Source organism: Somniosus microcephalus, chromosome 7, assembly GCF_052327205.1.
Source record: "Somniosus microcephalus isolate GS21.2 chromosome 7, FLI_Smic_1.0, whole genome shotgun sequence".
Classification (NCBI taxonomy): Eukaryota; Metazoa; Chordata; class Chondrichthyes; order Squaliformes; family Somniosidae; genus Somniosus; species Somniosus microcephalus.
The window spans coordinates 43,638,984-43,711,072 of record NC_140993.1 but is presented as its reverse complement, the minus strand read 5'-3'; the positions used below and the strand labels follow the sequence as shown (position 1 = coordinate 43,711,072).

Below are 72,089 nucleotides of genomic sequence, written 5' to 3'. Positions count from 1 at the left end.
TGGGATGCGCTGGCTGGTGCTGTGGCGCGGTGGCACTCGGCCGGGCCCGCACTGCAGGATCCGCAGCAATCAGCCGACGGCCGGCTTGCTGGGATGGTCCAGCGCGGCGCCTGCCCTGGCGATGCCTGCCTGAGACAGCGCGTGTGGCAGCAGTGAGTGGCCCTGTGGTCCTGGTGTGCGCGCGCATCACATCCGCCAGGGTCTTGACGGCATCAGTTAGCATGCGGCCAGTCGTGGCAGTTGCTGCCCCGAACTCGCGCACACTGGTCGCCAGCGACTCGATGGCCTCAGGCATGCGCCCCACCACGCTCATGAGCTCCGTGTGGCGCCGGTCCGAGTCGTCGGCCATCTGATCGAGCTTCCGCACCTCCTCCGAAGTGAAGGTGTCCGGACTGGAGTCGCGACTCTCCCGCTGGGGAGGAGGGGGCCGAAAAAGGGGACCCTTGCCGCGTTGGTGACGGTGAGTGTGCCGAGCAGCAGCACTCCCCTCTGATCCTTCCCCCCTTTGGGGGGAAGGCCGCGGGCCACGCGCACGGCTGCTGGGTAGCTGGACGCCACTGGTCCCAGAAGCTGCATTGCCCTGCGACAGTTCCTCCAGGCACTCGTCCAGTGAGGAGGTGTCGAGCATTTCCTCCTCTCCTGCGGGACGTGACTGTTCCCCCGAAGGTCCGGCTTGCTCCTCCTCCTCCTCCTGGTTGGAGGTGCTGTCACTGGCAGCCTCAGGGTCCTGGTCGTCACCAGCTGAAAGCAGGAATGCACAAGAGTAACTTCAGAGTGAAGAGACGGCGTCAGCGAGGGAGTTAGGACTGGTGGGATTCAGCGCATTGGTGGGACAGTGGCAAAGGAGGTAGCTCGGATGGGCCAGTGCGACGCGAGAGGGCCAAAAGGCGAGGTCCTTACCATTGCCGGGCAGTGGAGGGTCGGATACACCGCACGCTGTGGGGACAATCACACGGGCTCCCATGAGCACACACACGCGCTCCTCCAGCCGAGTGAGCTTCTGCAGCTTGGCGCGGCCACCCCTTGGCACGGGCCTGTCGATTAAACGCTACTTTAGCCTGCAAGAGAAAGGACGGGCAGTAAGTGCGCAGTGAAGCCCTGATGTAGTGTGCACTGCCTCCCATGGTGGAATAGCTTGGACAGAGTGAAGCCCTGATGTACTGTCCACTGCCTCCCATGGTGGAATAGCTGGGCCAAAGTGTAGAGTGCCGAATGGCCATTTGATGCTCATGACTGTCCCAATGCTGCTGGCTGAGGGCTGGCCAAAAGGACTTTCAGGTCCCTTTGCCCATCATGTCAGGTGTACATGCAAGAATGAGGAGGAGACTGGAAAGGCTACTCACCCTCACAATCCTGGTCAGATCGTTGTATTTCTGACGGCATTGTGTGTGGGTCCTGGGGGCCTCGCCGGTGAATGTCACCCTCTGGGCGATCTGCTTCCAGGCTTTGGTGTAGTCGTGGTGGGTTGGATTCCTCCCACTCTCTGGAAACAAGATCTTGCGCCTCACCTCCAGAGCTGTGACCATTATGTCCAGATCACCCTCTGAGAAGCGCAGGGCACGCTGACGGGCCTTCTCTGGCGTTGCCATGACTCCCTGGTGCTGAGCAGTAGTGTTGAGGCCTCTTTGCAAGGCTGCAGTGTGCAGGGCGTGGCAGCAGACCAATTCGTCCCTTCCCCCTTTAAGAGCTGGTCGGCACCACGGGGTCTGCTGTCAGTGCAAAAATGACCGCACCCGTGCTGCGCCCCGCCTGGGCGCTATCCCTCTGGACCGCCGGCTTAGCGCCTAAAGAGAGTAGTGGAACGCCTCTTTTAGCGCTCCACCAACCTCTTAGGGCGAAGCCACTGAATTCCCGGCAACGGGGCGCTACTTTGGGGCGGGCGCTAACTTCGGGCGGGTGCTAAGGTTAGCGCCCCAAAACTGCCTATACTGAAAATCTAGCCCAAGGCCTCTTCTGCCAATAGACCCTTGTAGGACAATGTTCAATTTTGCGAATTCTACAGTTTAAACTCATGTCCTCTGGTCCTCCCTAATCTGTCAAACAATCTGTCATCTCCAATGCTGATAAGTCAGTGTCCCTGAAAATATTACTTCGCATAACACCCCTGCTCTTATATAACCTCTGGCTCACCATTTGTAACACCACAGGAGATTTGCTGTGTATTGTATTTTCTGTGTGCTGAGTGTAATTGATCTAGGAAGATTATACAGTGCAAGATATTCCAAATGAGCATATGCTGAAGTCCAAACACCTAGACGACTGCATTATAAAGTGATTCTGTATGGTTCCAACTAATGCTCTAAATAGCAAACTTGCAATTTTTGGCATGATTAGAGAGTCTTTAACATATTTGTAACCAAATATTTCAGTGTTTTTTAAAGGTACAATGCTCAGAAAGATACAGCTGGGCAATTGAGTTGATATCGGTATATTTAAATTCAAGTAAAGGAGGGACATGCAATGTGGGTTATTTTGGCCAAAGGTTGAAAACAGGCGCTAAATGGGTGCAGTACTAATAAGACTAGCCTGTGTAAAAGTCCAGATTTAGCACACAATTTTGGTCCTAATTGCTGATTACTATCATTTGAACTTCCCCGGAGATGCTAAAACAGACAGCTGCAGGTTTAGCACTCAAGTGCTGAATCGACACAATTTTTGTGGAGCAGAATATGTGGGCGCCATGCACCCACTTCCACTGAAGGTGTGGAGTGGGCTGGCTGGCATAAAACAGCAGGTTACAGGATGGCTCAGAGACCAAGGGAGAGGGCTCACAGGCTCGCACTGGATGTGGCACTGGAGATCCTGGTGGAGGAGGTCCAGAGGAGGAGGGATGTCCTGCACCCGCTGGGGGGGGGGAGGACTCCACCTCACCCTCCTCGACCTCTTTTCCCTCTCTTCTGCAGCAGCTGGTGCTGCTCTGCCTGGCCTCATGTCCTCCTCCCATTCCTCGTCCAGATGCCTCACCAGTAGCAAGATCCCATGACTAAGCACTCCCTTTCTCCTGGTGACTCCTATAAGGTATCCATTAAGGTGGAGTAGCAGAGCACTTACACTTTTAGGTAAACTCCTCAGGTAATTTCTTGCTCGGGGGTTGATGAAGTCTTGACAAAGTGTCCCAGAAAGTCCCTTGATGTGTTTCCGAGCTCCTCTTCACAGCTCTATCAACAATGACCATGAAATGGTGAGTATCCCTTTAAGTGGTGAGTATCCCTTTAAGCAGCGCTTGACATCAACATCAATGCCACGTTGACTCCCAAGAAGCAGGTCGCTGTTAGGAGAGGTTGTTATTTGAAGCACTATCCACCAAAATGCTGTGCAGTCTCTTTAATGAGTGCTAGCAGGCATTTTAAGTGGCAATCAGCTGTTTAACAAGCCTCTGGGCGGCCGTTCCTAGCGCTGGCTTCAACTCCTTTACCTCCGCATGCACTAAATCCCGAACTTGCGATCTGTCAAGTCCTGACTTGACAGATGATCCGCTCCAACATTGAAATCCTCATTGCTGGCGCAGAGTGGGGCCAATTGCCCACCAACTGCCCAACAATTACGCATGAAAGTTTTACGGCTGGGACAACACCTCCTGACATATCCAAGCAATTTTAAAAGCTACATGGGGCCGGAAATGGAAGCATTTACACATGACCAACAGGATTTTGTCCAAGAAAAGTAAAGAACTGTCTTCCGATAGATTTTTGAAGAAAGGGGCATTTTATAATGTTTTTTGCTGGGAGGTAAAACATGAAAATGTGGACGACTTGCAAAATGTATTCTGCACACACCCAGACCCCCAAATCACAAATTAAATTATTTTCAAAGTACTGAAGTGCAAGGACTAACAATCTCTAATAGTATTATTGTGTTCAGAGGAAGCGCAGTTGCTACATTGAGGGTTTTATTTATTTTTTTGCATCAATGTGGAGCTCATAAGCTTAAAAAAAAAACGTACAGAAAGTAGAGGAAAGGAGAAAAAACAAACCCTCATTATTAGAGCCTTCCGGGTTTTAATGTGCATAAACATCTATGTTATAAATAATGAGAGACCTTCTGTTTGCTGATTGGAGCATCGGCCCATGTGATCCCAAGTACGCTTCCGCACACGGTGCGCCCCTGGGATCCATGGTCCACTACGTTGCGCTCAACTCCACAGCGTCTGACAGAAACTTTTCGTTTGGGACCTCGCAACAGGTAAGTGCACATTTGGTTCGGATGCCGGTGACGCAATCCTTAATTATGCCGCCAACCGCAAAATCCGGGCCATTATAATAGTCAGGGAGCTTTCTCTGATATGTGCCAGTGAAAATCCATATAACTACGGATCATAAACTTTACACTAAATGCATTAGAAAATTGTTTTGTTTATTAACAGGCACAACTGGAGCACACTGGTCCCAAACTGTAAGCCCACCCTCAGCCTTCCCACAGGGGAAAAAAATGCATTTTTTTTTTTTCTGTAGCAACCTCAGAATTTGAGTTCCAACTTGGCCCAATTGGTAGGCAATGTAAATGAAAATCGGGGAGAGATATATAATGGGCAGCTGATCCGATATCGCCTGTTTTACACTCAACCAAAGCCAAGTTGACTCCCCTAGAGTCTGAAAATTGAGTGTTCAAACCCCACTCCAGGACTTGAGCTTATAATGTAACGTGACACTTCAGTGCAAGATTGAGGCAAGACAGAATTGGAAGAAGTGTCATCCTTTGAATAAGATGTCATATCTAGGCTTGTTCTGGTGGTTCAGTTGGATCTTCAAAATCGCAGTGCATTATTTGAAGAAGAAGAAGAATAACAACAACTTGTATTTATATAGCGCCTTTAACGTAGTAAAACGTACCAAGGCGCTTCACAGGAGTGTCATAAAAAAAATTGACACCGAGCCACATAAGGAGATATTAGGGCAGATGACCAAAAGCTTGGTCAAAGAGGTAGGTTTTAAGGCATGTCTTAAAGGAGGAAAGAGAGGTAGAGAGATGGAGAGGTTTAGGGAAAGAATCCCGAGAGAATTCCGAGCTTAAGGCCTTGGCAGCTGAAGGCACGACCGCCAAGTGGAGTGATTAAAATCAGGGATGCTCAAGAGGCCAGAATTAGAGACCATGGAGGGATTTGAAAACAAGGATGCAAATTTTAAAATCGAGGTGTTGCTTAACCGGGAGCCAATGTAGGTCAGCGAGCACAGGGGTGATGGATGAATGGGACTTGATGCGAGTTAGGACATGGGCAGCTGAGTTTAGGAGCACTTCAAGTTTACGTAGGGTAGAACATGGGAGGCCAGCCAGGAGTGCATTGGAATAGTCAAGTCTAGAAGTAACAAAGGTATGGATGAGGGGTTCAGCAGTGGATGAACTGAGGCAAGGATGGAGACAGGCGATGTTACGGAGGTGGAAATCGGCAGTCTTAGATATGGCATGGATATGTGGTCGGAATGTCATTTCAGGGTCAAATCTGACACCAAGGTTGCGAACAGTCTGGTTCAGCCTCAGACAGATGTTAGGGAGAGGGATGAAGTCGATGGCTAGGGAATGGTGTTTGTAGCGGGGACTGAAGACAAAGGGGGAAAAATTCAGTATCGCCCCGTTTGGGGCGCAATTATCGGCCGGGCGCAAAGTTTAGCGCCTGGCGCTAATTATCACCTCCAACTGCAAACTTGGCTTTTATTGCCCCTGGAGGTGATTGGAGTGCTAAATCAAGTGCTGCACACCTGTCTTAAGGTGCAAAGACCGAGGAGCGAGGCGCTAACTCAGGGCGCAGGCGCAGCGCAGGTGATGTCAGTTAGCGATGGAACACAGACACACTGGCGCCGGTCAGTTCTTAACGGGGAGGGTCGATCTTGCTCTCCAGCCACACCCTGCTCATTGGAGCTTTGAATCTCGGCCTGGAGAGACCTGTGCCAAAATCTTCCAGCCAAGGACTATGGAGAGGGTGAGAGCAGCAAAAGCAGCAAACCTGAGGATTGGGAGCAGTTTAGGATTCAGCAAAGGAGGACATAGAAACATAGAAACATAGAAGATAGGAGCAGGAGTAGGCCATTCGGCCCTTCAAGCCTGCTCCGCCATTCAATGAGATCATGGCTGATCATCCAAATTCAGTACCCTGTCCCTGCCTTCTCCCCATATCCCTTGATCCCTTTAGCCTTAAGAAATATATCCAACTCTTTCTTGAATATATTTAATGAACTGGCCTCCACCGCCCTCTGTGGCAGAGAATTCCACAGGTTCACCACTCTCTGGGTGAAGAAATTCCTCCTCATTTCAGTCCTAAATGTCCTACCCCTTATCCTTAGACTATGACCCCTGGTTCTGGACTCCCCGACCATCGGGAACATCCTTCCAGCATCTAGTCTGGCCAGGCCTGACAGAATTTTATAGGTTTCGATGAGATCCCCTCTCAATCTTCTAAACTCCAGTGAGTATAAGCCTAATTGACACAATCTCTCCTCATACGTCATTCCTGCCATCCCAGGTATCAGCCTGGTGAATCTTCGCTGCACTCCTTCCATGGCAAGAACGTCCTTCCTCAGATAAGGCGACCAAAACTGCACACAATACTCAAGGTGCGGTCTCACCAAGGCCCTGTACAACTGTAGCAGGACATCCTTGTTCCTGTACTCGAAACTTCTTGCTACGAAGGCCAACATGCCATTTGCCTTCTTAACCGCCTGCTGCACCTGCATGCTTACCTTCAACGACTGGTGCACAAGAACACCCAGGTCTCTTTGCACTTCCCCTTCTCCCAATCTATTGCCATTCAAATAATAATCTGCCTTCCTGCTTTTGCCACCAAAGTGGATAACCTCACATTTATCCACATTATGGTGCATTTGCCATGTTTCTGCCCAATCACCGAACCTGTCCAAATCATATCGGAGTTTCATGACATTCTCCTCAAATCATACCCTCCCACCCAGCTTTGTGTCATCTGCAAATTTGGAGATATTACATCCAATTCCCTCGTCCAGATCATTAATATATATTGTGAACAGCTGGGGTCCTAGGACCGATCCTTGCGGTACCCCACTAGTTACTGCCTGCCACTCGGAAAACGGCCCGTTTATTCCAACTCTTTGCTTTCTATCCGCCAACCAGTTCTCTATCCTAGTCAATACCTTGCCCCCAATCCCATGTGCCTTAATTTTGCACACTAATCTCTTATGCGGGACCTTAACGAAAGCCTTCTGAAAGTCCAAATACACCACATCCACTGGTTCTCCCTTATCTATTTTACCAGTTACATCCTCAAAAAATTCCAGTAGATTGGTCAAGCATGATTTACCTTTCGTAAATCCATGTTGACTTTGTCCAATCCTGCCACTGCTTTCCAAGTGCTCTGCTATTACATCTTTTATAATGGACTCTAGCATTTTCCCCACTACCGATGTCAGGCTTACCGGTCTATAATTCCCTGCTTATTCTCTGCCACCTTTTTTGAATAGTGGGGTAACATTAGCTATCCTCCAATCCATGGGTACTGTTCCAGATTCTATTGAGTCCTGGAAGATGACCAGCAATGCATCTACTATTTCTAGGGCCACTTCCTTAAGTACCCTGGGATGTAGATTATCAGGCCCTGGGGATTTATCGGCCTTCAGTCCCATCAATTTTCCTAACACTATTTCCCTACAAATACTGATTTCTTTCACTTCCACCCTTTCATCAGACCCTATGTTCCGCGGTATTTCTGGGAGGTTATTTGTGTCCTCCTTTGTGAAGACAGAACCAAAATATGTATTTAATTGGTCTGCCATTTCTTTGTTCCCCCTTATAAATTCCCCCAATTCAGACTGCAGGGGACCTACGCTTGACTTCACCAATCTTTTTCTCTTCACATATCTATAAAAGCTTTTACAGTCAGTTTTTATGTTCCCTGAAAGCTTACTCTCATATTCTATTTTCCCTTTCTTAATTAATCCCTTTGTCCTCCTTTGTTGAATCCTAAACTGCTCCCAATCCTCAGGATTATTGCTTTTTCTGGCCAATTTGTATGTCCTCTCCTTGGATCTTATGCTATCCCTAATTTCTCTTGTTAGCCACAGTTGAGTCACCTTTTTTCTTTTATTTTTATGCCAAACTGGGATGAACAACTTCTGTGGTTCATCCATTCGGTCTTTGAATGTTTGCCATTGCCTATCCACCGTCAACCCTTTGAGTGCCATTCCCCAATCAATCCTACCCAACTCGCTCCTCAGACCATCGTAGTTTCCTTTATTTAAATTGAGGACCCTAGTTTCTGAGTCAACTACTTCATTCTCCATCTTAATGAAGAATTCGATCATATTATGATCACTCCGACCCAAGGGGCCTCGTACAACAAGATTGCTAATTAATCCTTTCTCGTTACATAATACCCAGTCTAAGATGGCCTGATCTCTGGTTGGTTCCTCGACATATTGGTCCAGGAAACCATCCCGTAAACACTCCAGGAATTCCTCCTCCACAGTATTGTTACTAATTTGTTTAGCCCAATCTATATGTAGATTAAAGTCACCTATGATGACTGCCGTGCCCTTATTGCATGCTTCTTTAATTTCCCTTTTAATGCCATCCCCAACCTCCGCCTTACTGTTTGGAGGTCTATATACCACTCCCACTAATGTTTTTTTCCCCTTAGTATTTCTCAATTCTACCCATACAGACTCCACCTCATCAGAGCTAATATCCTTCATTACAATTGTGTTAATCCCTTCTTTAACCAGTAATGCTACCCCTCCTCCCTTTCCTTTTTGCCTATCTTTCCTGAATATCGAATACCCCTGGATGTTGAGTTCCCAGTCTTGGCCATCCTTGAGCCACATTTCCGTAATCCCAACCAAATCATATTTGTTTACCTCTATTTGCGCAGCCAATTCATCCACCTTATTACAAATGCTCCTCGCATTAAGGCACAAAGCCTTCAGGCTTGTTTTTTTAACGCTTTTAGACCTATTAGAATTATTATTTACTGTGGCCACGTTTGATTTAAACCGTTGATTTCTCTGACTGCCACTTTTGTTTTTCTCCTTCCTATCTTTTGCTTTTATCCTTGTTTCCCTTTCCTCTGTCTCCCTGCTCAGGTTCCCACCCCCCTGCCATTTTAGTTTAAACCCTCCCCCACAGCACTGGCAAACACTCCCCCTAGGACATCGGTTCCAGCCCTGCCCAGGTGCAGACCGTCCGGTTTGAACTGGTCCCACCTCCCCCAGAACCGGTTCCAATGTCCCAGGAACTTGAATCCCTCCCCCTGGCACCTTTCCTCTAGCCACGTATTCATCTGAAGTATCCTTCTATTTCTACTCTGACTAGCACGTGGCACTGGTAGCAATCCTGAGATTACTACCTTTGAGGTCCTGTTTTTTAATTTACCTCCTAACTCCCTATATTCTGCTTTTAGGTCCTCATCCCACTTTTTACCTATATCGTTGGTGCCTATATGCACCATGACAACTGGCTGTTCACCCTCCCCTTCCAAGATGTTCTGCAGCCGCTCGGAGACATCCTTGACCCTTGCACCAGGGAGGCAACACACCATCCAGGAATCTCGTTTGTGGCCGCAGAAACACCTATCTATTCCCCTTACAATTGAATCCCCTATTACTATAGTTCTACTACTCTTTTTCCTCCCATTCTGTGCAGCAGAGCCACCCCTGGTGCCAGGAAGTTGGCTGCTGCTGCCTTCCTCTGATAAGCCATCCCCCCCAACAGTACTCAAAGTGGTAGATCTGTTGGAGAGGGGGATGGCCACAGGGGACCCCTGCACTACCTGCCTGTGCCTAGTTCTCTGCCTGTTGGTCACCCATTCCCTTTCTTCCTGTCCAACCTCTACCTGTGGTGTGTCCAACTCCCTAAACGTGCTATTCACGATGACAAAGGGATTAATTAAGAGGGGGAAAATAGATTATGAAAGTAAGCTTGCAGGGAACATAAAAACTGACTGTAAAAGCTTTTATAGATATGTGAAGAGAAAAAGATTGGTGAAGTCAAGCATAGGTCCCTTACAGTCAGAATCAGGGGGATTTATAATGGGGAACAAAAAAATGGCAGACCAATTAAATACATATTTAATGCACTAATGGGAGGTGCAAACCAACTGAATTTTCCCCCAAAGACTTCGGTCTTCCCAAAATGTAATTGAAGGAAATTTCTGCTCATCCAGGACAAGCAGTCTGACAATTTAGAGACAGTGGAGGGGCCAAGAGAAGTGGTGGTGAGGTAGAGCTGAATGTCCTCAGTATACATGTGGAAACTGATGCTGTGTTTTTGGATGATGTCGCCGAGGGGCAGCATGCAGATGAGAAATAGGAGGGGACCAAGGATAGATCCTTGGGGGACACCAGAGGTTGTAAAGGAATGAGCCATACCTATTCAGAAAAATACATCATCCTATGAACAGAATTCTGACTTTATTAAAACATGACAAACTGGGTTTAAAAATCTAAAAGCCTCAACAACACAAAGCTGTAAATACAGGCTTCTGAGATAAGATAAGTTGTTAACACAAAGCTGTAAACACCATACAAGCTTTTGAAATGGGAATCAGTTGTTGACACTGAAACAATGGCCCTATTGAAGCAAAGTGTTGGAGCTTCCAAGAAGTCTGCAGTTTGGAAAGAACACAATAGCTATACCCAGTTTAAAGTATTATAAACTAACACTTCAAACAGAAACACAGACCATTAAAGAGCCATATGCCTTCCGACATCAAATGAAAGACAGGAGACATAAGTCTGTAATACAACCAACTGAGATGGCTAGGAAAACGATCATGTACTCAGTTGAAGTGTTTTTAATTTACATGTTGTAAAAGATACAAACAGAAGACTTTGTAAATATGACATCAATAGATGCACCAAGCAATCACATTGTTTTTGTATTGAACTTGGAACACAGAGGAGACACTAAGTCTGCTTACAACCAGCTAAGGTGATTTAAGAATTGAATAGAAGCCCTTCGTAAAAATGGCATCAAATTGATACATCTGTTATAACCGATTTTTATGATAAGTTTTGAACACCTACACAGCAGACAGAATTCTGCAAGCTAACAGCTGAATTGACAGTAAGAATAGAAAGAAGTCAACAGAAAGATGACTTGAGATAATTCGCTTACATCAGCAGAAAACGTCAAAGGATATACCGCTGAAAAAAGGGTATAAAATATAAAACTTTCAAATAAGAAGGCAGAATTCACTGAAAGAGACAAAGCGATTCTTACTCTTCAGAGGCAGGCTCTGTAAGTTTTTAACTCTTTGGGGGAGAAATTCAGTTGGTTGCGCCACCCGATAGCACCTTAAGAGGGCGATAAGTGGGGCACGAGGCGGCTAGCGCCTGGGCGCGGCGAGACCTGCGCCTCTCGAGAAATTGAGCGGACATTTAGCGGTGGCGCTAAATCGCAATGCCCACTCAGCTGCGCGCGCAGATCCTGACATCATTTCATGGTGCAACGCCCTTGGGGTGCCCCGAACCGGAAATTCAGTGGCGCCCCCCTCCTTTCCGCCTGTCGCTCCCAGTGACTGGTTGACTGGAATGGTTCCCAGTCACTGTGGGGCTGGGGGGGTGCTATTTAAAGGGGGCTCTTCCTGGCTTCTTTGTGGTAGCCATTTTTGGACCACTCCTTCTGTGAGAGAGAGAGAGATTTGCAGAGAGACAAAGGGAGAGAGCTTTTTGCATTGACCAGAACTTTGTAGTTGGTTAGCTTTTTCACTGGCATAACCTTGAGTGGCCACATACTATGGGGGCTGCAATGGGTGGGAACGTTGGACTTCTCCATTACATTGAGAGGGCTCAGAGAAGCCGAGAGAGAGAGTGCCAATCATGGCGAGACGGAGGAGGGCCAACAGGCGTCGGCACATGAGACCTTACCGTCCCAGGGTTTTCCGCCAACAGTTCTCAAACCACAACATGTCTGAGGAGCAGTGTTTTTGGAGGCTGCGATTCAGCAGGGAGGTGGTCACTGAGCTCTGCCACCTGCTTCAGCCAGATCTGCAGCCTCAACTGAGAAGCAGTACGTCTTTGTCGGTGGCAGTGAAGGTCACAGTGGCTCTCAACTTCTATGCCACTGGCTCCTTTCAATCCGCTTCTGGGGACATTGCCAATATCTCCCAGTTCGCGGTGCATTGCTGCATCCATCAAGTCACAAATGCCCTCTTTAAAAGGAGACATCAGTACATTTCGTTCCCCATGACCCCGAACAAGCAGCAAGAGCGCGCAATGGGATTTGCAAGAATAGTGGGCTTCCCCATGGTCCAGGGCGCCATTGACTGCACGCATGTGGCTTTGCGGGTGCCGCAAGAGAATGCCGAGGATTACCGCAACCGGAAGGGGTTCCATTCGTTGAACGTCCAGTTGGTCTGTGACCACAGACAGCTGATAGTCGCTGTCAATGCCCACTTTCCAGGCAGCAGTCACGACGCCTTCATCCTGTGCCAGACTTCTGTGGCAGACCTTTTTGAGGCCCCGGCTCACCCAGGAGGCTGGCTTCTCGGGGACAAGGGCTATCCTCTGTGCACCTGGCTGATGTCCCCGCTCCGTTCGCCCAGCACCCCTGCTGAAGAACGATACAATGAGAGCCATCAAGCGACCAGGAACATCATTGAGCACACAATCGGCGTGCTCAAGCAATAGTTCCGCTGTCTGGACCATTCCGGGGGAGCCCTTCAGTACTCACCTGAGCGAGTCTCCCATTTCGTTGTTGTGTGCTGCATGCTGCATAACCTGGCAATCCTCAGGACTCAGCCACTGCCACCAGACATTGGAGCACCAGCAGAGGAGGAGGAGGAGGAGGAGGAGAAGCACCAAGACGGAAGGGAGGCACAAAATGCAAGGGCCATCCGTCAGCGGCTTATAGCAAGTCGGTTCTAAGCCCTCTTTGAGGGAATGGCTTCTGCCATTCAAAGAACATGAATGTAACCGTGCCGCAACCCCTAAGCCGGTCAAGGCAACAAATACTTCAAAGAGCAAACATACACATTCTGAATAAAGACACTTCTTTATTGAACAAACTGTGTGCCCTTCGCGCATGACAAAGTAATAGAGAGAAACCACAAAAAAAGCAGTCAGTCACATAACTGGCTCTCACAACCTGGAGACAATGAACAAAACAGTAACCAAAAAATGACCACGATCCTCGGCCTTCAATTAAACATTTAACAGCATTTTGCCACACCTCCTACTTTTTGCCCTTCGAGGGTGATCTGCTTCGCTTGCGAGATTCGCCCCTTCCCACCCTGCAGTTCCTCCGCAATGAGACCCCAGTGGCTGCAGCAAGGCTGGGGGAAGGCTGCTGAGTGTCAGAAACTGAGTCGCCAGATGCCCTTGAGGGACGGCCTGGACCAGCTCTGGGCCTGGAGGGCCCGGCTGCTGACTGCTCCAACTCTGCATGGGCGGTAGCAGTCTGTCCTACAGGTGGTGGCAGCTGCAGTGGAGAAGTGACAGTGATGGCAGCAGGAATGCTGTCATCCTGACAGAGGACAGCAACTCCCTGGTCAGACAACACACTGGCACTCCCACGGGGCAGCACTGCAGCATGCGGAGCAATCTGCTGAAGCACAGACTGCTAGCCTGCTGTGGCGCAGTGAGGGCCCCGGTGATTCGTGCCCGATCGAGCGAGGGTGGCAGCAGTCAGTGCTCGTGTGGCCTCAATCTGCGTCTGCATGAGACCAGCCACTGACTCCATTGCAGCACTAAGCACTTCCGTGGCAGCCGCCTGTGCTGCGCTGAAGTCCTGGAGACTCCTTGCCTGTGCTGCGCTGAAGTCCTGGACACTCCTTGCCAGTGACGCGCCAAAGTCCTGGACACTCCTTGCCAGTGACTCAATGGATTCGGGCATCCTTACCACTGCAGCCATGAGCTCAGTGTGCCTGTGCTCCACCTGGGTGCTCATTTCAGCGAGGAGCCGCACCTCTTCTGCGTTCACTGTAGCAGGACTCGAGGCCAGACTCTCCCTCCGGGGTGCCGCCAAGCTTCCCTACCCCCCCCCCGTGTTGCTGCAGCCCACTGGGCCCCGGAGCTTCACCCTCCTCAGACCATTCCCCCCTGCTCCCCTCCAGGGAAGATGTGTCCCCATTAAGGCCATGGGCTGTCTCGGCTGAGGGTGGCACTGATGGTCCGGCTTCCTCCTCGTCGTCGCCTTCAGAGTCACTCACAGTGGCAGCTTGAGGGCCCGCCTCCTCACCTAGTAAATCAGCATCTGAAAGCAGGGAGGTACAAGAGTGGCTTTAGCGTGAAGACAGGGTGGCAGCGAGGGAGGCATGAGTGCTGCAATGTACTGTATTGGTTCAATAGTGGCAAAGGATGCTGGTGTGAGGCACAAGTGGAAGGAGAGAGGTCAAAAAGGTGATGACCTTACCATTGCTGTCCAGAGCGGGGTCGGCATCTCCAGTGGCAACGGGGCCAATCATCCGGCCTGCCATAATCTGCTGGACTCGCTGCTTCAGATCGGTGAAGGCTTGAAGGTGAGGCCGGCCTCCCCCGGTCCATTGCTGCTGCCTCCTGTTATGGGCCAGCTTGCCCTGCAAGAGAAAGGACGGGCTCTGAGTACAGTGTGAAGCCCTGATCTTGGCTGCACTGCCTCCCATGGTGGAATAGCCCTTACAGTGTAAAGCCCTGATCTGGGCTGCACTGCCTCCCATGGTGGAATAGCCCTTAGAATGTGAAGCCCTGATCTTGGCTGCACTGCCTCCCATGGTCGCTTAGCCCTTACAGTGTGTAAAGTGCTGAATGTGCGTGTGAGTTTCATGAAAGGCCCATAGGTGTTGGATGAGGGCTGGGCATTGGGGCTTTCAGGACCCTTTGGCCATAAAGTGAGGTGGACATGCAGGGATGAAGAGGATTCTGAAAAGGGTACTCACCCTGACGACCCGAGTGAGGTCGTTGAACTTCTTCCTGCATTGCACAGGGGTCCTAGGCACCATGCTGCTGGAGGTCACTCAGTGAGCCACCTCCCTCCAAGCTTTGCGATAGTCGTTGGGTAGCGGCCTCCTGCCACTGTCCAGGAACAGGATAGATCGCTTGTGCTCCACCGCGTCAACCAGAACCTGCAAGGCCCCCTCGCTGAACCGCTGCGCTCGCTCCCTGGCCCTCTCCATGGTCCTAGGCATAAGAATGTGGCAGCAGGTCTGTCGAGGCCAAGAATCAGGGCTCCGATGCGCAGGGTGTGGCTGCAATCCAAGATCGAACTTCCCCTTTAAGAGCTGACCGGCGCCAGCATGTCTGTGTGCAATCGCTAACTGGCCGCACCTGCGCTGCGCCCGCCATTGGTGGTAGTGCCTTGCTTCTCAGGCTTAGTGCCTTAAGACAGTCGTGCAGCGCCTGTTTTAGTGCTCCAAGCACCTCCTGGGGCGAAGCAGGTCAATTTAGCAGTAGGTGGCGATAATTTGCGCCGGGCGCAATATTTCGCGCCTGCTCGATACTTACGCCCCAAACGGGGAGATACTGAATTTCTCCCCCTTTGAGTCTCGGGGATCAAAAAGATACTTTTATTTGATTTTGGTGAATATCCTGGATCAGAAATAAGTAAGAAATGTAAAAATGTAATGAAGTTAAGATTTGAGAATAAGGATCTCTGAGAATAAGAATTGTAAGCTATTTGTATTTTGAACTGTTAAAGTTGTGATTGAATCACCAGCTGTTAACTACATGTCAGTTCTTTAATAAACCTATATATTTATAGAATTGTCTCACATAGTACTTCTGTATCAAACTCACAAACTCAATCTCTGTACACTCTTTGGTGAGGAGTTGCAGAATTCTGGGGGAGTTTTCCGGACCCTCATAATATCCGGAAGGTTACAGTCTAGTTAAACTAATTAAAAGTGCTATCTGGAGGACGGTAACATCTTCAAGTCGCTCCTTTTCTTTAGGGAGAGATAGTCTAGACTTTTAGACACAATTAAGCATCTTATAGGATTCGGCTATCTCTAACTTTAGTTGAAGGTGAACGTCTGGGGAATACGCCTGATTCAGGGTAGCCCGAAAAGGGCTAGGACTAGTAATTATCCCTTCAAGGTAACGATGCAGGAGCAGGAAGAGAAGCTGTTGCAGGTGATTCTCTGGCTACAATTTGATAGATAAGAATGGAACCAGGCAAGATCTCTCACCTCAGCTAAAAATAAATTAGCTAGTCACTTTTATCATTTCAGTTTGTGAAATCTTGCTGTATGTAAAATGACTGCTGCATTTGGCTAAGCAATAACAGCGACTGCATATCACAAGTATCCATTATTAGTTTTTTTTATTCGTTCCTGAGATGTGGGTATCGCTGGCAAGGCCAGCATTTATTGCCCATCCCTAATTGCCCTTGAGAAGGTGGTGGTGAGCCACCTTCTTGAACCGCTGCAGTCCTTGTGGTGAAGGTACACCCACAGTGCTGTTAGGTAGGGAGTTCCAGGATTTTCAGTGACGATGAAGGAACAGAGATATATTTCCAAGTCAGGATGGTGTGTAACTTGGAGGGTAACTTGCAGGTGCTGGTGTTTCCTGATACCCTTGTCCTTCTAGGTGGTTTAGGGCGGGGGTTTGGGAGGTGCCGCTGAACAAACTTTGGCGAGTTGCTGCAGTGCATCTTGTAGATGGTACACACTGCAGCCACGGAGCGCCGGTGGTGCAGGGGGTGAATGTTTAAGGTGGTGGATGGGGTGCCAATCAAATGGGCTGCTTTGTCCTGGATGGTGTTGAGCTTCTTGAGTGTTGCTGCAGCTGCACTCATCCAGGCAAGTGGAGAGTATTGCATCACACTCCTGACTTGTGCATTGTAGATGGTGGAAAGTCTTTGGGGAGTCAGGAGGTGAGACATTTGCCGCAGGATACCAGCCTCTGACCTGCTCTTGTAGCCACAGTATAGCAGTTTGTGACATTTCAGAAAGATGTGATGAGATGCTATATAAATATCTTTTCATATACGGGACTACAAATGTTTACTTATGAAATAAATTAACGAGATTCCTTTGAATAATGAATAACTCCTTAATTAACCCTCTTAAAGAAACATATGACCTTAACAGTATGAGAAAGCATGTGTATGTAATTTGTCTATGTAATATCTGTATTTTCCTTATGTCCCATTAAACCATTGACGATAGTGACAGGAATCCCCAATGAACACGTCATGCTGGCAGCTTTTAATATAAGGTGAATGAAAGAAAATCCATGGAACATTTGATTATATGAATTTACTCGGAAATCAAGCTGGTTAATTTCAAGTAATTACCTTACAGCATATGTTAGGATCATGGAGATTATGTGTCTCATTGTTAGAAGTATGGTGAATAATTGAAAATAGGCCTAGTGACAACACTTTACTTAGTCATTTCTTTTTTGCTGTATTAATAACCTAATTTCCATTCATAGATATAAGTAATTAGCTTGCCACAGAACACCTGGGTCTCCAACTTACAAAGGGAAAGAGTTGCAGAGGCTTTAATCACGTTTGTCTTTTTCTTGCTACATGTAACTGAGCCACAACATGAGGTTACATTTTCTATGTTTTCCCCCTCCATAATTCTCTTTATTGCTAACTACTGCCTTGCAAATTTAATTACCGATTGCATAGTTCAATTTGTAGAATTTAAAAAAAAATCATTCTCAGGATGTGAGCATCGGTGGCAAGGCCGGCATTTATTGCCCATCCCTATTTGCACTTGAGAAAGTGGTGGTGGGCCTTCTTCTTGAACCACTGCAGTTTGTGTGGTGAAGGTGCTCCCACAGTGCGGTTGGAAAGGGAGTTCCAGGATTTCGGCCCAGCGACAATGAAGGAATGGCGATATATGTCCCAAGTCAGGATAGTGCTTGACTTTGAGGGTTGCTTGGAGATAATGTTGTTCCCATGCATCGGCTGTCCTTGTACTTCTAGGTGAAGAATTCTAGACTGGAGTATTTTCATTATTTTTTAAACGCTCGGTAGCTTTATTTTAACTTACTATTTCTGTTACAGGAAACTTTGGTTTATCCGGAGGTTAACTGTCCGGAATGCTCGAGCCACCGGCAAAAATCAGGAGCAGTTTCGTTAGGTGTTTTTCTTTTCGTTGCTTTTTTTCACCAGTCAGGCTCTGCAAGGTCTCGCTGAAGCAGTTGCTAAGCTACAGAGATGCTTGCAAGGTACGGCCGACTGTTTAGAAGCTGTTGCTAAGCAACAGGGTTTGTTGCCAGATACGGAGCTCACAATCTCCGTATGTTTCAACATTAGCGATGGTTTGTCCGGCAGTTTTGATGTGACGGCAACAGTTCGGTCCTGTCGGTGCCGGATAGCACAAAGTTTCCTGTAATTTCTTTTAACTACATTTTAACTGTCCAACTAATGTGAAGTCAACTAATTACAGTATCTTGAATCATCTTCTTGTTTCTCCTCCTTTCAACCTTAGTGTGGTCCTGTATTGTGGGCGCTGGTCCTTCGCTTGAGTTTCTCTACTTACGAAAATGGTTGGCAAGAAATTTCTCTGGAGATGCGGGCTTGCCTCAGTGGCTAAACATAGGGGTAGAGTTTCTTCAACTGAGAAGCTTAAGGGTTGACCCATAGGAAAGACACAAAAGATAGTCTTAGTTCAACTATTTTACTTGATTAGTCAACAGCAAGCAAACAATGCATACACGTCCTTGGTACAAGTCCAAACAATTGATTAGTTCGGCTAAGCTCTTGTAGATCTTTGCGTGGGGAATCAACCCACCCGGCTCCAGTGTAGTGTATGTACCTTTAAGGGGAGAACTACTTTTTACAGCTCCTGCATACTGTAGTACCGGCAGTGATCACACCTGTATATAAACACTGAGCAGGGATCTGTACATTTAGTTTTAGAGTAACCCTCATCCAGTAAATACCTGTTGATTGTTCCCTGCAGTCTTGTGTCTAGTTATTGAAGGACACACAACATCAAAATACACAGATCTAACAGTGGCGACAAGGCAGATTCGAACCTACCTGCAACTCTGCAGTACCTCCCAGGGATTCGTTCCTGGAGAACAGTGGAAGAAAGTTGAGGCCAGAAGCACGGGCGTCGACCACGAGCAACTGCCCAGTCATCCAGCAGAGATTTGAGCATCGCAGGGGAGGCTGTTGAGAGCTGGGCTTGGTTCTCCAGTCACGGTGGTCCAGCGAAACGGGCTGGCAACAGGTACGGCGCAGACCCTTCCCGGACAGCGGCGGCTAGAGCCGACCGACGGCACAGAAAAGGCTGAGCAGCGTCGATGGGAGAAGAGAGAGGGTAGAGTGCACAGGGCGCAGCCGGTGTTCAGGGCCGAGCGGCGTCGACGGGAGAAGAGAGAAGGTAGAGCGCACAGGGCGCAGCCGGTGTTCAGGACCGAACGGCATCGACGGGAGAAGAGAGAGAGGTGCGAAGGAAAACACGTAGAGCGCAGCCAGTGTTCAAGGGACAAGCAGCGTCAGCGGGGAAGAAAGGGAAACATGCAGAGCGCAGCCAGTGTTCAAGGGCCGAGCAGAAGGGAGAGCGCGGGAAATGCCATTTTGAGCCGCAGCGGAGAAGAAGGGAAAGCGCGGGAAAACGCCATTTTGAGCCAGCCTAACCACACCCAGGGATGCCGAAGAGTGGCAGTATCACAGCGTTCGACAATGAAGTCGAAGATTGGACGACATATGTCGAACGCATAGAAGTGTACTGCAAGGCGAATGAAGTGCCAGATGAGAGGAAAGCGCTGGTATTGTTGATTTCCATGGGTGCAAAAACGTATGGCTTACTGCGAAACCTAGTAACCCCAGAGAAGCCAGTGGACAAGGATTTTGGAAACATAGAGTCAATCCTACAGAACCCCTTAAACCCCACAGCGCTGCTGATAGCAGAAAGATTTAAGTTTCACAAAAGGAACCAGCATAAAGATGAAAGTAATGCTGAGTATTTAACGGAACTGCGCAAGCTATTGAAACACTACCAGTTTGGAACGGGACTAGCAGATACTTTAAGGGACAAGTTTGTGTGTGGGCTTCAAAGTGAAGGAACCCAGAAACGGCTTCGATCAGAAAAGGATCTTACGCTGGACAAGGCTTTCAGCATGGCAGTATCACATGAAGCAGCCGCACGGGGCGCTGCAGAGATACAATGGAGACCGCAAGAATATGGCACAAATGAAATGTCATACGGAACAGTGAAGTGCTATCGCTGCGGCAGAACAACACACGACCATAATGATTGCTGGTTTAAGGACAAAGTGTGCAGAAAGTGTGGAAAGGTAGGACACATAGCAAGAGTCTGCAGGTCGGGAAAGAAAACCAGCAGCAAGAAATCTCCACAGGAGAAGTACAAGAAGGTACATAAGGTGACGGAGAGTAGTTCAGACGAACAGAAAAGTGATACAGACTCCGGAAGCAAGGATCTGGGTTGTCTGAAACTACATAATGTGATCCAAACGGAGGATCATCAAACTATCTGGGTCACGCTCAAGATAGCTGGAGTCCAAGTGAAAATGGAATTGGACACAGGATCAGCCCTAACAGTCATAAACCGAAGGGACTACAAGTGGCTATTCTCACATATACCCTTGAGAGATACAGAGATTGTCTTGAAGACGTACACGGGGCAAAAAGTCTACCCCAAAGGAAAAATAAGGGTGAACGTTGTATATAACGGTAAGGAAACACCAAAAATGGACCTATATGTATAGCCAGATGGAGGACCACCACCACTAGGACATGAATGGATCCGGAAGATACAGCTAGATTGGCATTCCATACAAGCACTGACTGTAGATGCCAAAAAGGATGATGACGCCACACCTGGACGACTGTCAAAAATGCTAACTGACGCACAAGAAGTGTTCCAGGAGGGACTCGGAACACTAAAAGGCATAACAGCGATGATCAAAATAGAGGAAAATGCAAGCCCAAAGTTTTTTAAGGCCAGACCGGTGCCTTATGCGATCCGCCCAGCCGTCGAAGCAGAGCTGGAAGGTTTGGAACGTTCAGGAGTACTGTCCAAAGTGGACTGGAGCGAGTGGGCCACACCCATCGTTCCTGTAATGAAGAGGTCATTGAGCAATACGCCTGGGGAACCAAAGAAAGTTCGCATCTGTGGGGACTTTAAGGTGACAGTGAACCCAGTCCTTCACACGGCACAATATCCGCTTCCGCGGATTGAAGATATTTTCGCCTCGCTATCTGGAGGGAAACGCTTCACTAAGATTGATCTGGCCCAAGCGTACCTGCAAATGGGGGTAGAAGAAGCCTCGAAACAGTACCTCACGATCAACACTCATAAAGGTCTCTACCAATACAACTGGCTGGTGTTCGGGGTAGCATCAGCTCTGGCTATTTGGCAAAGGGCAATGGATCAAGTCCTGCAAGGGATTCCAGGGACCCAGTGTTATTTGGACGACATCCTGGTCACGGGCGGAAATGACAGTGCTCACCTTGCCAACTTGGAGCAGGTGCTCACTAGATTGAAGGAATATGGGCTCCGAGCAAATCGCCGCAAATGCGAGTTTTTCCAGAAACAGATCTCGTATTGTGGCCACGTTATTGATGAAGAGGGGTTACATAAGTCCCCTGAAAAGATTGAGGCAGTAGTCAAGGCTCCAGCACCGGAAAATGTGTCACAACTGAGGTCGTTCCTCAGGCTGGTGAACGACTACCATAAGTTCTTGCCGAATTTGTCTACAGTACTACACCCACTGAACACCCTACTGCAAATGGGGGTACCATGGAAGTTGAATGACGAATGTAAATGAGCATTCCAGAAGTGCAAAGAATTGATCACATCAAAAGAGGTGTTGGCTCATTTCAACCCAGCACTACCAATTCGGTTGGCGTGTGATGCATCACCCTATGGCATTGGAGCGGTGCTGTCGCACAAGTTCCCGGACGGCTCGGAGAGCCCGGTAGCGTTTGCGTCTTGGTCACTAACCTCAGCCAAGCGTAACTACGCCCAGATTGACAGGGAGGCCCTCAGCCTAGTGTGGGGAGTGAAAAAGTTCAACCACTATCTGCACGGGCAGAAGTTCACCTTGCTTACGGACCACCAACCACTTGTCTCCATCTTTAATCCAAAGAAGGGCGTGCCGGTGATGACTGCGCAACGGCTACAAAGGTGGTCCCTTTTTCTAGGGGCGAACCAATATGAAATCGAGTATAAGGGCACGAAACAGCATGGAAACGCTGATGGGCTATCACACCTGCCGCTGCCTACTGCGGAGGAAGCACCAGCAGTGGACCCTGTCGAAATATTTCATTCGACTATAATTAAACGCTTGCCAGTAACTAACGCTGATATAGAGAAGGAGACCCAAAATGACCCGACACTGTCTCGGGTATATGACTTGACGGTGAAGGGATGGCCAACACATGGCGACTCACTGTTGCCAGCATTCTCATCCAGAAGAGAACAGCTGTCAGTATGCCAGGGAACCTTGATGTGTGGATCCCGAGTGGTGATTCCACCCAAGTTAAGAGAGAGAGTGCTCAATGAGCTTCACGAAGGCCATCTGGGAGGGGTGAAAATGAAAAGCCTTGCTAGGGCTTATGTGTGGTGGCCGGGGATCGATCAGCAAATCGAGGACCTGACAAAGAGCTGCTCAGGATGCCAGAAGGTCCAAAATGCACCACCACATGCCCCTCTACACCCATGGGAGTGGCCCTCATCTCCATGGCAATGGGTGCATATTGATTTTGCTGGTCCATTCATGGACTCAATGGCCTAGAAATTCATTGACGCCACTTTTGGGGCGCTAAAGTGGGGCGTCCGCTAAAGTTTGCGGCCGCCGCCAAATCAATGCCACTTCTCCAATATTCATTAGCTTCGCCCTAGGAGTTCGGGCGAGCGCTAAAACTGCTGCTGGACGCCTCTCTTTGGGCGCTAAGCCGGAGGTGGTGATCGATAGCGCCGAGGCCGGGCGCAGCGCAGGTGCGACCATCTCGTGATTGACAGCAGACACCCTGGCGCCGGCCAGCTCTTAAGGGGGAAGGGTCGACTGTGTCTGCTGCCACGCCCTGGATAGTGGAGCCCTCCAGCTAGGCCTGAACACTGCTGCTGGACCCAAATAGCGCCTGAAGACATGGAGAAGGCCCGTGAACGTGCGCAGCGCTTCTCAGAGCGTGATCTGAGTGTGCTGATTGCTGCTGTGGAGAAGAGGCGCCATGTTTTGTACCCGGACAATGGCAAGAAGGCGACGGTCCGCGTCTACAGGAGAGCCTGGAGGCATGTCGCCACCAAGCTGTCAGCCAACAGCGACATCCCCAGGAGCGGTGCCCAATGCCGCAAAAAGTTAAATGACCTCACACGCATTGTCAGGGTGAGTACCCTTTCCAGTGACCTCCTCATCCTTGCATGTGCACCTCACATTATGGGCAAAGGGACCTGAAAGCTCTAATGGCCAGCCTTCATCCAGCAGCTATGGGACAGGCATGAGCATCAATTGCACATTCTGCACTTAACACACTGGCCAAGCTATTCCGCCATGGGAGGCAGTGCACACAAGATCACGGCGACACACTGTACTTAGAGGCCGTCCTTTCTCTTGCAGGCCAAGCTGGCGAATAATCGCAAGAGCCGGACTGCGACCGGGGGAGGCCGACCCCATATCCAGCCACTCACCGAACTGCAACATCGCGTGGAGCGCCTCATGGGTGGCCGGGTGATTGGGCCCATTGCATGTGGAGATGCCGACCCTGTTCTGGGCAGCAATGGTAAGGACATCACCTTTTGCACCTCTCTCGTCCCACTTGCGCATCAGATCTACATCCTTTGCCACTGTCCGACCAATGCGCTGAATGCCACCACTCATGCATCCCGCACTGACGCCCTCTCCTCACTCTAAAGCTACTCTTGTGCCTTCCTGCTTTCAGATGGTGAAGAGGAGGTCCCTGAACTTGCCAGTGACAGACCCTCCGAAGAGGAGCAGGAGGAGGAGCAAGAGGAAGGCGGCCCATCAGGGGAACCCTCAGCCGCGGCCACCCAGGCCAATGTAGGGGACACGTCTTCCCTGGAGGGCAGCGTGGCGGAAGTGTCGAAGGGGAGGGGAGCTCCTGGGACCTGCGGGCTGCAGAAAGGCGGGAGGGGGGTGGAAGCTCGGCGGCTTTCTCCCCAGAGGGGGGAAGCGTCGGAGGGGAGTCCAATTGCTGGGCCCAGCGGCCTCCAGCAACGCAGGAAGGGTCGGCCAGCTCGGCGGCCTTCTCCCCAGAGGGAGAGTCCGGCCTCCAGTCAGGAGATGCTCTTCGCCGAGGAGATGGAACGCCTCGAAGACTTGTCCGCGGACTCGGAGCGCCGGCACACGGAGCTCATGGCGGCAGTGGCACGGTTGCCTGAGTCCATCGAGTCCCTCTCTCGGAGTGTGGCCGAGTTCGGGCCCTCAGAGGCCACCAGTCGGGCGGAATACCGGGCAGATCAGGCAGCGAGTCGGGCGGAATTCAGGGCAGCTCTGTCAGCGACTGGCCAGGTGATCAGTGGTGCCGTCCAGTCACTGGCTGCTCTGATGCAGTCAGTGAACAGGTCAACACGGGCACTCACTGCTGCCACACTCGCTGTGTCAGCCAGGCATCGCCAGGGCACCCGGCGCGCTGCAGCAGCACAGCGGTCTGTCCCTCGGCAGATTGGTGCGCATGCTGCAGTGCTGGCCCGGGCGAGTGCCAGTGTCTCAGGCGACCAGTGAGCACCTGCCATCCGCCAGCTTGCCCCCATTCCTCCAGCCGCCACTGCCACTCCCCCAGTGGAGCTGCCAGGAGCTGCTGCAGCGACTGATGCTGGCCAGCCACAGCTGCAGCAATCAACAGCCGCCCGCTCGACGGCCAGACCTCGACTAGGCCGACCCCCAAGGGCATCAGCCATCACGACATGTGCCCCTCTGGAGCCTGCCCCCAGCCTTGCAGCAGCCAATGGCCTTACTTTGAGGAGGAGCAGCAGGGCGGGCAGGGGCCACACAAAGATGGCCAAGGCATCGCCCTAGCGGCCCAAAAAGTCGAATGTGTGGCCAGTTGTGTTTGTTTTTTGAGGCCGAGAATTGGATCTTTGTTTTTTGAGGCCGAGAATTGGATATTTGTTTTTTGAGGCCGAGAATTGGGTGTTTGTTTTTTGAGGCCGAGAATTGGATGTTTGTTTTTTGAAGGCCGAGGATGTGATGTTTGTATTTTACGAAGGCCGAGGATGACGGCCATTTTAGTTGCACTGTTTTGTTAATCCTCTCCAGGTTGTGGGAGCGAGTAATGTGTTTGAGTGTTTTTTGGGGGTTTCGTCTGTTTTTGGTTTTTATGTGGGAAGGGCCCTGAGTTTGTACAATAAAGCATTTTATTTATTCACATTGTCCATGTTTGATCTTTGAAGTGTTTGTTGCCTTAACCGGCTGAGGGCTTGCGGAGCGGCTGCAATCATGTTCTATCATTGGCACAAGCCATTCCCTGACAGGGGGCCTAGAAGTGACGTTCAATAAGCCGCCGACGGGCGGCCCTTGGACCTTGTGCCTCCCTCCTGGGCTGGTACTCCTCGTCCTCGTCATCCTCATGCTCCTCCTGCTCCTCCTCCTGAGGTGGTGGTCCAACGTGAGGTGGCAGTGCCTGAGTCCTGCGGATAGCCAGGTTGTGCAGCATGCAGCAAACGACGACGATTTGGGAGACTCGATCCTGCGAATACTGGAGGGCTCCCCCGGAGCGATCGAGACAGCGGAACCGTTGCTTGAGCACGCCGATTGTTTGTTCTATGAGGTTCCTCGTTGCTTGATGGCTCTCGTTGTATGCCTCTTCAGCAGGGGTCGTGGGCGCGCGGAGCGGGGTCATGAGCCAGGTACACAAAGGACAGCCTTTGTCCCCGATAAGCCATCCTCTTGGGGGAGGCTGTGCCTGGAACACGTCAGCCACAGTTGTCTGTCGCAGGATAAAGGCATCGTGGCTGCTGCCTGGAAAGCGGGCATTGACAGCTAGGATGCGCTGCTTGTGGTCACACACCAGCTGTACATTGAGGGAATGGTAGCCCTTCCGGTTGCGGTAATCCTCGGCATGCTCAAGAGGTGCCCGCAAAGCCACATGAGTGCAGTCAATGGCGCCCTGCACCATGGGGAAGCCTGCTATTCTTGCAAACCCCACTGCACGCTGCTGCTGCTTGTCCAGGGTCATGGGGAAGGAGATGAATTGATGTCTCCTTCTGAAAAGGGCTTCTGTCACCTGGCAGATGCAGCAATGCACAGCGAACTGGGAGATATTAGCGATGTCCCCAGTAGCGGATTGGAAGGAGCCGGTGGCATAGAAGTTGAGAGCCACCGTCACCTTCACTGCCACCGACAGAGACGTCCTGCGCATCAGCATTGGCTGCAGATCCCTCTGAAGCAGCCGGCAGATGTCTGCAACCACCTCCCTTCGGAATCGCAGCCTCCTAACACACATCGCGGCAGACATGGTCAGATAGGAGGTCTGCTGGCGGTATACCCTGCGTGGGTAAGGCCTCAGTTGGCGACGCCTGTTGCCCCCTCTGCGTCTAGCCAGGGCTGCCACTCTCTCACGGCGTCTGTAAGCCCTTCTGGCATAAGGCTGAAATTCAGCGTTGCCACCCAATGCAGCCCCCATTATATGCTGGCAAACACTGAGCTCTGAATGAAGGCAAAGACAATTGGTAAGCTCTGGCCTGAGCCAAAAATACCTGTCCAAGTGTTGGTCCAAACCAGTAAACTCTCCTCCTTGGTCTCTGTCCAAAAAACCGTTGCACAAGAGTGAATGCTGCAAAATGGCTGGCCTTTATACTGCTGGGTAAGTGCCCTTTAATTTGCGCTCCCCGCGGCCCGGCTGGGCTGTGTACCGTTCCACTTCACAGTCGCTCGGGCCGCCCGGCGCACAATGGGCCGGCGCGAGTGAAGTTCCGGTTCGGGGCGCACAAAAGGCGTTGCACTAGCAAATGACGTCATGATGTGCGCGCGCAGCAGGGCGCACGCTAAGACTTTGCGCTGGCGCTAAATGTTTACTGAAGTTGGGGCGAGGCGCAGATCGCGCTGCGCCCGGCCGCTAAGCGCTTAGCACTCGAAATCTACTCCTCCTAAGGCGCTAACGGCTGCCGCGCCCAACTGAATTTCTAGGCCAATGTTTCTAATAGCCGTGGATGCGCACTCGAAATGGCCTGAGGTGATCAAAATGTCCTCCACCACCACGGAGAAAACTATTGCAGTCCTACGGACCATATTTGCCAGGAACGGCTTGCCAGAGCAGATTTGCTCTGATAACGGACCACAATTTGTGTCCGAAGAGTTTCGAAGATTCATGAAAAGGAATGGGGAAGGCATTACACATCCGCCCCGTATCATCCAGCCACAAATGGATTGGCTGAGAGGTTCGTACAAACCTTTAAGAAAGCAGTAAGGGCCATGTGCGATGACGACATTCCACTGCAGCATAAGGTGGACAATTTCCTGTTAGCCTACAGAAATGCGACACATGCAGTCACCAACCAGACCCCGGCCATGATGTTCTTTAACCAAAGGTTGAGATCTCGTCTGGATTTGCTCAGACCAAATGTACGAAGAGATGTTGAGAATAAGCAATTCCAGCACATCAATGAGAAGCCGACAAGGAGCTTCAATGTAGGGCAACCAGTCTTGGCCCGCGACGACCGAACAGAGAAATGGCAACCAGGAACGATATGCACACGGCAGGGGCCACTAATGTACACAGTGGATGTTGGGGAGAACATTGTGAGACGCCATGTCGACCAGATCCTAGAGTCACAGGAACGAGTCAACCCCATGTCTCGCGCACCTGCTGATGAACCCGACATACAGGTAGCATCTACCCCAGAAACAGTAGCATCGGAAGCTGATGAACCAACTGACGACAGGGGGCCTCCGCACCAAGAACAAGACACTCAGGAAAGGCGCTATCCAGAAAGGATCAGGAAGCCGCCCCAAAGACTGAATTTATAAATGGACTATTTTCAGTTAATGTGCATGTTAAAAGTGTTAATTGTTAAATGAATGTTGTGTTACTGTCAATCTAAAAGGGGAGGAATTGTAGTGTATGTACCTTTAAGAGGAGAACTACTTTTTACAGCTCCTGTATACTGTAGTACCGGCAGTGACCACACCTGTATATAAACCCTGAGCAGGGATCTGTATGTTTAGTTTTAGAGTAACCCTCATCCAGTAAATACCTGTTGATTGTTCCCTGCAGTCTTGTGTCTAGTTATTGAAGGACACACAACATCAAAATACACGGCTCTAACATCCAGTACAGCTGCTTAGTTTCACAGCCCTTTATATTCCCTGGGTCAGTCATATGACTGGCTGATATCTATCTGTCCTTTACATGATGTTTTTGCTGTTCATCCACTCTTGGTGCGTCATGCCATACCGGCCGTCTCGGCAATTAGGGTTTTGACCAAGTCTCAACATGATGTTCCGTTTTTGTCTCAAGGTTTCAAATACAATCATATCTTTATTCAACTCATATATAGGATTACATAGGATATACGGCACAGAAAAAGGCCAATCAACCCAACCAATCCATGCCGGCGTTTATGCTCCACTCAAGCCTCTTCCTGTCTTTCCTCATCTTGATCTATCAGCATAACCCTCTATTCCCTTCTCCTTCATACGCTTGTCTAGCCTCCCATTAAATGCATCTTTACTTTTCACTTCAACCAATCCCTGTGGTAGCGAGCTCCACATTCTCACCACTCTTTAGGTAAAGAAGTTTCTTCTGAATTCCACATTGGATTTCTTGGTGACTGTCTTATATTGATGGCCTCTAGTTATGCTCTTCCCCACAAGTGGAAACATTCTCTCTGTATCTACTCTATCAAAACCTTTCATAATTTTAAGACCTCTATTATGTCACCCCTCAGCCTTCATTTTTCAAGAGAAAAGAGACCCAGCCTGTTCATCCTTTCCTGATATATACACCCTTGCATTTCTGGTATCATCCTTGTAAATCTTCCAGCGCCCTGTCCAGCGCCTCTATATCCTTTTTATAATATGGCGACCAGAACTATACGCAGTACTCTAAGTGTGGTCTAGCCACCCACGGGATTCAATGTTAGCAAAATCAATCAATTGCAGTGACCAAATGTAAAAGACATAATCAAGAACACTTTGGAGTTCCATAGCTTTCTTATAGGTCTTTGTGGTTCGTAGGCACTTATCACAAAGAGGAGCATAAGATCTAATCACCAGCTAAAGCCTTCAAGGACAAGCTTTTCTCTTTGTTCGCTGCAATAGTTTTCACTGCCTATGCACAAGGCTTACTGGGTAGTTTTTTGGTCAAGTAAACCATACATTTAAATGGAGTCCATATCCTTATTACAAATATATGATTATGTATGGTTTCTTCACTCCCTGCACCTCCAGAAAATGGGACAAGTTATATCTACATTCCTTCAGTCCACCCTTAAGTGGATATGTTAAGTCATTACACATGAACACTTTGAATACGATATGTAACAGGAAAATTTTGTACTATATTAGTCTTGGTGTTTTGTACATTGCAGTAGTATTGAACATATGCACTCCATGCCAAAGCCCTTGGTTTTATAGTGCACAAGTTATACATACACTCCGTCAACACACAAGATTGCGCAGGTTAAATTACAGTTCAAATTTCCGATAAAAATCATTCGCCTAATCACAAACGTTAAACCTTCCATGAACCAGAGCAATCGGGCAGCATTTTTTAAAAATTCATTCACAGGATGCGAGCGTCACTGGCAAGAAAGAAAGACTTGCATTTATATAGCGCCTTTCACGACCACCGGACGTCTCAAAGCGCTTTACAGCCAATGAAGTACTTTTTGAAGTGGAGTCACTGTTGTAAAGGCCAGCATTTATTGCCATCCCTAATTACCCTCGAGAAGGTGGGGGGTAAGGTGCCATTTTTGAGGGCAGTTAAGAATCAACCACATTGCTGTGGGTCTGGTGTCACATATAGGCCAGATCAGGTAAGGATAGTAGAATTCCTTCCCTAAAGGACATTAGTGAACCAGATGGGTTTTTACGACAATCCTATAGTTTCATGGTCACCATTGCTGATGCTAGCTTTTTCGATTCCAGATTTATTTAATTAACTGAATTTAAATTCCGCAGCTGCCGTGGTGGGATTGGAGGTCATGTCTCTGGATCACTAGTCCAGTAACATAACCACTATGCTACCGTACCCCTAATAGAACATAATCGTTAATTTTTTTCTTCTTTTCACTAAAAAGTATTCATTGATGTATTTAAGTGTGGCAACCTGGTCCATTTTTGTTAATACAGTTGAAAATGGGTTTATCACTGACTTAGCATTTTTAATAAGAGTGTCCAATCCTCCAGCTGAATGAGTAACCTGATTTAAAATCATTGAAAATGACTTAAAAAAAACTATACTGAACCATTTGTTACTTTCATTGGTTACACTAGTCGTCCTCTTGGTAAATTTAATATTTTTTGATATGGAAAAACTTTAAAAACCTACTTACTCGTGCCTGTGCACCTAAGAAAATGAGTGCAAGTTGATGAGCCTTTCCTAACCAGCATAATCGGCGGAAACACGCAATGTCAACCTGCGGGGGGGGGGGGGGGGGGGGGCGCGGCCGAGTTTGTGGGTGTGGCCTGATCCGGCAAATTTAATCTTAAACCAAAGTAAAAGATCGCGGACAACTCGAACGTAAGTAGTTTTGGGCATAACTCAGTTTTGTTTAAAATTCCCCGAACTTTCGCGCTGGTTCGTTTGATTCCGCCCGGATTGAGCTGATATTACTGGCTTAAATGAATGGAAAATCTACCCTATAGACTTGACCGGATTCAAGCATAGAAACATAGAAGATAGGAGCAGGAGTAGGCCATTTGGCCCCTCGAGCCTGTTCCACCATTTAACGAAATCATGGCTGATCATCCAAATTCAGTACCCGGTCCCTGCTTTCTCCCCATATCCCTTGATCCCTTTAGCCTTAAGAAATATATGTAACTCCTTCTTGAATATATTTAATGAATTGGCCTCAACTGCCTTCTGTGGTAGATGATTCCACAGGTTTGCCACTCTCTGGGTGAAGAAATTCCTCCTCATCTCAGTCCTAAATGGCTTACCCCTTATCCTTAGACTGTGACCCCTGGTTCTGGACTCCCCCACCGGGAACATCGGCCTAGAAATTCAGTATAGCCACTTTTGGGGCGGTAAAGTCGGGCGGCCGCTAAAGTTTGCGCCCGCCGGAAAGTGGAGGCCACTTCGCCGAAATTCAGTAGGTTTGGCCAAGGAGTTTGCTCGAGCGCTAAAACTGGCGTTGCACGGCTATCTTTAGGCGCTAAGCCGGCGGTGCAGACTGATACCGCCGAGGCCGGGCGCAGCGCAGGTGCGGTCATGTTTTGATTGACAGCAGACACCCTGGCGCCGGCCAGCTCTTAAAGGGGGAAGGGTCGACTTGGTCTGCTGCCACGCCCTGGATACTGCAGCCCTCCAGCTAGGCCTAAACACTGCTGCTGGAGAGAAATAGCGCCAGGAAGGATGCAGAGGGCCCGTGAGCGAGCGCAGCGCTTCTCTGCCCATGATTTAAAGGTGCTGGTTAGGGCTTTGGAGAGGAGAAGCCATATCTTGTTCCCGGACAGTGGCAAGAAGCCTGCCACCAGGGTGTACAGGAGAGCCTGGAGGGATATCGCCCAGAGGGTCACAGCCACCTGCGATGTCCCCAGGACTGGTGTCCAATGCCGGAAAAAGTTTAACGACCTCACTCGGATTGTCAGGGTGAGAACCCTTTCCAGTGTCCTCCTCATCCTTGCATGTGCACCTCACATTATGGGCAAAGGGACCTCAAAGCCCTAATGGCCAGCCCTCATCCAGCAGCTATGGCACTGGCATGAACATCAATTGCACTTTCTGCACTTTACACACTGGCCAAGCTATTCCACCATGGGAGGCGGTGCACACAACAACAGGGCACCACACTGGCCAAGCTATTCCACCATGGGAGGCGGTGCACACAACAACAGGGCACCACACTGGCCAAGCTATTCGACCATGGGAGGCAGTGCACACAACAACAGGGCACCACACTGGCCAAGCTATTCGACCATGGGAGGCAGTGCACACAACAACAGGGCACCACACTGGCCAAGCTATTCGACCATGGGAGGCGGTGCACACAACAACAGGGCACCACACTGCACTTAGAGGCCGTCCTTTCTCTTGCAGGCCAAGCTGGCCCAGAATCTGAAGAGCTGGACTGTCACCGGGGGAGGCCGTCCCCAATTCCAGCAGCTCAGTGACCTGGAGGAGCGCGTGGGTCGACTCATGGGTGGCCGGCTGATTGGCCCCGTTGCATGTGGAGATGCCGACCCTGTGCTGGGCCCCAATGGTAAGGACATGACCTTTTGGACCTCTCTCGTTCCCCTTGCGCTTCAGATCTACATCCTTTGCCACTGTCCGACCAATGCGCAGAATGCCACCACTCATGCCTCCCTCGCTGACACCCTGTCCTCACTCAAAAGCTACTCTTGTGCCTTCCTGCTTTCAGCTGGTGAGGAGGAGGTCCCTGAAACTGCAACTGACAGTCCCTCGGAAGAGGAGGACGAGGAGGAGCAAGAGGAAGGCGGCCCATCGGGGGAACCCTCATCCGCGCCAGGGGATGGCAATGCAGGGGACACGTCTTCCCTGGAGGAGAGCCAGGGGAAAGTGTTGCAGGGGGGTGTAGCTCCTGTGCCCAGTGGCGTCGAGCCACGCGGGAAGGGTCGGGCAGCTCGGCTGCCTTCTCCCCAGAGGGGGGAAGTGTTGCAGGGGAGTGTAGCTCCTGTGCCCAGTGGCGTCGAGCCACGCGGGAAGGGTCGGGCAGCTCGGCTGCCTTCTCCCCAGAGGGGGGAAGTGTTGCAGGGGAGTGTAGCTCCTGTGCCCAGTGGCGTCCAGCCACGCGGGAAGGGTCGGCCAGCTCGGCGGCCTTCTCCCCAGAGGGAGAGTCCGGCCTCCAGTCCGGAGACGGTCCTCGCCCAGGAGGTGCGCCTCCTCGATCAAATGTCCACGGACTCGGATCGTTGGCACACCGAGTTCATGGGGGTTGTGGGACGGTTGCCTGAGGCCATCGAGTCCCTGGCTCATAGTGTGTCCGATTTCGGGGCCTCTCAGGCCAGGGGTTTCGAACTCGCAGCATCACAGGCCAGGGGTCTCGAACAATTCGGGGCAGCCCAGGACGCGAGTCGGGCCGAATTGAGGGCAGCACAGGACGCGAGTCGGGCCGAATTCAGGGCAGCACAGGACGTGAGTCGGGACGACTTCAGGGCAGCACAGGCAGCGAGTGGACAGTTGATCAGTGGTGCCGTGCAGTCACTGGCTGGTCTGATGCGGGCACAGGCCAGGGCAGTACGGGCACTCACTGCTGCCACACTCGCTGTGTCAGGCAGGCATCGCCACGGCACCCGCCGCGCTGCAGCAGCACAGCGGTCTGGCCTTCAGCAGATTGCTGCGCTTGCTGCAGTGCCAGCCCGGCCGAGTGCCACTGTCTCAGGTGAGCAGCGAGCGCCTGGCATCAGCCAGCTTGCCCCCATTGCTGCAGCCGCCACTGCCACTCCCCCAGCGAAGCTGCCACGAGCTGCTGGAGAGACTGATGCTGGCCAGCCACAGCTGCAGCAGTCAGCAGCCGGCCCCTCGAGGGCCAGAGCTCGTCTAGGCCGACCCCCAAGGGCATCTGCCATCACGCAATGTGCCCCTCAGGAGCCTTCCCCCAGCCTTGCAGCACCCACAGGGCCCAGGTTGAGGCGGAGCAGCAGGTCGGCCAGGGGCCGGAAAAGGCTGGACAAGGACTCGCCCTCTCGGTACACAAAGTAGAGTGTGTTGCCAAATGTTTTTTTATATGGGGGTGGTTGTGTTGTCTATGGGGGGGGGTTCTTTTGGTAAGGCCGAGGATGAAGGCCATTTAGATGGAAAACTTTTGTTATTCCTCCCCAGGTTGTGGGAGTGAGTTATGTGTTTGACTGTTTTTTGGGGGTGTTGTCTATTTTTGGGTTTCATGTGGGAAGGGCCCAGAGTTTGTTCAATAAAGCTTTTTCTTTATTCAGCTTGTCCATGTGTGATGTTTGAAGTGGTTGTTGCGTTAACCGGCTGAGGGCTTGCGGAGCGGCTGCATTCATGTCCCTTCATTGCCACAAGCCATTCCCTGACAGGGGGCCTAGAAGTGTCGTTCAATAAGCCGGCGACGGACGGCCCTTGGACCTTGTGGCTCCCTCCTGGGCTGGTACTCCTCCTCCTCCTCCTCCTCCTCCTCCTCATGGTCCTCCTGCTCCTCCTCCTGAGGTGGTGGTCCAACGTGAGGTGGCAGTGCCTGAGTCCTGCAGATAGCCAGGTTGTGCAGCATGCAGCAAACGATGACGAACTGGGAGACTCTATCCGGCGAATACTGCAGAGATCCGCCGGAGCGATCCAGGCAGCGGAACCGTTACTTGAGGACGCCAATCGTTTGCTCTATGATGTTCCTTGTGGCTTGATGGCTTTCGTTGTATGCCTCCTCAGCAGGGGTCCTGGGCGCGCGGAGCGGGGTCATGAGCCATGTACACAAAGGATAGCCTTTGTCCCCGATAAGCCATCCTCTTGGGGGAGGCTGTGCCTGGAACATGTCAGCCACAGTAGTCTGGCCCAGGATAAATGCATCGTGGCTGCTGCCTGCAAAGCGGGCATTGACAGCTAGGATGCGCTGCCTGTGGCCACACACCAGCTGTACATTGAGGGAATGGTAGCCCTTCCGGTTGCGGTAATCCTCGGCATTGTCGATAGGTGCCCGCAAAGCCACATGCGTGCAGTCAATGGCGCCCTACACCATGGGGAAGTTGGCGATCCTCGCAAATCCGACTGCACGCTGCTCCTGCCTCTCTAGGGTCATGGGGAAGGAGATGAATTGGTGTCTCCTTGTGAAAAGGGCATCGGTGACCTGCCGGATGCAGCGATGCACGGCGAACTGGGAGATGTTAGCTATGTCCCCAGCAGCGGCTTGGAAGGAGCCGCTTGCATAAAAGTTCAGAGCCACCGTGACCTTCACTTCCACCGACAGAGACGTCCTGCACATCAGCTGTGGACGCAGATCTCTGTGAAGCAGCTGGCAGATCTCTGCAACCACCTCCCTTCTGAAGCGCAGCCTCTTAACACACTGCGCGGCAGTCATGGTGAGATAGGACACCTGCTGGCGGTATTCCCTGAGTGGGTAAGGCCTACGTTGCCGACGCCTGATGCCCCCTCTGCGTCTAGGCATGGCTGCCCCTCTCACACAGTGTCTGCGAGCCCTTCGCACATAATGCTGGAACTGAGGGTTGGAACCCCATGCAGCCCCCATAATATACTTGCAAACAATGAAATCACAATGAGTCAACTTTCAAAGCTCTGGCCAGAAGCCAAAAATACCTCTCCTATGTTGGGCCAAATCAGTAAGGTCTCTTCCTTGGTCTCTGTCCAGAAATCCGTTGCACAAAAGTCATTGCAGCAAAATGGCTGGCCTTTATAGTTCAGTCTAAGTGCCCTTTAATTAGCACTCCCCGAGGCCTGCAGGGCCTCTGCTGCGTTCCACTTCACAGTTCTTAACACCGCCACGCCCACATTGGGCGGGCACGACTGAAGTTCCGGTTTGGGGCGCACAAAGGGCGTTGCACGACGAAATGACGTCATAAGTTGCACGCGCAGCTGAGCGGGCGCAAACACTTTGCGCCGGCGCTAAATGTCTACTGAAGTTGGGCGTTGGCGCAGATCGTTCTGCGCCCGGCCGCTAAGTGCCTAGCGCTCGAGATCTACTCCTCCTAGGGCGCTAACGGCTGGCGAACGCAACTGAATTTCTAGGCCATCCTTCCTGCAGTTTTCAGTTTTAGCTCTAAAGGTAGTAACACAGCCTTTCAGGGGTCACTTACATTTAATCTTTGGCTCCAGTGTGTTTTCCAATGAGTTTCATATCCTTTCACTGCAGCGATTGCAGCTGAGATTTGACTAGCAGGTTTTATAAGAGACACAGACTGGGAAATTGTTCTGAGCTCCGTGAGGGTCTTTGGCTGCAAGCTGAAGAAGAGCTGTCTGCAGCAGTCACATCTTCTACTGTCTCAGGCACCAGTAGCTCCCAGGCTAACACAAATTTAAAAACAAATCAGTCGGTGCCAAAAAATGTCCATTGTCTTAATTTTACATAAACCGTGTTTCTGTGGACTGCCCTTAGCAGAGCACCAACCCCTCTCGGTTAAAGGGTTGGAACATTAGGAGCAGGAGTGGGCCATTCAGCCCCTCACACCTGCTCTGCCATTCAATTAGATCACAGCTGATCTTCACCTCGACCCCATTTTCCTGTCTTCGCTCCATATCCTTTGATACCCTTACCTAACAAAAATCTAGCAATCTCAGTCTTGCAAGCTCCAACTATCCCAGCACGCACAGCCATTTGGGGGAGCGAGAGTTCCAAATTTCTACTGCCCTTTGTGTGAAAACGTGCCTCCTTGTCTCGCTCCTCCATTGCCTAGCTCTAAACTTAAGGTTACGTTCCCATGTTCTTGATCCACCGCCAGAGAAATTGTTTCTCCGTATGTACCCTATCGAATCCCTTTAACATTTTAAACACCTCGATCAGACCACCCTCTTCCTATTTTGTACACACTCACTGTCAAAAGTGCCCGATGCTCTCATCTCCAAGTCCCTTGGTGCCTTAAGACTAATGGTGCATGTTTGGCTTTGATGTGTAAAAATCAGGACTCGATCACAATAGACCAAACTATTATTTATATATTATTAATTCGTATTAGTAAAACATTTTTGGCGATGGACAAATAGCCTCACACTGCCCCACACTGCGTTACTACCCTCCACCCTGGTGCCGCTTCCTAGTGAGATTGGGCAGGAAACTAGTTGGGGGGCATACAAATGAGGTGCAGGGGTTTGCCGCCCACTTCGACCCCTGTGCACCCGATTCATGCCCGAGTTAAAATCGAGGCTATCGTGACCAGTTTTTGTGTCCAGTGGTGATGTTGGAATGCCTCAGTTTTGCCTCTCCCAGTTCTTAGGCCTATGCCGCAGAGAACTCTTACCTACCATCAAGCTCAGCAACTCTGCTTCCCAAACTGCCCTAACTTTTCTATTTATCTAGAAATAATAGCAATATAAAACCAAAGTATTGCATAAAAGTAAGAACAGAATGTACGGCCTAGAAATTCGGGAGCGCCCATTTTTAGGCGGGCAAAGGGTGAGGTCCGAGACTCCCAAAGTATTGGATGTCACAGAGCTGGTGCGCCACAACAGCCCGCTGGCGATAGTGAGAAGAAAAATCAGGCTGCGGCTAATGTCGCAACGGCCCTCGGGTAAGTGGGTCCGCGGGTCGGGTCGGGGCCACGGGATGGGTCGGGGGGAACTGGAGTCTGCGATCGGCAGGGGGGGGGGGATCAGGGCCGGGAATCTGCGTCTGGGGTCGGGGCAGGGGGCGAAGGGCGATCAGGTGTCAAGGCCGGTGGGGGGGGGTGGGGGGGGCGGAGGGTAGAATCGAGGGTCAGGAGCGGCGGCGATGTGGGAAGGAGCGATGAGCGGTGGTTGGGTCTTTTAATGTGGGGTCGGGAGGAACACTCCTGCTCTTCCCGGCTCCACATTCAGGTAAGTTACTTACCTTCTTCGTTGGGAAGCGTTCAGTTGGGTTGGTTTCCCTCAGGCAAAACCAGTGTTGAAGCAGAGATTTCAAACGGGCATTAGGCCCTTTATTTGCATATTCAGACGGCCGAACACCTGCTTCAGGCATGGATAAAGGACACCTCTTGTTTGTCCTTACCCAATGGGCTGGATTTTGATACTGGGGCGGGCTGGGGTCATGTAATCCGCATTTCGTGTTAGCCACCCGATTCTAAATCGATGTGGGAAAATTATGCCATTTTAACTTAATTGGCCAATTGAGTTCCAACGTGTGGGAACCCATGGCCAATGAGTTTTTCCAGTCTGAAAGTCGCCTCCAATGACGTCATCATTGCTGCTGTATTTAAGGTCTGCAAGAAGCCTTGCTTCTTCTGCAGACTGCCAAGCTTTTGCCCTTACATGTTAGAGGTACCTGCAGGAAGAATGGCCAGCCAGAGACATAGGTCTGCACCCCGCTTTGATGACGTTGCCCTGCAGGTTTTAGTAGAGGGAGCAAATAAAGAGGTGCTCTTCCCTTCTTCAGGGAGGAAGAAGCCTCTCCAGCAGACCAAGGCTGTGTGGATCCAGGTGACCCAGGAGGTCAACTCTTTGAGCATAACCCGCAGAACCTGGCTTCAGTACAGGAAGAGATTTCATGACCTTCTGCGCACTGGAAAAGTAAGTATGACTTTCCCATCACCCTCAATCTGATCCCCATTGCCTCTCCTCACCAGCACTCAGCTTTAGCAATCTCTTCTTCCATATCCCACTTGACACTGACATCCATGCACCCTTACCCATTCCCTCACTCTGTATGGTCACATTCACCTAACTATTCAACTATTCAGCCCTCACACTCCCTATCACTGTGATGCTATGAAAACAACTGACAACACACACGGAGGGCCCTTGGTCTTGCCATCTCACTCCATCTTTGTCTCCTAATCATCTATGCTATGGAATCTCCACACTTACTCCTTCATTCTCACTCAACCTCCACTTGTCTCCCTCATTGTAGGAAAAGAGAGCTCACAATAAGAGGGAAAGAGCGAGGACAGGAGGAGGGCCACCCTCAGTAGCCCACCTCACCCCCTGGGAGGATGCTGTTCTAGAGATCATGGGAGTGGAGGATGATGTGCAAGTGGGGGACGGACAGACGGGTGCATCACAGCAAGCTGGTGACAGAATAGTTTTCCATATCTCTCATTGACATTGCATGAGTCACTGATAATGATTCTGAAGCTCTAACAGATGGACTTATGATCATCTGCAATATGCAATGTGCATGTAACCTTGGCATCACATCTCTGACTCTTTCCTTTACTCCCCCACAGGACCATCGCAAGCACCCGTCCCCACTAGCCAGGAGGAAGAGCCTGAGCATCCAGACTCCTCAGAGGAAGCTGCAACCTCTGAGGGCGCAGCGTCAGCAGAATTAAGTGCACCCTGCACCAGCACAGATACTCACACCTCGGTGGGACCTTCGGGACATAGAGTAGAGTTGTCACCTGGTGTATCACAGCTCACAAGTGAGCATCAGCAGATGGTGGAGACAGGGACAGCAGTGGAGAGTCCTAGTTGGAGGGTGCAGGACTCTCCCAGCTCGGCTCAGCTGCATGTCGACCCTCTGCCTCTGGGTCCATCCACAAGATCAGCGGTGCTGGAACTCCAGGAACAGATGCAGGAGTCTCTGGCAGGTTTTGTCTCCAGGGTCGCTGTGAATGTGGAGCGAATGGAGGAGTCCATTGCGAACATGAGCAGAGCCTTTGTGGAGTCATTGGCGCATGAACGCATCACCATGGAAAGAATGGCAACCTCCATGGAGGTGATAAGTCGCCAGAGTGCAGAAAACATGGTGAGTGTTCTGAATAGAATGACATCTCTGGAGGAGCGGTGATCGTCTATTGAACAGAGAAACCAGACCTTCATGGAAGTCCTTCTGAGTAGGACTGCCAGTGCAGATACAGGTCCCCATGGCCCCCCTGATGTGCAGCAAGGTGCTCTCAAGCCACTTGCAAGTGAAGTAAGATATTAAAAATTGGATTTAATAAGGTAAGACAAATCAGGATTCATTTGCAACACCAATATACAAAATGGAGGGAATAGGTTAATTTGTGCTTTGAGTTGAACAATAGAAGTCTGTAAAAATTGTATAAACCCAGATAAGTTTTAAACAGGACTAAGGGTCAAATGCTGAGAGATTAAAACTGACAAAACGACCCCTGAAAAGAGGGAGAGATATATGGGTTCGGCCACGCGAGTCGACACCTATGCACTTAAGGGTCTGTTCGTGTGAAACACAACAGGGTTCTATTCTTTAAAATAACTAAAGTGTTTTTGCCTTGTAGAAATAACTCAAGAGAGAGAGAGTCAGAAAGTCTGCGGATTGCCCGCTTTGGAAAGATCTACTATCTTAGAGAAACACTTACAAAGACTGAGCCATCTGACAACAGCAAATGGATGATTGTAAAGTAATAAAAATGAGACCCAGGGTCATGAGAAAGTAACGGGACCAACTGATAACGAAATGTGAGATTTGTAAGCGACTGGAAGAATGGAATGTCACGGTTTTATAATTACAATTTAGCTATAACTCTGTATATGCTAATAAGCTTATCCCCGCCTCTAGGGCAGGGCCTTAATTTTTGTATAACTGTGTGGACTTTGAGAAGCTTGTTGGAGTTCGATTCAGATGTGATCTGGAGGCTCTCCTCAGGCCTGAGTAAACCGTTTTGACTTCAATTAGTGGTCTGTCTTTCTTTCGACAAGCCAGTGACGTCGACTTTGTATATCACTTGGTCCGCACTTTGGGGGCTTACATCAATTGGCGACGAGGATGGGATACGCGATCTGAACAAGACTCTCGGACAACTTAACCTAAGACATGTGAGTATGTTTTAATTACCACCTGTAAAATTAGAGGTTAATTGTTGGCGAGACGTTAAGTCAGAATCGACGTATAAAAGAACTATAAAAAGAAAGACACCTTTAATTGAAGGCGGTTAAAAAGTAAACTGCAGTTAGGGGCAGGGCGTTCCCTAAAGCCGTGAGGCGGCAAAACCTCAGGTAGGGGCAGGGCATTCCCTAAGCTGTGTGGCGGCAAACCGAGAGGGGCAGAAAGACCCCTACCCCAGGGAGGCGGGAAATCCTTTTAGCCGAGAGGCGGCGAAACCTCAACAAACGAATGAATGGGTGCACCGTGGTGAGTGAATGAAATAAAACCCCTTCAGTCACAAAGAGGTTAAAACTCAAAACCTCGGGACTAAAGGGTTGGTGTGTTTAACGAAACAGAGTGATTGACAGGAAGTGAGCAATTAATCAGAGTAACGCTATAGGGGCGAACAACGTAGCGTACAAACATAATTCACCAACACCGTGAATTACGCATTAAACATAGCAGTTAGTTATGACTGAACCTGGATTCTATAACCCAACTCCTGGCAGATAAAACATTTTAAAAAAACAGTACAGAGAGCCAAAGGCTTGGTGGGGGAGGAGCTAAAGATAAAGAGGCAACAGATAATGTATGGAATCGAAACAGAAGGGAGAGATAAAGAAGGAAAAAGATCTAATTTGCAGGCAAACCAATTTGAAACCCCAGCAAGAAAAAAACAAACAGGGATCTGGAAACTAGGGGAAGCTGTTGAGTCACCGATTTAAAAAGGAAGGAAAAGATAAACTTAAAGCTTTACCAACATGGAAGTTATTAGCATCTGTACCAAGACAAGTAAAACAAGAGATTTGCCTCACAGCGCCAGGGACCCGGGTTCGAATCCGGCCTCGGGTGATTGTCTGTGTGGAGTTTGCACATTCTCCCCGTGTTTGCGTGGGTTTACTCCGGGTGCTCCGGTTTCCTCCCACAGTCCAAAGATGTGCGGGTTAGGTTGATTGGCTATGATAAATTGACCCTTAGTGTTAGGGGGATTAAATACGTGGGGTTACGGGGATAGGGTGGGATATGTGTTGGTGTAGGGGTTACGGGGATCGGGTGGGATATGTGTCGGTGCAGGCTCGATGGGCCGAAATGGCCTCTATCTGCACTGTGTGGTTTCTGTGATTTCTGTGATTTGCTGAGTGAAAGGATCCTTAGTCATATGCTGGAAATACAGTTTGTATGAAAATGTGTGTTAAAGTGTGAATGTTTCCTGACTAGGAATGTTTAAGAGGTTATAATATTCCTTTGTCTGAAAATCTGTCCTTTAGGAAAAAAGAAATGTCTGCTGTGTGTTGTAGCTCCACCCACTTCTCTGTGTTAAAGAAAAGCATTTAACCCCATTGTCTTGTCTTGGATTTTGGGAAGTTTAAGAATGTGCGAATAAGATTGTGCCCTCAGAATGGAAAAAAACCTATTACAATTTAAGTTAAGCTGGAGTGTAAAAACTGAGAAGAGCAACAAAAAGTTTGTTTAACAAAAGATTAAGTTTCAGTCTAAGATCTAACCTTGGAGTTATGAGGTAAATTAACCTATTAAAACCAGACTTTCATTGTGGCCACAGTGAAATTCTGGTTGGTGTAAATTGGTGTAGTCCAAATTGAATAAGATAACTCCACTCCGCAAGAATATCCGATAGTGGCAGGTCCCTCTACAATATTTAATTGACTATGGTACTGGGAGCCGTATAGAAGGCGGGACTAGAGTTAAACCTTAGAAAGGTATAGGTAGGGAAGGATGAAGTAGTCTACCTAGGATACATAGTGACACAAGGGAAGAGACAAATGCCCAAAAACAGATGGGAGGGGCATTTGGACTGGCTGCATGCTTTGATTGCTCACAAGCTTCTAGGGATGGCAGCAGGAAGGGACCGCGCCAGAGAGGGGAGGGGGATCCAAGGATGTTTGTTGGCGCATTGGTAGGGGGCCGACAGTGCAAAATGTTAATAGACACAGGAGCCACAATCTCATTGACAGACTTACCCTTACCCCAAACGAAACTTTCAGTTAGTATAGCAGGAATCGGTGGACAAAGAATCAGGACTTACAAGAGCGAAACAGCCTTACTAGAAATTGGATGTATAATAATACCTACACAGTTGTGGGTATGCGAGAACACCGAAGGAACAATCCTAGGGATAGATATACTGCGAGAAGTAGGAGCTTTAGTCGACCCTAAAGCGAATGAAGTGTACTGGCCCCCAGATTATAAGTTAAACAAACAGACAGGCCCGGGAAACAAAGTAGAAATGGCCCAGCCTATACAGGATTTGATCAAAGGGGGGTAGCCAAAGGAAAAAGTGTAAACCTATATAGATAGTCGGAATGCCTTTGGGGTGGTGTCTGATTACATGATAGCGGGAGTAGGCAGGGATATATGGCACCAGGAGGAGGACCCGTAAGAGACAAGAATATAATCAAGGAATTAGTAGGAACCTCTCTCCTACCCAAAGAGTGCATAGTAATAAATTAAAGCACACAAGAGGATGGGCAGCTAAACGAGCAACTGAGAGAGGGAATCTGACCAATGAAGCCCAAATGTTCATGTTGAGTCAAAGTGTGAAACCACAACTGTCTTTCAGTCAGGGTTGTTTTTTGGGTTGCGTGAAGTGACGCAATAATGTTTAGCTCCACCTTCAAAAGCCTGCAAAGGAATTAACCCTTTCCACTGACAGCTGTTTGAGTTCACCAAGCAACAACTTCAGTATTACTGAATAGAATTTAAAGATATTAGACATTATTAAATTTAAGTTTCTTAATGTTAAGCTGATATTTCCCCACAGTGATAGAAGGAAAATTAGGATTTGATAAATGGAAGTTATCTTATAAACTAATTGCAGCACCGTCTCAAACGGCCGGGAGACTGCTTGGGAGGCTGTCCTGTTACCCAAAGATAAACCTGGACAGATAGTTAGAGACATGAGGCCAAAGACCAACAGATTATATGGGATCGAGAACAGGATACACGGGACGACCAGAAGGAGGTCCCAGTAATAGGTAGCAAGGTGATGGCAGAAATAATACCAGCCAAACCAGGGCTAGCACCCAGATGGTCAGGACCTTATGAAGTATTAATGAATAATGACACATGCGCTCATGTAGATGGGTCCGGAACGGGTAAAGGAAGGTGGAAACATTGGACTCGGTTAAAAATATATAAGAAAGACAATGAGTAAACCAGAGATGGTGCCCTTTTTGAGCAGAGTGAGGAGTATACTAGAAGAATGGGAAGGGGAGTTACTACATATATCAATGATAGGGCTGTGTATGATGATAATCGTATATGCCATAGTTTGCATCTTCAGGTATGTCTGGGGACAGAGCCACAGAACAAGAAATGAATCAGATGTACAGCATTTTGAACTGATAAAATGGATAAGAGCAGAATAATTCTAACTGGTGACGACCAGCCCCTTTTTGTAATTACAGGAACATTGGATGTCCGGAAGGAGATGGAGCGTCCTCACCTTGATCCTAGGGATGAACATAAGTATTGCCGTTATCGAGGGGGATTAGTAATAAGGAGAACACAGGATGAGGTGTATTTTAGTGTAGCACATAGAGTTACTAAGCTTGCCATTAATATGAGTACTTTTGAGATACAAAACAAACATGGAACTCCCTGTGGGTAAAACAATTAGAGGGTCCACAGGGAAAATCTATCTTACAAAGATGTAAGAAACGGGGAGTATTGGAAATGACCGGAGCAGGGTATGCGGCCAGGTTAGCAACAGTTAATAGCTTGGATATAGAAGGAGTAAACAAAAGAGTAGAAGAATTACAAGCAAAAATAGAGAAGTTACTAAAACAAGCTACTGGAAATAGCCAGCAATTGACACTGGCAGGGAAACAAACAATAATGCAATTGTTGGGGGTGGAAGAGGTAGTAGCCCCCCATGCAGAAACAATCAATACAATTATTGATTGACTGAATAATGCTTCTCGCCAAACCAATAAGGAACTAATGTGTCATGTATGGCTCATGGCTATTGTTGAATGCTCAGCATGACATGAGGCAAATAAATAATGGACAGATCCCTGATTGGATTACTAATGAGGATCTGGAACCTTGGATTGACACAAATAAAAGCCTATGCAAAGGATGTAAAATGGGACAAGTATACTGGGCAGGCGATTGTCTGACCCCATGGACTAAGATGATTGGCTTTCTACTGGCCATCCCACAACTCCCAGAAGAGGGACAGCCCCGATACGACGTGATTAATATAGGAGAGGTACAAAGGGAAAGTGGGTTAAATATCATGATGTCCCTACCAAGGCGCTTTGGGAAAGGGATGAAGATAATAAACAGAAGAATGGAACCTAAAGTGGGGTGGTAATGGATGGGTGCCACCACAAGGGAAGGACATGGGTGTGCACACACCCCCCCACCGAGGGAGACACATCCGAGTGCGGATTTATGAAAATTACCAATTGCACCCTCGAGGTACACCCAAGGGGGATACCAGACATGGGTAGCACCAAAGAACAACGGGACATTTTGTGTCACCACAATTGAACAGAAATATGAATATCAAGATATGACTTGTCCCATTCCCCAACCAAACCTTTGTTTTGGTCTAAAGATACCTACACAGATAGGAAAACCTGGTCATTTGATAATATGGGACTTACTAAAAAGGGTTGACACTTATGTCATACCAGAGCCCAAGGCAATTCCTGAGTTAGAGGAAGCTTGGCAGAAGTTACGGCAGGAAACGAAGGAAATTTTAAAGTACCTTATCATAAAATAGAAGAAGGCCTAAAGAAACAACAAAAAGACATTATTACAACATTAGTGGAAACTCACCCACTTCCTCCTATTTTGATAATTGGGGATCAGGATGGTCAGGGACGTTGGGCGCCTCAGTGATACAAGGCATAATGATATTCCTCATGATTGTTATTACGATATATTGTGTATTTTTACTGCTCCAGTGCCTCTGCACCAGAATGAGTAAAGCCGAAATTGGTGCAGTAAAAGAAGTCGAGCCTGAGGAGAAGCAGGTAGCGAAGTTAAGAATGGAAAACTCCCCCGCCTCTCCAAGGCAAATGGTGTAAGATGTGATAGGAAGCCCTGAAATTATGAGGGATTAATTGGGCATGGTAATTAAGGACCGGGCCGGCCAACCGGAGGTGGCAGAAGGAGGGTGGCAGAAAGAGGGTGGCAGAAAGAGGGTGGCAGAAGAAAAGTGATGAATGAGGATTGGTGAGTGATGACAGTCTCGAATTGGCACGTCATGCACCCAACGTGGGAATGAGGGACAGGCCTGAGCGGAAAGCCTAAACCATTAGTGCAGGGTCTAAGTGGCCCCGGGAATGGCTACCCTGGAAGGAATGACCACCCTAAAGGAAAGCCCACCGTAAAGGAAAGACCACCCTACCGCATGGAGGGGGAAGTCGGCCTCCAAATTGATAAGATATATACACATGTATAACCTAAACTGGTAGAAGGCCAGGGAGTGCACGCTCTGGCAGACACCAGGAAGTGGAAATACATGTTGACCTGTTTGGAGCAATTGTCCAAAGGTCAAAAGGGGGGACTGAAGTAAGATATTAAAAATTGGATTTAATAAGGTAAGACAAACCAGGATTCATTTGTAACACCAATATACAAAATGGAGGGAATAGGTTAATTCGTGCTTTGAGTTGAACAATAGAAGTCTGTAAAAATTGTATAAACCCAGATAAGTTTTAAACAGGACTAAGGGTCAAATGCTGAGAGATTAAAACTGACAAAATGACCCCTGAAAAGAGGGAGAGATATATGGGTTCGGCCACACGAGTCGACACCTATGCACTTAAGGGTCTGTTAGTGTGAAACACAACAGGGTTCTATTCTTTAAAATAACTAAAGTGTTTTTGCCTTGTAGAAATAACTCAAGAGAGAGAGAGTCAGAAAGTCTGCGGATTGCCCGCTTTGGAAAGATCTACTATCTTAGAGAAACACTTACAAAGACTGAGCCATCTGACAACAGCAAATGGATGACTGTAAAGTAATAAAAATGAGACCCAGGGTCATGAGAAAGTAACGGGACCAACTGATAACGAAATGTGAGATTTGTAAGCGGCTGGAAGAATGGAATGTCATGGTTTTATAATTACAATTTAGCTATAACTCTGTATATGCTAATAAGCTTATCCCCGCCTCTAGGGCAGGGCCTTAATTTTTGTATAACTGTGTGGACTTTGAGAAGCTTGTTGGAGTTCGATTCAGACGTGATCTGGAGGCTCTCCTCAGGCCTGAGTAAACCGTTTTGACTTCAATTAGTGGTCTGTCTTTCTTTCAACAAGCCAGTGACGTCGACCTTGTATATCACTTGGCCCGCACTTTGGGGGCTTACATCACAAGCACTGAGGGGGATCTGACCCATGAGAGGGAAGTTGGTGGCAGACATTAAGGAAGTGGAGGTTCCTCTCCAAGCGCTCACACTTCCATGCCACTGCAGAGCCCTCGGTCAGAGCCCCACCAGAGTCCACACTCAACTGAGATCGGCGTCTCAACCCTTGCACAGCCGCAGGAGCAGCAGACTTTTGGCGAGCCCTCACAGGTTCGCAACCCCAGAGGACGCCCGCCAAAGGTGTCGAGACAGGAGCAGCAAGAAACTGAGGAAGGGGCCTCCACATCCCTGAAGCCACAGGGGAAGCATCACGTAGGTGCATGCGTAAGAGAAAGATACTGCACAAATAGTCACAAGGGTAGTCACTTGGGTGAAATTTAATGTTTAATGTTAAAAAGCCATCAGATGGTTACTGTAAATAAAAAATCTGATGGCTGCTGCTGCAGTTGTGGCGTGCGTCATTTCGCTAATGGGACTTCCACATTGAGGGCTTAGGATTACTTACAATTGCCAGTATGGTGGTCAGAGTGCTAGCAGTCAGCTGGTTCTTGGCCATTGTCGATGCTCTGGTAAGAAGCTGCGAGGCAAAAGTGCTTGTTTGGTTATGCTAAGCAAATCTGGCCAAGATGAGTGCGTTCCTTGCATCCCGGGCAGCAATGTGGTCGCGCGCTGGCGCCTTCTGGCCTGTGCAGCTTCAGGTGGGTGAGCAGCAGCTTGGTGCTCCTGTTGTTGCTGCTGATGTTGGTGCTGCTGTTGTTCATGCTTCTGCTGGTGCCGCGGCTGGTCTTCGTCCTCATCTGATGACCAGAAGGGAAGGAAATAAATGGCTCCCATGCTTCTGGTATATGCCTCAGTTGAGGAAGCGCTCAGTCAAGGTGGCGAGAGGGGTTTCCCAGAAGGTCACACTGGAGATGGGTGTCAGGCTCCAAACTTCCAAAGCTGTGGTTATGCCTTCTAAAAGTTACCCCAGACCTGAGACAACAAAGTCCTGCCACCTGCAAATGATGGCTGATCAAATCTCCTATTTAATGGTTGAGCTGCAGCTGATAGTCAGCAATCCAATTGTGCTCCCGCCAGGATTCACCGTCGTGTTTCAGATCAGGCGTGCTTCAGATGGGAAAAGGGTTAATATCACAAAGGCCTATCAAAATGGCATTATAGAGGCAATTTAGTGCTTGTTAAGGGCCTTAGCGGCCTATCCCGCCTCTTGGAGGCGGGACGGAGACGGGACCAGTAGACGCGATTTAATGAAAATTGCTTGGAGGGGGGCTGGTGGCGGGGCTGGGCCTGCCTGCCAGATTTTGCTAATTTAAACCCCCCACACGTCTCCAATCCAGCCTCAACGGCCCGATGAAAATCGAGCCCAATATGTCTGTTGCAGCACTTCGGGTCGGAAGTGTGCATAGAAACATAGAAACATAGAAGATAGGAGCAGGAGTAGGCCATTCGGCCTCTCGAGCCTGCTCCGCTATTCAATGAGATCATGGCTGATCATCCAAACTCAGTACCCTGTCCCTGCCTTCTCCCCATATCCCTTGATCCCTTTAGCCTTAAGAAATATATCTAACTCCTTCCTGATTATATTTAATGAATTGGCCTCAACTGCCTTCTGTGGTAGAGAATTCCACAGGTTCACCACTCTCTGGGTGAAGAAATTCCTCCTCATCTCTGTCCTAAATGGCGTACCCCTTATCTTTAGACTGTGACCCCTGGTTCTGGGCTTCCCGGCCATCGGGAACATCCTTCCTGCATCTAGTCTGTCTAGTCCTGTTAGAATTTGATAAGTTTCAATGAGATCCCCTCTCATTCTTCTAAACTCTGTAATGTTATCTTAATAACGTAATTACGAGTCTCCCAAGCAGTTGTAGTGGAGTGCCATTTATTCAGTCCTGACTCTGTGTCTGCTAGTACAGTACCTCAAGCATGGCCAAGATGGCGTCAGATCCCGCCCCCGGATATGACGTCAGCCGTCAACCAGCTGTCAATCAAACCCCGCTGTCTTTACGACAGCTACGGTTATCCGTACATCTTCCCCCTTCAATGACGACATAAAACAGTAACAACATAACATAACATAACACAGAACACTTGTTAACATCATATAGAAACATTCAGTGTAATGACACCATTGAACTAATTGCAGGTAGGTATAAACCTTACCCACACCCAGGAGTCCATTAACTGTTTACAGTCTTATCAATCCCTTTCTACAGGTCAAGTTTAACTACAGGCTTTCTGGTGCACTGTGACCTGCGTGGCTGTACGGGTGTTTGCTGAACCACCCCAGTTGTATCCCTTAAGTTCATGTCTGTACCACACAGGTCCCTTGTCACATTATCACTACTGTGTCCTTCGTCACTTTGTGGCATTTCCCTCATCTCGTCTCTTTGTGGCATTTCACTCATCTCATCATCCTCTCTGTCCTCCTGAGGCTGAAAGGTCTCTGTGGTTTTCAGTAGGTGCCTCCTGTTTCTGCGAAACACATTGCCGTTCTCTGTCATGACACTGTATGACCTGTGGCAACCTGTTGTAGAACGGTGGCTCTTTTAGGCCATGACTCAGGCCCTTCAATGCGAACTATATCCTTCTCCTGTAGAGGCACTAGTGTAGTGGCTGTGCGGTCATGAAGTGTTTTTTGTTTCTGTTGCAGTTTCCGAGCCTTGTCTGCCCACACCTCATCTCTGTGGTCAGGTGTGACATAAATGGGAAGTCGTGTACAGATTTTCCGACCCAGTAAGAGCTCAGCTGGAGACTTGCCACTTGCTAGCGGGCCCGCCCTGTACGACATCAGGGCCAGATATGGGTCAGTATTGCTGTGTGCTGCTTTCTTTAATAGTCTTTTCACAATCTGTGCCCCCTTCTCCGCTTTTCCATTAGCCTGAGGATAGAGCGGGCTGGAGGTTACATGATTAAACTCATACTCTGAAGCAAATGACTGAAACTCATGACTAGCATAGGGAGGGCCATTATCAGAGACCAGGGTTAGAGGGATGCCCTGCCTGGCAAAGATTGACTTCAGGTGAGTTATCACAGCTCTTGATGTGGTACTGGACAAGAGAGCCATCTCTGGATAATTGGAATAATAATCAATAACTAACAAATAGTCTTTTCCTTCATAGTGAAATATATCAGTTCCGACCTTTTCCCAAGGTTGTGATGGGAGCTCTGTGGTAATGAGGAGCTCTTTTGTTTGCTTGTAGTGATACTCCTGACATGTAGCACACTCGCCGATCAACTGGTCAATATCAGAGTTCATGTTTGGCCAGTAGAGTGCCTCACGTGCTCTCCTTTTTGACTTTTCTGCACCCAGGTGCCCTTCATGTTGAGCATTTCTTGTCGCATAGAGGTGGGCACTACTATCCTGTCACACTTAAGCAGTTGTCCATTGACCACAGAGAGCTCAGACTGAATGTGATAATATTGGTTACATGACCCTTTCTTCCAGCCCTCTTGAAGATTTCTCATTGCTTTACTCAGAACTGGGTCCTTTGATGTCTCTTTGACTATCACTGATAGTTGTTCCTGTGTGGCGGGTAATGCTGTGTAGACCATATCCACATGAAGGGCCACATCCTCTTCTGATTCACTGTTTTGTGTGGTGTAAGACGCAGCCCTGGATAGTGTGTCTGCAATGAACATTTGTGTCCCTGGCACATATGTTAGCTCAAAATCGTAACGTTGAAGTCTCATCATTAGGCGTTGTATCCGTGGTGACATGTCACACAGATTCTTCTTTGCGATCCCTAGCAGTGGCTTATGGTCCATTTCTAGGATAACCTTGGGAAGACCATAGATGTAGGTATGAAATTTTTCACACCCAAATGCCAAGCCAAGGCACTGCTTCTCGATTTGCGCGTACCGGCACTCTGTAGCCGTCATGGAGCGTGACGCATACGCCACTGGTCGCCATTCTCCTTCATCTTTCTGTAGAAGGACAGCCCTTAATCCATTCTTAGAGGCATCTGTGGACACTTTTGTCCTCTTTTTAGGGCAGAAGAACTTCAGTAGGGGTTCACTTGCTAGAATGTGTAGCAGCCCCTTCCATTCTCTCTCATGTTCATGTCCCCATTGGAACTCTGTCTCTTGGTGCAGTAGTTTTCGCAGATGAACAGTTTTCACTGCTAGATTTGGAATGAATTTTCCTAGGTAGTTAACCATGCCAAGGGCCCGCTGAACCCCTTTCTTGTCCTTTGGTTTCTCCATGTCGTGTATAGCCTTTACCTTTGACTTGTCTGGCTGAATCCCCTCTGTAGAGATCTTGTCTCTGAGGAATGTGATTTCATTGACACTGAACTGACATTTGTCTTTATTTAGTTTGAGTCCATACTGCTGTATTCTCTGAAGTGTTTTCTCCAGTCTGGTGTCGTGCTCCCCCTGAGTGGAGCCCCATACTACCAGATCATCCATGTACACCCGCACTCCCTCCAGGCCCTCGATGACTTACTCCATTGCTCTGTGAAAGATTTCTGGGGCGGAGCTAATACCAAAGGGCAGACGCTGGTAGGAGTATCGACCAAACGGGGTGTTAAAAGTGCACAGCTTAGCACTTTCTTCATCAAGTTTCAACTGCCAGAAACCATGTGAGGCATCCATCTTGGAGAAGATTTTCACTTCTGTCATTTCGCTGACTATTTCCTCTCTCTTTGGAATTTGGTGGTGCTCTCTTTTGATATTGGCGTTAAGGTCCTTGGGATCCATGCAGACACGCCATTTATCAGTTTTCTTTGAATTGATGCAGACCATGGAATTTACCCAGTCAGTCAGTTCCTCAATCTTCTTTATGACAGCTAGTCCCTCCATGTGGTCTAGCTCTTTCCTCAGTTTTTCACGGAGAGCCACTGGAACTCTCCTGGGTGCGTGAATCACAGGTTGTGCATCCTCTCTCAGTTTGATGGAGTATGAAAAGGGCAGTGCTCCGAAACCCTGAAATACATCTGCATATTTGTGTGCTATAGTCTCATGAGTTAGATTTGTACTATCTTGGGGGGCACTCTGCACACAGTTCAGTTCATTGATAGTATAGACTCGTTTTACCAAGCCCAAATCCACACAGGCCTTATCCCCCAACAGTGACTCATGTCCTTCGGGCACTATAACAAAGGTCAAAGGGTGAATGTAATTTTTTACCTTAACATTCAGCCTACATGTTCCTTTTGTTTCAATGCTTTGTCCATTGTATGCCTTCAAAGACACTGTCTTGTTCAGTATTTTAGGTCGCATTTTGAGATTCCGTGCATCACTCCAGCTTATGAGGTTTGCCTTAGTACCTGTATCTAGCTTAAAGGGAACAATGGTGCCATTTACCAGCAAGGGAGCTATCCAAACTTCAGTCTTTGGTCCTACAGAGTGCACTTCATTAGCATTTTTGCCCTGTTTTGACTCATTTTGCACCATTCCAACAAACAAAATCTCTGCTCCTGTCTCTTCAGTCTCAAGAGCATGCACTGTCTTTTTACCTTCAGTTTTCTCTTCCCAAAAACACATCTTGGCAAAGTGATTCCTGCCTTTACATTTTGCACAGTTCTTCCCATAAGCAGGACACTGTATGGCTATGTGTTTATTACCACACCGTCTGCATTCATAAGGCATCATCGTCTTGAACTCCGTGGGCCCTCTTGTGTCCCTTTTGTGTACCACATCCACCAGCAGGTTTTTCAGCCCCAGGGTGCTCCCGCCCGCTGCTGTGCTGCTCCCTTCGAAAGTTTTCGTGTGCATGGCTGAGAGTTCACTAGCATGACATATTTTTACTGCTGCATCCAAATTTAGGGCATTGTCTCTAAGCATTCTCTCCCTCGCCATCTTGTCAAGTATTCCAAAAACGACTTGATCGCATATCATCGATTCCTTCAGGTCCCTAAAGTTGCATGTTTGTGCTTTTATTTTCAAGTCCGTCAAAAAAAATCAAAGGATTCTCCTTGCTTTTGCACGCGGGAGCGAAACACAAATCTCTCATACGTTTCATTCTTTTTTGGAGTGCAGTATTCGTCGAACCGTTCTATCACCTTGTCCAGATCATTTTTATCATCTTTGGCTGCAAACGTAAATGTATTAAACAGCTCGATTGCCTGCGAGCCAGCCACTGTTAGCAACAAAGCTACTTTACGTGTTCCAGAGCTAGTCGAAGCGTCAATCGCTGTGAGGTAGAGAAGAAAGCGTTGCTTGAAGACACGCCAATTTTCATCCACATTTCCTTCTAGTTGCAGGCTAGCCGGAGGTTTTATTCCTTCCATTGTTGTAGTATGTCCTTATCGTGTGTTCTATAAATCCTAGTACCATGTAATGTTATCTTAATAACGTAATTACGAGTCTCCCAAGCAGTTGTAGTGGAGTGCCATTTATTCAGTCCTGACTCTGTGTCTCCTAGTACAGTACCTCAAGCGTGGCCAAGATGGCGTCGGATCCCGCCCCCGGATATGACGTCAGCTGTCAACCAGCTGTCAATCAAACCCCGCTGTCTTTACGACAGCTACGGTTATCCGTACAAACTCCAGCGAGTATAAGCCCAATCGACCCAATCTCTCCTCATACATCATTCCTGCCATCCCAGGATGCACAAGCTTCCTGCCTGCCATTTTGGGGTCTTATTAGGTCGTGGAACAGCTGAAAAACTGGTGCTAGGGGGCCCAATTTCTAGGCCTATGATGTTAAAATGGGGATTGAATTACATCTGCGCACCCTGGTCCAATTATCCCTGCCAACTAACCCCACCTCACCTGAAGAGTGCACTTTGTCTTGACTTTCCCACGTGCAATGTCAGTCTTCTGTCGAGTGCATTTACCTCATAGTCTAGATCTCACAGCCTAGGAATCACACACCAGCCTTCACATTTTGGTACAGATGAAAAAAAAACCTTTAAAAAATGAGAAAAAGAATCTAATTGACCTGGATCCTGAAATATACAGGCAATTATACAACCCTCTGGCTCTAAAGAGGTTAATTCAAGATATTACAGTTATCATATTCAACAACGGCCATAAAAATTCAATGGCCAAGTCAATAGATAAGTCAGGAGCGTCACAATCATGCTCCAAACTCAAGCGTAACCATGAACAACACCATGGGAGATTCATTAATTTTCTATATATATATATATATAAATGCAAACGTGTGTGTGTTCTGAATCAGAATTTTAAAAAATAACCTAATTTTTTTTCAGATATTTTGTGACGTCAGTAACAGTGTCCTCTACGTGTTGCGACTGTGTATAACTGCAGATGAGGAAGAAACACAGGCGGCAGAAGAATAAACTGAGTCATTACTTGCAAGCTGCAGAGTTGGTCTGCTTTTCATCTCAGCGAAAGGGGAGGAAGCATGACTGCTTCAGGCAGTCGGTAAGTGGAAATCCCCACGTCCCTACTAAAATTACAGGCTGATAGCAAAACATTTTAAAGTGAAGAAGCTTTCACTAAGTGGCTTGTTAGTGCCATTTTTTTTCTTTCCAGTTGATGTCGATTATTACTGGCAGTTCAGGCTCTGAAGAGAGGTTTGATCACCATGGCGATGGAGAATCTGGTGTTGCAACAAAGATTCCCTCGTCGTACTTGAGTGATAACATCAGGTGGTGGTGTCTCCGGAGCAGAGGCCCGAAAATGAAATATTTAGCCTGGCAATATGAAAAGAGAGAGAAAAAAAATTCTAAACAGAAACAAAGCTGTTTACAATCGGCCAGTAGGGTTAAAAAAAAAGCGAATTGAAGTAAAACACAAACATAATTTCTCCAAGGCGCGCAGCGGTGTTAACACGTAATCCATCAACGTGGCATGCATTGCACATTTGAATTCAGCGACTTATGGGAAATTGGCATATCTTTTTGCAGCAAAGGTTTTATTTTGATGAATACATGTACCTATCAAGATCAGGGATGTCAATTTTTGGGAAATTAACAGGGTGAAATTCCCCTCGCTTGCGCCTCCGGTGGGAGGCGCTAACGGGGCACAAATGGCTTTGCGCCGCCCCGAGGCGATAACCGGGCCTCCCGCGGAATTCGGCGGGAGGTTAGCGGCAGCGCTGCCGGCTTTCGCCCTGTTCTTTTGCGCCCGGAGATAATGACATAATCTCCGGGCGTATCACCCCATTAGCACTCCCGATGCAAAATTCCCTTTTACGCCTGCCTTTGCGCCTCTGTTTTTTTGCGACGGGTTCAGTAGGCGATTTCCAGTCAGGAGGCCTGTGGAGGAGCGCTATTTAAAGGCATCCACCTCTGGTTGTTATTTCTGTCGGCTAGGAAACCGAACTTTTTGCTGCTCAAAAGCAAAGAGCCCTTTTGAGTATTTGAAGTGTTTTTGAGATTTACATAGAAACATAGAAGATAGGAGCAGGAGTAGGCCATTCGGCCCCTCGAGCCTACTCCGCCATTCAATGAGATCATGGCTGATCATCCAAACTCAGTACCCTGTCCCTGCCTTCTCCCCATATCCCTTGATCCCTTTAGCCTTAAGAAATATATCTAACTCCTTCTTGAATATATTTAATGAATTGGCCTCAACTGCTTCTGTGGTAGAGAATTCCACAGGTTCACCACTCTCTGGGTGAAGAAATTCCTCCTCATCTCTGTCCTAAATGGCTTACCCCTTATCTTTAGACTGTGACCCCTGGTTCTGGACTCCCCTGCCATTGGGAACATCCTTCCTGCATCTAGTCTGTCTAGTCCTGTTAGAATTTTATAAGTTTCAATGAGATCCCCTCTCATTCTTCTAAACTCCAGCGAATATAAGCCCAATCGACCCAATCTCTCCTCATACGTCATTCCTGCCATCCCAGGTATCAGTCTGGTGAATCTTCGCTGCATTCGCTCCATGGCAAGAACATCCTTCCTCAGGTAAGGCGACCAAAACTGCACACAATACTCAAGGTGTGGTCTCACCAAGGCCCTGTACAACTGCAGCAAGACATCCTTGTTCCTGTACTCGAATCCTCTCGCTATGAAGGCCAACATACCATTTGCCTTCTTAACCGCCTGCTGCACCTGCATGCTTACCTTCAGCGACTGGTTCACAAGGACACCCAGGTCTTGTTGCACTTCCCCTTCTCCCAATCTATTGCCGTTCAGATAATAATCTGCCTTCCTGTTTTTGCCACCAAAGTGGATAACCTCGCATTTATCCACATTATACTGCATCTGCCATGCATCTGCCCAATCACCCCAACCTGTCCAAATCATATTGAAGTTTCTTGGCATCCTCCTCACAGCACACACGCCCACGCAGCTTTGTGTCGTCTGCAAACTTGGAGATATTACATCTACTTCCCTTGTCTAGATCATTAATATATATTGTGAATAGCTGGAGTCCTAGCACCGATCCCTGCGGTACCCCACTAGTCACTGCCTGCCACTCGGAAAAAGACCCGTTTATTCCAGAACGGCTGCTGAGTGTCGTGGCAGATACTACAGATGGCCGTGCTGGATATCCTACACCAGCTGTGTGCATGGAAGGCCCGACTGTACACTGCACCAACTCAGGCTAGGTAGCGGCATGACAGGCATCGCCAAGTGCAATGGTGGAGTGGCAGTGGTGGGATCAGGAATGCTGACATCCTGAGAGAGGACAGCAGCTTCCTGCTCTACTGACACACTGACATTCTTCCGGGGCAGCAGCTCAGGATCCCCACTGATCCGCTGGAGCACAGGTTGGTGGGCTGCTGCAACACTGTGAGCTCCCCAGTGCACTGTTGTGGACCCAGCTATGATGGCAGCAGTCAGAGCTTGCGTGGCATCCAGCTGAGACGGCATGAGAGCAGTCTGAGATTGGATGCCAGCAACCAATGTCTCCATCACAATGTTGGTAAAGCGAGTAGCTCTCTCTCTATCTGTGGCTTGAGTTATTAGTGTTGGTTATTAAGCAGTTCTTCTCAGAGCCATGAAAAGGGTCTGCAGTGTGTGTCTGTTCTCCTCGAAGCAAGCAAAGCTGCAAATGAGCATCTGGTGAATGATCAAACCTTCCCTTTAAGAGCTGGAACGAAGCAGCGTGAGTGATCAAATCTGTTTGGAACTCACCTGAAATTTGGCAGCTCTCTGGTGTAAGCGCCCCTGTAGCGCCCCACTGAGGACATTAGCGCTTGATTTAGCACCCCTCTCCCTTCCTGGGGCAATGTCAGGGAATTTAGGTGAGGCTCAGAATCATTAGCGCCGGGCGCTAACTTTTCCGACTTTTTCCAGTTAGCGCCCCAAATGGCCCTCATGGGGAATTTTGTCCCCTAAATGTTTTTTTCACATTTTGTCTTCTAATCTCAACAATCTATCCCGGTACACTTAAATCCAACCGATAATATAAGCATGGTCAATGAGGTCTCGTGGACTAGTTGTGATCAGCTAATGGGGTTAGAGAGGAATTTTCCAGATTTTATTTCCCTAATTTGCCTCTCCCAGAAGATTACATGGTTGCTTTTGTGTAGCAGGCTTCTAATCATGATGTTTCAGGCATCACATAAGAACATAAGAACGTAAGACGTAGGAGCAGGAGTATGTCATTCGGCCCCTCGAGACTGCTTCGCCATTCAGTAAGATCATGGCTGATCTGATCTTGGCCTCAACTCCACTTCCCTGCCCGATCCCCGTAACCCTTCACTCCCTTATCGTTCAAAAATCTGTCTATCTCCACCTTAAATATATTCAATGACCCAGCCTCCACAGCTCTCTGGGGAAGAGAATTCCAAAAATTCACAACCCTCTGAGAAGAAATTCCTCCTCATTTCCGATTTATAAGGGTGTCCCCTTATTCTGAAATTATGCCCCCTAGTTCTAGATTCCCTCACTAGGGGAAACATCCTCTCTGCATCTACCCTGTCAAGCCCTTTCAGAATCTTATATGAATTCAGAATTCAATAAGATCACCTCTCATTCTTCTAAACTTCAATGAGTATAGGCCCAACCTGCTCAACCTTTCTTCATAAGACAACCCCTTCATTTCCAGAATCAACCTTGTATTGATTTCTTCGTGGGTTCAATGACGAGACATTTATGAAAGAGAATGTCTTTTAATCTAAAGTCTGTTCAACTCTTTTTAACAGCATTACAGGAGACACCATGCTAGTGATCCATCTAAAAGCGAAACTAAAACTAAACTGCTTGTCTCTGTCACATGCCCTCTGCTGGTCAGGCATAAGTAATCAATCAGGCAACTATGCTGGTAAGGCATCATAATCAAACAGGCAAATACCATCACTATTTGCTGATATCATTACATCTCCCTTTCTTAAAACAAAAGTATTTTACTTTTAACTAACAACATGTTTTCTTTGTATTAATCTGCATTTTAACTGTAACACTTAATGAACTTACATTAACATTATCATTATCAAGGTTTTTTAACCTTGCTTTGTGTGTTCACATGAAATATGTAAATACACTAGAACTTGAAGAAAGAATAAGATAACATTACTTCCTTCTATAACAATAGTCCTTAAATTTGCTCAATGAGTCTCTCAGGAGGCTTCACGTGTCTTGAGGATTTTCTGATTGTCCTTGAATCTAAGTTGTTGCCTCAGATGATTGGTTCTCAGCTGTGTGATCAGGTTGTGCAACAGTATCAGTCTTTTGACCTGCTGTGTGATCAGGTTGTTCAACAGTATCAGTCTTTTGACTTGCTGTGGCTGGTCCCATGAGAAGATCTCGACGATTTCTTCGCAGAACAGCACCCTCATCTGTCTGAATGGTGTATGATCTTGGTTGAACTTCACTCAGGACAGTTCCCTTCTGAGTCCATATGTTTGTTTTGTCTTTGAACCTTACTTGGTCACCAGTGTGGAGTTCAGGTAGGTTTTGTGTTCCTCTGTCATAGTAGTACTTTTGCTTTTCTTTCTGTTGTTCTTTGAACTTCCTCACTTTCTCCCCCTCTTTCGTTTTCAAGAGGTTCTCCAGGATGGGTAGGTTTGACCATAGCCGACGTCCCATAAGGAGTTGGGCTGGTGACATACCACACTCGAGCGGCGTTGTGCGGTATACAAGCATGCTTTGGTAGAAGTCAGTTCCACTGTCTTTTGCCTTGTACATCAGTCTTTTCACTGTCTGGACCGATTTTTCCACTAGACCATTGGACAGTGGAAAGTGAGGACTTGACGTTGTGTGGACAAAGTCCCACTCTTTGGCAAAGTGTCGGAAACTTGCATTGTAAAACTGAGGTCCGTTGTCTGTGAAGACCTCGCTTGCCACGCCATGTCTGGAGAATATGGCTTTCATACATCTTATCACAGCATCTGCAGTGGTGGTGTACAGTCTACAAACCTCTGGATACAGGGAGTAATAGTCTGTGACTACAAGATAGTCCTTCCCTTGACATATGAATAGGTCAGCGCCTACCTTCTGGTAAGGTCTGTCTGGTGCTGGGTGTGGCTTTAATGGTTCTACCGGATTGCTTGCTCGATATTTCAGGCATATTGTGCAGTTTGACACCTCATTTGTCACATCTTGGTTGATTCGTGGCCAGTACATCACCTCTCGTGCTCTTTTCTTACACTTTTCGATTCCCAGATGTCCTCCATGGATCCTTTTTAGCATCTCTTTTCTCAGGCTCTTTGGGATAACTATTTTACTTCCTTTGTAGATGATGTCTTCGACCACTGATAGTTCTGCCCTGCAGTTCCAGTACTCTGCTATGTCAGGTGAGCAGTCTTGCTTCATGCTGGGCCATCCATCCAAGATGCTTTTCCTCAGTCGTCTCATTGTTTCATCTTTGTTTGTCTCAGTCTTTATGAGCTCCATATTTGCATCTGCTATGGGCAGTGCACTTGTGATCATGTCCACGTAGGCGTTCACTTTTTCATCCATTGTGGTGTTTGCGGGCTCACTTGGGTCTACAGCTCTGGACAACGTGTCTGCTGTATACATCAGCTTACCCGGTGTGTACGCAACATTCAGCGTATAGCGTTGCAGCCTGATCATCATTCTTTGTATTCTAAGCGGACAGCTATTCAGTGGCTTTTGGAACAATGCAATCAAGGGCTTATGGTCAGTCTCTACACTGATTGCTTGTCCTGCCACAAACTGGTGAAATATTTCACAGGCGTATGTGATGCTGAGCAGCTCCTTTTCTATTTGAGCATATCGCGTTTCCGCGTCTGTCATTGAGCGCGATGCATATGCAATAGGTTGCCAGTAGTCATATTTTTGCAGAAGAACGGCACCGAGCCCACTCTGTGATGCATCTGATGATATCTTGATGGGTCTCGCTGGGTCATAAAACCTCAGAACTGGTTCCTCTGTGAGCAGTTTCTTTAGATCGCTCCATGACTTCTCATGCTCATGATTCCATTCCCATTCTATGTTCTTTTCAGTTAGTCGTCTCAGTGGCGCCATCTTTTCTGAGAGGTTGGATATGAATTTACCCATGTAGTTGATCATTCCATTAAACCTCTGCACGTCCTTTTTGCATTGTGGCTTTGGCATATTCTCAATGGCGGACACCTTTCTGGGATCTGGTCTGATGCCCTCACTGCTAAGGATATCTCCCACGAATGTCAGCTCTGTCACCCTGAGCTGGCATTTCTCTCTATTCAGCTTCAGGTTTGTTTTCCTTGTTGCTTCCAGCACTTTTTTCAGTCTCTCGTCATGCTCAGTTCTCATGGTTCCCCATACTATGATGTCATCCATTGATGTATCAACTCCCTCCAGATGCTCATAGATCATATGGATAGTTTTGTGATACACTTCAGGAGCTGAGGCAATGCCAAATGGTAACCTTAGGAATCTGTATCTGCCAAATGGACTGTTGAACGTGCACAGTCTTGAACTTGCCTCATCCAGCTTCATCTGCCAAAATCCTGATGATGCATCTAACTTGCTGAAATACTTTGCATTTGCAAACTGTGACATGATTTCCTCACGTGTAGGAAGCTTGAAGTGCTCTCTCTTTATTGCTCTGTTTAGATCTCTTGGATCCAGGCAAATTCTGAGCTTTCCATTCTTTTTGTCCACAACAACGAGGGAACTCACCCACTCAGTTGGCTCATCTATCTTCTGAATCACGTTCAGGCTTTCCATCCTGTCCAACTCTGCCTTCAGTTGCTTTTGAAGAGCAAACGGAACTTTTCTGCATGGATGTATGACCGTTGGCATACTTTTATCTACTCTGATCGTGTGTTCTCCTGGCAGGCAGCCTAGACCCTTAAATAGGTCATTGTACTCTTTCATGAGTTCATCATAGACTGTCTCTCCTTCGCTTTCCACAACGAGGACTCTCTTTACCAGGTTCAGTCTCTCACAGGCTTTTAAACCTAGTATGGCTTGCACATCCTTTGGCACCATGATTAATGCTAGCGTGTGCTCTCTGTCCTTGTGTGTCACTTTGACAATGCATCTTCCTTTCACTGGTATATCAGTACCTGAGTATCCTGTCACTTTCACTTTTATTCCATGTATCTTTGGTCTGGGTCTAATTTTCTTAAAATCGGTCTCTGATATCACATTAACTTGTGCTCCAGTATCCAATTTAAATGGAATGTGTATGTCATTCACTTTTAGTGTCAACATCCAGTCTCTTTTTTCTTCTTTGTTTTCAGACACAACATCAACATAGAACTCCTCTATCTCGCTTTCACCTACTGCATGGACCTTGCTTTGTTGCGCTTGGTTCTTGCAGCAACGGGCATAATGGTTGTTTTTGTTGCAGCTATTGCATTTTTTACCATATGCTGGACACTTTTTTGGTGTGTGCTGTGTACTGCATCGACTACATGACTTTCGATTGTCCCTTTCATTTTCGTTCGCTGGCCACGCCTCTTTTTTCACATTGGCGCTCTTTTTGTTAAACGGTTTGTGTCCGTTCTTACTCACTGCATCCACGTTGCAGCTACTGTCACTGAACAGCTCCTTTGCCTGCGACTTCACAATCTCTGTAGCCCTACACAGTGCTATGGCTTTTCCCAGGTCTAGATCTTGCTCTCTTAGCAGTCTTTCCCTTAGACCATTATCTGGAATGCCACACACCAGTCTGTCTGTTATCAGCGAGTCTGTCAGTCCCCCAAATTCACATGTTTTGCTTCAGTTTCTCATTTCAGTCACATACTGATCAATAGTCTCACCCGTTTTCTGTACACATGTGAAAAATCTGTGCCTCTCAAACGTCACGTTACATTTAGGTATGCAGTAGGCCTCAAACTGTTCCATTATTTTATCCAGCTTCATTTTGTCTCCATCAGCAGCGAATGTGAAGTTATTATACACCTCCAGCGCTTCATCACCCACGACATGTAAGAACACTGACGCTTTTATTTTATCACTTTTTGCGTCAGCTCTGATTGCTGATAAATACAACTCCAAACATTGTTTGAACCTTCTCCAATTTTCAGCCACATTACCTGTCAACTGAAGCTTCGCCGGTGGGAGTAAACCTTCCATTTTTCACTTCGTTAGCTATTCTCCAATGGTGAGTAACAATGTTCTCTTTTGGCTTGCTAATATGTGGAGAGCTGATTTAACTTCAGATTTTTCCTCTTCATCTCTTTCAATCACTTCTGACACCATGCATTGATTTCTTCGTGGGTTCAATGACGAGACATTTATGAAAGAGAATGTCTTTTAATCTAAAGTCTGTTCAACTCTTTTTAACAGCTTTACAGGAGACACCATGCTAGTGATCCATCTAAAAGCGAAACTAAAACTAAACTGCTTGTCTCTGTCACATGCCCTCTGCTGGTCAGGCATAAGTAATCAATCAGGCAACTATGCTGGTAAGGCATCATAATCAAACAGGCAAATACCATCACTATTTGCTGATATCATTACAAACCTCGTGAACCTTCTCTGAACTGCCTCCAATGCAAGTATATCCTTCCTTAAATAAGGAGACCAAAACTGTACACAGTACTCCAGGTGTGGACTCACCAACGTCCCGTACAGTTGTAACAGGACTTCCCTACTTTTATACTCCATTCCCTTTGCAATACAATTGTGAGCAGCAGGCTCGATGGACCAGATGTTCTTTTCCTGCCTGTTATTTTCATATGTTTGTATTTTCATATGTTCACACTTCCTTTCTCACTATTGTGCAGGTAGCAATTTGCTGCAAAGTGGAGGAAATGCGCCACTGAGGAGTCCCAGCAGGAAAGAATGTAGCACCTCATGGAGAGGTCCTGTGCTATAGGCCAAAGCTTCCAATGGTAATAATGGGTGCCATGAATGATCTCCCTAGATTATTAGAAACTTGTCATTGTGTTGACTTATCATGGTGATAATGGTCATTGGTGAGCCCACCGACTAATGCATCTGTGGCCTGCTTGATACATCTGTGGACAGCAAAATGCGAGCATCGAAGGAGCCAGACACATAAAAATGAAGGCCTGAGGTGACTTTGACACCCACGTGCAATGCTGCATTCATGTCGCAAGTTCTCCATGAAGGAGATGGCACACCTCTATCATTGATTCCGTCCTTAGCCTCAGCCTTCTGAGACACTGCTGCCCTGTCATTCCTGGATAGCTGTGCCTGGGATGGTAGACATAATATCCTAGAAACCCGATGGTGTCGCGCTGGTTTTTCAGGTATGAAACAGAAGCCTGTGCATCCAATATAGCTGGCAATGTGCACACACTCATTTTGTGCTGGAAGTGCGCTGCTCGCCATGTTGCTAAGGCAGAAAAGGAGGCACCCAATGCCTGCACCTGAAGCAGGTATTAGGCCCTTTGCATATAAAAATAGGGGGCAATGCCTCTTTGAGGAAATGGTGGCCTACTTGTCGACTAACCAGCAGTCATTACTGGAGGCTGCTACCAAAAGAGGACGTTTTCTTAAAAATACTCACCTGAACTTGGAGCCATAGACCGTTGTTAGCCCTCACTTAGTCCCCTCGCTCGATGCAGTGGACCAAAATTGAAATCCACTGCAGGCGTCTGCAGCTCGCCAGTCTCATGTAAATGAAGCCCGAAGCCCAATATTGGGCAAGCCTTGGGCCTACTCAGGCAGCCCAACATGAACCAATTTCTAAACCGATGTGTCATATATTGGTGAGACCCGATGGTGCATCTTGTATGCCACCTGACAAAATGGGCACTCCTAACATTCTCTTGCTGGTCCTCCTTTACCAACTGTAATTTGGTAAATGTCTCAATTTTGTTGATTGAGACATTTTCTGCCTTAACTGTTTGCTCTTGTGTAATCACAAAAGGAAGGAAAAGAAAAAAATATAGGCCTTGAAATTAGGCTGTGCAAAGATTAGCATACAAATGTATAATGCATTAGTTCCCATTAAAGTGTTGCACAAAAGATTTATGTAAAAATGTATTAAGCGATGTCATAAACTAATCGCTGTCCAGCATCATTTCATGGCTAAAGTGAATGTCAATATAGCAAAGAAAATGCAAGAAAGGATTACATGATGGCCCTTATAATTGTTATTTCTTTTTTAAGGCATTTACCTGCTTTGTCAACCAGGTGGATAATTGGATGAGCACATGCTTCCTTTCCAGCTTGGCTTCTCATTTAAGTCCAGGATTGCCTGCAGCTCCTTAGCTAAAATTGTTGTCGTTCAACACCTAGTGACATCATCAGGTAAGAATGTTATTAGTGTGGTCCTTTGTAATGTCTTCTCTTTTTTGCAGACACCTAGATGAAGGGCCAAGATTGTGCAGGACACCTCATCAAGTTTACTTCAATAGTATCTCTCAATCTCACAACCTCTACCACCAAGATATCATGGAACACCATTACCGTCAAATTCCCCTCCAAGTCACACTCCATCCTCAACTTGGATATATACTGCCATTCCTTCATCGTCACTGAGTCTAAATCCTGGAATTCCTCAGTTAACATCACTTTGGGAGCACCATCACCATTGGGGTTGCTACAATTCAAGGAGACAGCCCACCAACACTGTCACCAGCTCAGGACAACTGGAGATGGACAATAAATGCAACCTTGCTAACATTACCCTCATTATGAGAATGAAATTGAAAAAATAAAATCAAAATGTAGTTATTAATGTGACACTGAGCTTTAGTTTTAAAAGCCTGAAGATTGAGGGAAAACTGAGAATGTTAAGGAGTTCCACAGTTTGACATCCTGAGAAATAATGAGTTAGAGTAGAAGGATATGCATTGATTCTTGATTTCAACATAGTGACAATATTGGGGAAGAAGAAAGCATGCAGAATGGATTACTTAGTGCCTAGAATAAATAAGGTGAAAATTGAGTGCAGCATTGAGAATAATAACATTGATACAAAAAAGAGATAAGATAATCATGGGGAGAAAGGTTGTAGCTAGAGGTTACAGACGAATCATCTATCAGATGTCAGGTTTCCCAGGTATTCAATTATTGGACAGATTTGGACAGAGTAATTATTATTGAAGGGAAAAGACATATTTGATAGAAGAAACTAAGTTTCTTGGGTGTAGTTGCAATAATAAAATAGGTGTGGGGGTTCCTTTTTAGATCAGAGTAAGGGCATGAATGTTGGCAGCTTGAGAAAGACCAAGGGTTACCATAGGAAAGAGGCAATGGCCATTAATAGACTTGCAACATAAATGAGGGAATTGAGCAGGATTGCAGGGGAGAATGTCAAGAAATTCAGAACTTCCCTTTGCCTATCCTCTCCACCACCTACTGCATGTAAATGGCTGGGGTCCTGGCAGATGTTTCCTGCTTTTATCCACACACTATGCTGATTCCTGGGGCTAAGTTGAGGCGGTGGTAGGCCCAAGGAAGCAGTGGTAAATACCCGTATGGATAGAGAGGGCCTTATAGCAGTCTCCTCTCCAACCAGATGAGCAAAAAAGACTTGTGTGCTGAAGGCCTCATTTAAATGCAGTATGATGCAGGACATAACCGCCCCCCCCCCCCCACCCCCGCCCCCCACTGAAAATCCTCCCCAAAGAGAAAAATCTAGGACTGTATCTTTAAAGAATTGAAAGAAACCAAGCCTTCCTTATCCTTTTGAAAGGCAGCGAGCAGATCAAGATGGAATTATTCTGTCATTAATTGCAACAGGAGTAAAGATTATGTGCACTAGGGGTGTGCAATCTAAAAGAAGTTTGATAAATAGAAAGTGGAACTATCAGCGAAAGACCATTGGATGATGAGTGGAGAAGGTCATTGATAAGGTTAAATGCGTGGATCAAAGTGTGGTGTGGGAGGCAGGGGTTTCGCTTTACGGGCCACTGGCACCAGGGTTGCGAAATACCAACATGTCACATGAAAGAAGCTAGCTAACAGTAATATAATTAAGTTGTTTGTGAAAGAAGCTAGCTAACGGTATAATAATATAATTAACTTGTTTTTGACAGAATGTGATTAAGGGTTGCTAAGGTATCGGCTTGGCCAAAGGTGAAGGATGCTAAAGTACTAGATTGGCCAAGGAATTAATGTAATAACTGCTGATATGGTACCTTTCCTGTTTTTAAACTGTATAAAAGAAGCTCGGCTACTATTGTAAAACCGAGAAGCTGGCAGCTGAGACCGCGGGGTCTACTGTTCTTCTTCTCCCAGAGCGCTCTGTACATTAAACTGTGCATTTTTACTTCTCTCAAACTATTTGGTTGTGTGAGTTTATTCACATAAGTCTAAGTTGGGTAACGCGTCGACCTCGTATATCACTTGGGACGCTCAGGCTCCAATTAGACCCTAACATGGGGATAGAGCGGGAAGGTGGAGTTGAGGTAGAAGATCAGCCATGATCTCGTTGAATGGCGGAGCAGGTTCAAAGGGCCAAATGGCCTACTCCAGCTCCTATTTCTTATGTTCTTATGATACGGAATAGGAACAATGTGTAACAGAGGAGCTTTGAGGAGCCTCTGAATGTCTGACAAAAGAGTGAGATGATAAGCCATCAACTGCAGCACAGACAGAGTAATTTGAAAATAAACTAGAGTGGAAGCCATATTGAATTCAGTTTTAAAAATATCTGGAAATAAGAAAGCTGGTATGAGTAAAAGTGACCATGAAGGTGCCAGATTGCCGTAAAAATCCAACTGGTTCACTAGTGTTCTGTAGGGAAGTAAATCTGCCATCTTTAACTGATCTGACCCCTAGGTGACTCCAGTCCTACACCAACAAGCCACTCAGTTGTATCACCACCTTCTCATGGGCAACTAGGGATGGGCAATAAATGCCAGTGACCGCCCACCTCCCAAGAATGAATTAAAAAAACATTGGGGTAACTTTGAGCGGAAGCCATGTTGAGGATGAAAGGTAGTCAGGTCCCTTTCTGTAGCCACAGTACCAATGCACTCATGAGGAATCGCACTTGTAGCAAAATTATAAATACATTGTGCAATATTCATGACGTATTTACAATGCCTCTACACATAGTGACAGGAGCAATTATGGCCTCCTGATGATAATCTGGAAACTGCAAGGGAAATTCAGTTCAAAATGTCTGCATCAAGGGGGCCTTTGCTCAGTAGATTTAAACCACAAAACACAACAAAGAAAAACCGAGACACTGGTAAGGTTTTATATCATTTTTGATTAAATGACGAATCAGATGAATAATCTTCTTCTTTAAGTAAGCGTTTCCCATCCAGAAGCAATTTCACTTATTTTCAATAGAAATTACTATTTTGTATGTTGCAGTATAGTAATGCTCCTGCTGCAATCACCCATGGGTTAATACAATCAATATTTTATATGGAGGTGATGAAAGGGTAATCAGAAGATACATCAGTGAGCAGCAGCTATGGGTAAGTGGCAGCTGTCAGTCAGAGATCGCTAGTCTCCTGTCACAGACTCAGATAATTAGATATAATCCAAATAAATTGAGATCTATCATACACAGTTCTGCTTTAATATAGATCAGCGGAATTTGGGTCAAATTCAAATGAAAATTGAACAGCTCCTTAGGCAGGCTGACATTGAACTGAATCTAACTTCACTTTACATTCAGCCAAGTGAATCGGAAGGGTGATTTGAAATGATAAGATGAAGAAAGCTCCCTTTTTGTGTATTACCAACTCTGCTTGCAGTCAACAGTTACCCTTACATACACTCAACATGGCCATTTGTTCTGCACCATGTCAGCATGACACCAATCTGAGATGGATTTTGTGTCCTTACTCTAATGCAGCCAATACTTTTTTCAGTGTACAGGATCACATACTTCTAAGCCACCTTAACCAGGATGTTTTTTGTAGTCCTTTCTGATGAAAAATATATCATTCAATAATAGAAAGGATTTCAGTAAGGGTGATAGGGCAGTGGAAACACTGTGGTTGAGTTAAGGAACAGCAAAGGAAATAAGACTGGCGAGAGTTGTCAACAGACCTCCTGATAGTAGTTACTTCGAAAGAAAGAGAGAAATTTAGTGGTAGGATGTTTAAATGTAGAGATCAGGGAAGCACGTAGGTAAAAGCCCAATATATACTTATATAATGGGAGATTTAAATTTCCACTTAGACTGGGAGAAGGAGAACAGCTCAAGTGGTAAATGCAATGAATTTCTAGAATATATTCAGGACAGTGTAAAACAAACGATATTGGATCAGTCACTCGTTATATACATCACTCCTTATTTTTATTTACATAGAAACATAGAAGATAGGAGCAGGAGTAGGCCATTCAGCCCCTCGAGCCTGCTCCGCCATTCAATACGATCATGGCTGATCATCCAAATTCAGTACCCTGTGTGATGAAATATGCCGTTCATCAGGCACTGTATTCTCTGTGTTCTCAGGCACTGTATTCTCTGTGTTTAGTTTAGTTTCAGTTTCATTTCCCCTCCGGTACTGTATTGTGTGTAGGGCTCCGCCCATACCTGGCCACTACTTAAGCAGGCTGCACTGTCTCACAGACAGTGCAGCAGATCTTTGGATGGGAGACACTTCTCCAATGTGTATTACTTTCTTAGTTAATAAAAGCCTTGCTTTGCTCCGTTAACATCGAGTCTCGGATTCATTGAGGCACATCAATTTTATTAACTAAATTTTCAACGCAATGGATCAACTCTTGAAGCCCGAACGTTTGGATTTGGACCAGCATGCTTCGGACGCATCGGCATGCTTCAGACAATGGTTTAAGTGTATGGAATTCTTCCTGGACAATTCTGTAGCCGTCACAGGCGCTACGGACGCTGAAAGAATGAAACTCGGAATCCTGCGGAATTGGGTAAGCCACCGAGTTTACCCCCTCATCCAAGACGCCGACACGTACCCGGCCGCCTGCGACATCCTAAAGGCGCATTACCAGCAGCCTACGAATGAGGTGTACGCTAGGCATCTGCTCGCTACTCGCGCACAGCGACCTGGGGAATCGCTGGATGAGTTCCTAGTCACCCTGAAAACGCTTGGCAAAGACTGCAAGTGCCAAGATGTAAAAGCCGCAGTGTACACTGACGAGCTTGTTCGTGATGCCTTTATCACAGGCCTCAGCTCCACTTACATCCGGCAGAGACTACTGGAAAAAACGGGATTGGACCTGAAACAGGCTGTGGACACAGCGCGATCCCTGGATGTGGCCCAGAGAAACTCGGACGCCTACTCTTCAGCCCGCGCCGCCCACGCCGCCACGTGTGCACCAAGGGTGCCGCCATCTTGGAAGGCATCTTCCCCGCCCGGCAGCCCGACACCGTCGGGGCCCCGCTCTCCCCCCAGAAGCCCTACGACAGCCGCGACGCGTCGGGGCCCCAACTGCTACTTCTGCGGGCAGCCGAAGCACATCAGAAACCTGTGCCCGGCGAAAGGCACCACCTGCTTTAAGTGCGGTAAGAAGGGGCACTTTGGGAAGGTGTGCAGAGGGAACCCCACTGGAAAACCCGCCACCGCCGCGTGTGCGCCGTGGGAGCGGCCATCTTGGACGCCATCTTGCCCGACCTCGTGGGGTCCGCCATCTTGTGAGCAGACAGCATGGATGCCATCTTGTCTCGATCAGGGCCCTACAGTGGCATCGGTCACAGTGGACCAGACCAGACCACACCCGCTATCCAAATCAATGGTGGACATCGAGGTAAACGGGTGCGGGGTTAAATGTTTAATTGACAGTGGAAGCACAGAGAGTTTTATCCACCCTGAACTAGCACAACAACTCTCTCTAACGATGGTCCCTGCTCGGGGCACCATCTCTATGGCTGATAAAACCCAGACATCGACCGTTATGGGTTACTGCGCGGTACAATTGTCCGTTAACGGAACTGTATACGATAATTTTAAATTGTTAATCATGAAGAATCTATGTGCGAGCGTGATCTTGGGCCTGGATTTCCAGTGCCACCACCAAAGCATCACGCTCAATTACGGTGGGTCCCAGCCGCCCCTCACAGTGTGCGGTTTGGCTACCCTGAAGTTAAAGCCGCCTTCGCTATTCGCGAACCTTACTCCCAACTGCCGGCCAATAGCGACCAAAAGCAGGAGGTACAGCTGGGAGGACAGGCGGTTTATCGCGACCGAGGTAGACAGGCTCCTGAAGGAGCACATTATCGAACGCAGCAACAGCCCGTGGCGCGCCCAAGTGGTGGTGGTGAGGGGTAGCGAGAAGAAGCGGATGGTGATAGATTATAGCCAGACGGTTAATCTATACACCCAGCTAGACGCCTACCCGCTACCCCGCATATCCGAGATGGTGAACCAAATCGCCCAATACCGGGTGTTCTCCACCATCGACCTCAAGTCAGCGTACCACCAGCTCCCTATCAGACCAGAGGGCCGCCCGTACACCGCCTTCGAGGCGAACGGACGCCTCTACCAATTCCTCAGAGTCCCCTTTGGGGTGGCGAATGGGGTCTCGGTCTTCCAGAGGGAGATGGACCGCATGGTCGATGACCACCACTTGCAGGCAACCTTCCCCTACCTCGACAACGTCACCATCTGCGGTCACAACCAGCAGGATCACGACTCGAACCTCGAGAGGTTCCTGAAAACCGCACAAAAACTCAACCTCACTTACAACGAGGACAAGTGCGTTTTCAACACCACGCGCCTCTGCATACTAGGCAGCGTGGTGGAGAATGGGGAAATCGGACCAGACTCCGACCGATTGCGCCCCCTACGGGAGCTGCCCCTGCCCAACACTCCCAAAGCCCTGAAAAGGTGCCTGGGGTTATTTTCTTATTATTCCCAATGGGTCCCCAACTACTCCGACAAAGCCCACCCCCTCTTGAAAGCATCCTCTTTTCCGCTCTCTGCTGAGGCCCACGCCGCCTTCAAAAGCATTAAGCAGGATATTGAGCGGGCCATGCTACAGGCAGTGGACGAGAACACTCCATTTCAAGTGGAAAGTGATGCGTCTGACTTTGCCTTGGCGGCCACCCTCAACCAGGCGGGGCGGCCCGTAGCTTTCTTCTCGAGGACCCTCCAAGGGCCCGAGATCAGACACTCCTCCGTGGAAAAGGAGGCCCAAGCCATCGTGGAGGCAGTGCGCCACTGGCGCCACTACCTAGCTGGCAAATGCTTCACCCTACTTACCAACCAGCGGTCGGTAGCGTTTATGTTTAATAATAAACAGAAGGGGAAGATTAAAAATGATAAGATTCTCAGGTGGCAGATCGAGCTCTCCACCTTCAAGTATGACATCATTTACCGGCCAGGGGCCCTTAACAAATCCCCCGATGCCCTCGCACAAGGGATGTGTGCCAGCGCCACCGGGGATCGGCTACAGACCCTCCACAATGACCTCTGCCACCCAGGGGTCACACGGCTGTTCCACTTCATAAAGTCCCGCAACTTACCCTACTCGATTGAGGAAGTTCGGTCTCTGACCAGGAACTGCCGCACTTGCGCTGAGTGCAAGCCTCGGTTCTACCGCCCAGATAGAGCCCACTTAATCAAAGCTACACGGCCCTTTGAGCGGCTCAGCTTAGATTTCAAGGGCCCCCTCCCGTCAGTCGACCACAATGTTTACTTCCTGAACATTGTGGACGAATACTCCCGTTTCCCATTCGCCTTCCCCTGCCCAGACATGACCAGCGCCACGGTCATTAAATGCCTCAACAGCCTGTTCTGCCTGTTCGGTATGCCAAGCTACATCCACACGGATAGGGGGGCGTCCTTCATGAGTGAAGAGCTACGCCAGTACATGCTGTCCAGGGGGATCGCCACGAGCCGTACCACCAGCTACAACCCCCAGGGTAACGGCCAGGTGGAGCGAGAGAACGGGACAGTATGGAAAGCAGTCACTCTAGCTCTAAGGACCAAGGGCCTCCCTATCTCCCGCTGGCAGGAAGTCCTCCCAGATGTGCTCCATTCGATACGGTCGCTATTGTGTACTGCCACTAATGCCACGCCTCATGAACGAATGTTTGTCTTTCCCCGGAAATCCACCTCAGGCGTATCCATGCCGTCATGGCTCTCCACCCCAGGTCCGGTATTTGTATGAAGGCATGTGAGGGGCCACAAGACAGACCCTCTCGTGGAGTCAGTGCCCCTACTCCACGCCAACCCCCAATACGCGTATGTCCGGCACGCCGACGGAAGGGAGGACACCGTGTCCATAAAAGACATCGCCCCAGCCGGTAACGACAACAACCACGACAA

General features: G+C 48.1%; 1 long non-coding RNA gene across 1 annotated transcript; it reads left to right on the top strand.

The window, feature by feature from the left end:
- The first annotated feature begins 53,908 nt into the window (after positions 1-53,908).
- LOC147114622 (uncharacterized) lies at positions 53,909-66,165 on the top strand. Its single transcript, XR_015078910.1, has 3 exons — positions 53,909-54,034; positions 62,688-62,795; positions 64,233-66,165. It is a non-coding gene; the product is annotated as an uncharacterized LOC147114622 (long non-coding RNA).
- The last annotated feature ends 5,924 nt before the right edge of the window (positions 66,166-72,089 follow it).